This window comes from Halichoeres trimaculatus, unplaced genomic scaffold (assembly GCF_033239565.1).
Source record: "Halichoeres trimaculatus isolate MK-OKI-2021-1 unplaced genomic scaffold, fHalTri1.1 fHalTri1_scaffold_4, whole genome shotgun sequence".
NCBI lineage: Eukaryota > Metazoa > Chordata > Actinopteri > Labriformes > Labridae > Halichoeres > Halichoeres trimaculatus.
The window spans coordinates 18,626,835-18,687,768 of NW_027437182.1; the positions used below are offsets into that span (position 1 = coordinate 18,626,835).

Sequence of the window (60,934 nt, forward strand, 5' to 3'; positions counted from 1 at the left end):
GCCAGCTGACCAATCAAACATGAGTTTTATTTTCCTCACTTTCCTTACTGTTCTTCCTTAACAATCACTCTTTTCAACCTTTTTGATATTTTGGTGTCAGCTGATCAGTGAACTATGATTTCTAAATATCGAATAAGTAATATCAAATAATTGCAATCAGTTTTTTTTCCCCCAACAATACGGGCTACAGGGTTTGTTTGCTGCTTGTTCTCTCACCATCCTGTGCAAGGATTACTCCAACCCAGGAAATAATGACGCCAAGGTCCATTAAGTGGGGTCGCAGGACATCATATCAGCATTAATCTGCCACTTAGCAAAGCAGCCTCAGGAGCTGGAGACAGGGAGGAAAAGATGAGAGAACAAGAAGGGAAGAAGGTTTATTTCTGCCTTTTCCAGTTGGAACCTTTGTTTCTCAGAGCCTCCTGTTTCTGTGTTACATAGAAGTAATCAAAATATTCTGTTGGAGTTCATGGGAATAAGTTGTTTTCTGTGATCCCATGATCATACTTTTGCATCACAATAATACCATCTTGTAGTACTATTAAATTAATATCATGGGATTTGATGAAGTTATTTTGTAACTACAAGTGCGAGATGAGTCATCACAAATGTTACACAAAGAGCAGTAGACATAGACAAGGAGAAGGATTCCTGAGATAGCAAACAGATTCACATTCACAGCAAAAGACACAATAACCTTCAGTTACCCAAGCGTTACTAATGCTTATAGGGCTTTCTTTTGTTGTTAAGATGAATATGTCTCAAAGGACTTGACGAAAAAGATTTTGAACAAGAAGCTGGAACATATGTACTCCATGGACCACCGTGTCACTATGGAAACACCTTCAAAATCCAGTTAGAAAACAGCAGCAAAACATCACGTCTCACTTATATTCATCTTACCTACTGTGTCAATTGACATAGGAATAGTTTAGCTGTTTTAAATAACCATTGTGCATCTAGCGATTTAAATGAACATCAAGTGTGCCAATCATTGTCTTCAGTGGTAATAATATCAATAATGTTTATGATGACCAGAAAGTAGAAGAGATTGGAAAAAGAAGGGGGGAAAACAGTTAACATAAATAACTTTATATATTTATAGAAATAAGGTAAAGGTAAAGGTAGTGTGAAGGCCATAAGGAGGCAATAAGAAAAGTAGGCCTTGGCTTCAATTCTACAAAGTTATGTGCTGTGCAAGAGGTTTCTGTGATATAAAAACAACTACTTTAATATTATAACAGCCCTTAGCATCAGTGTTTTGCCAAGGGACCCTATTTTCCCTGTGCCCACATTTTCTAATGTTGAGCCAGCCCTTGCTGTCTTGGCCATGAAGCTACTGTTGTCTTGAGAATGTTAGTCCAATCTAAAGCCCATGGCCTTTTTTTATTTGATAGAAAATCTTACATAACGTTAAAATTGAGCAATAGATCCGAATGTAAACGAAACAATTTCACCACCTTGGTAAAATTTAAACTAAAATTGAGATTTTAACAGTTGACCGTTACAACGGTTTTCGGTAGGGAATTGCGCCATCGAGTGTCGATGAATATGATACCAACCTTTACTCATAGCTGTCCTGTCAGGTTCCTGAATGACCGCTGATTCAAAATAATTCTAAGTCTAATTAATATACATGGAAAAAAAACTATAAGTAAAAACAACGTTGAAATGTTTTTCAATAAATTTTCGATAATTTTGTATTGGTTCTCAGCCTTAGACTGTATAAAACACTTCTCTTCATTCCAGAGTCACAGGTCGTCCAGATATTTGCCTGATCAGAATCATCCGTCAGTTTCTCCGGCTAGCTCTACTGGGTCCATAGCTAGCTGTCACAGTAGCTACAGGCGGTGATAGCTGAAAATAGTGTTTTATTCTAGTCTTTGCGGAGAATAACATCGCCACAATGTTTGAGGAGGCTAGCGAAGTGTTTGATAACATGTTTAAATCCTCTTTCCCCCTTACCTTCATTGTGTTTATCCCTGCCGTGCTGATCCTGGTGTCTCCGCTCCCGGCCGAGGCTGCACATGAGTTCACGGTGTATCGCATGCAGCAGTACGACCTGCAGGGGCAGCCTTACGGTAAGCCAACGCTTTTTATTACACAAAAATAAATTAAACCAATATTTCATTTAACTTGACAGTATTGAACTGGGTCCAACTGTTTATTCGAGTTAGCCAAGTTGTCATGTCCAGCTAACGACATGTTAACCGAGCCAGCATCTCAATGACAGCTAGTTAGCGGCTAATGTAGCTTAGCAATGCTAGCAAGCTGTAGCAAGCAAGCCCCTTTCATACAATCATGACCACCACCTATCCTCTATACTGGATTCATTTGCACACCTAAAACGTATAGTGCCCACATTACGATAATGATTGCTCTGAAAATAATCATTGACAATCTTAACTTGTAATGTATACGATTGGAAATTAATTTCGTAGAGTTTTCTCTTCTTTCAGGGGGCATTTATACATAGTTTGTTGAGAAATTGGTGTAGTGAAGAGTTTAGAGCCAAATTGTGACGTCAATAAACGATAGTGTTTCCATAATCCCAAAGTAATTCTCTTAAAATGGTAGGATTGTTGTATGAGCGGTAGTAGTTTTGTTGTATAATACATAGCAATAAGTATAATTTGAGCTTTCAGATTCAGCAGACTGGTTATGAATGATTAGAGGGATCTCCCAGAACTGACAAATGTATAGAAAACTGAATGATCTATTTTTATGATCTGTAGCTTCCTAGTCCTTGCATTTGCACGATATGACAACATGGCAGTTAAGTGTGTTTCAAAGTATTGTGCTTCAGTAACAATACTTATCCATATATTTTTACCTTTTTTATATTCACCTCTGACTCCTCATTGTGAGCTGTACCTTCGGTTTGGATGGCCTGCTTTGGTGACCCAGAGGCTCACACATCGGTACACTTATCTATAAGGCGTTTCTTGGTCGGCTGCTCCACTATTTGTGTGTTTTTATCATGCAGAAAAGTACCGGACACTACTATCTGCGTTCTCATTATGCTCTCTGTCCCAAACGCTCAGACTGAAACTAGGAAAAGGGCCTTGGGATACTTGCACCCTCATTTTGGAACCAGCTGCAGAATGGCTTAAAGCTCAAGGAGATAGTGTCCTTAGATGTTTTTAAATCTAAGATAAAAGACGTGGAGGCTGGTTCTTTGAGATGCCAGTGTTTCAGCTTGGTTGTTTGAACAGTTGCTTCCTTGAACGTGATTTTAACCCATAATCTTGTGTTTATTGACTGTGCTTTGTGTCTTTTGTGTTTTATGTCTGCAACTTTGTGTCTTTGCCAGGTCTCCTTTGAAAAGAGGTTTTTAATCTCAGTGGGACCAACCTGATTAAATAAAGGTTAAATAACATAAAATAAATCTCTACCTGCAGGTACCAGAAATGCCATCCTGAACACAGAGGCCCGTACTGTGGAGGCAGAGGTACTAAGTCGTCGTTGTGTTATTATGCGGCTGGCAGATTTCTCTTATGAAGAGTACCAGAAGGCCTTGCGGCAATCAGCTGGGGCTGTTGTCATCATCCTACCCAAGAACATGTCTGCTGTGCCCCAGGACATAGTACAGGTAATAGCATTAAATATTAATACAAGCACTGTGTTCAGTTTGACATGCCTTCCTTTTCTGTTTTGGTGTTCATAATTTTGTTTTGTGAAGTACAGAGAGCTTTTTTAAATATTCAAAATATAATTTTTTAAAACAAACTGGTGGCATAATATAACAGTACGGTGTGATTGTGCTCCGTGATATGTATAAATAGTTACAAAACAAGGTGGTTTTAAGTCAAGGAGAATGTGATCAGCAGATGGTTATAAACATAAGTAATATCTTTTTCTACTAAACTAGATTACAGAGCAGCATCCTTCAGTAACACCCTCCCAGAAGCATGTTTGAATTTGTTGAGGTTGTTTAAGTAATGGTACATTTTTCATAGACAACTTAAAGTTTGAAACTTCTCCACTCATTTTTTACAAACCAGTTTTTGACTAGAAGGAAAGTAAACCATCAACAGAGACCCAGTAAGCTCTGTTGAAATGCATAAGCTGGGACTAATTTAGAGGTTTGATCAGTTCCTCATTAGGTTACATATTTTCAGGTTTTGTTTTTTGAGTACTATTTTGCTGAGACAGACCTTTTTAACCTAGATTTCCAAAAAAGTCTGTTAATTTGTAACAGTCTCTCGTTTTCTACCATAATGTTACCACTATAGTTGCTCCTTTGAAATCTTGACGAATTTTGAGCATGTATGGTAACAGGAGTAAGTCCAGATTAACCCCTTTAGTTTGAAGATTTCAGCATCTGATGCTAACAAATTCTTACACTTTCAAGGCTGTGTGTATACGTTTTTAAATTGTGCCCCTCCCCTGTTTATTCTGAGAAGCAGTTCATGGAGCTTGAGCCAGAGATGTTGGCCACAGAGACCATCGTCCCAGTCTACTTTGCTGTGGAGGACGATGAGCTGCTGTCGATCTACACACAAACCTTGACCTCCTCCTCCTCACAGGGCTCCTTATCAGCAGCTGAAGGTAGAGAATCATTCAGTCTGGGTTGAACTTACTGTTTGTCCACCTCTCCAAATTATGTTCAGAAATAACTAGGGCTGCAGCTATCGAATATTTTAGTATTCCAGTATTCTAATGAAAATCCCATCGATTAATCGAGTAATCGGATAAAATACATTTTTTAGTTAAAGAGCAGTTATTTTTCAAATGAAAATTTTTCTCTTTAAGAAATAGAATTTTCTGATACAGCATGTCAATAAGAGCACTTGCTTTGGTAGCTCCAAAATTTGTAAACACACTTTGACACATTTTTTGTGCCTTGTACATCTCATCAAATGTTGCGGACCCAAATGGCACCGTTTTGTAGAATGACCCATTAGTCTCCAAACTCCAGAAAAGAAGCTAGATTTGTTGCTAGTTGCTATTTTGTATAAGAGGTAGCTAGGGTCTAAAAACTCTCTTAATATGGCCTCAGCTCTATTTGAAATACCACTCTTTGATCTTTTTTAAAATTAAACGATTCTTCGAGGCAGAGAAAATTACTCGAGTATTTTTTGCAATAGAGTACCTCGAATCATTCGAGGAATCGTTTCAGCTCTAGAAATAATACAACAGCAGACTCCTAACTGCCTCAGACAGGTCAAAGGTAATGTTTTGTTTTCTTTCATTTTCTGTAGTACTGTTGCATACGGCCACAGCCAATGGCTTCCAGATGGTGACCAGTGGAGCTCAGAGTAAAGCCGTCAATGACTGGGCCATTACCAGTTTAGAGGTAAGAAACTAAACGGTCATACCACTGAGGCAGTGTTACTTTTAGACACTTGAATTATATCACAGTGTTTGGTCAGAAAAGTATGAGAGAAGTACTCCAAGTTTTTCTTTTTGTGAATCACAAAGTGTTCTTCAACTCATAATATCTACCTCGAACTAAGACAAGCGTATACATTTAGCAGAGTCCTGTAAATAAAAATATCCACGGAAGCAGCAGACAGAGAGGTCTGCAAGATGGTGGTAACATCAAGAAGAACTGAGGCTGTTGACTCACAGGAAAGAAATTCTGGACTTGTTTTTTGTATTAGCATAGTATTCCCTCCGGGTTCCTCCCACAGTCAAACAGGCATGAAAATCAGATACGCTGAAACCTGCTCTGAGTGAGATGGTGTCCATGATTATAAGCCTTTTTTTGTGGGGACATCTTAACCATTTACACACCTAAACACATCCATCCTGCATCTGTTAAGCTTCATTTTAGCATTACTTTTATAATTTATCATCAATAAAAAAAGGGGTTTGTGTAAAGTGATAATAATTAATGTTAAGGAGCTTTTTTAACCAGCCGTATTGCTTGAATCAGTTCTACAGTATGTCTAGAGACTGTGAGTAGGAAGTAAAGCATTAAAAGGAACAAACCCAGCCTGTGTCACTTGCTGTTGACAGTGTCGAGGCACTGATGATGCACTGATACTTGAGCATTAAGACTTTGTGTTCTGCTGTTTGCTTGGAATTTAAGCTCTCTGAGCAACACACATTTGACCTGTTTTTTTTTTGTTGTTTGTTTTTTTAAAGGGTGTAATGAATGTTTTCTGGCTGTGTGGGTGGGCATGAAAATCCCACGGCAGAAATACTTGTGTGAACTGAACTCCTGTAATCTTGTAATCTAAATGGATTTGGAGATACGTATTTGAAGCTTAAATCAAGACTTTACATTACTCTAATTATACAAAGAAATATTCATGCACCATGTGTAGCCTGGTGATGTAAACAAAGTGCTCCACCTGGGTGAATGTATTTCTTGGTTTCAGAATGACTGAAATCTCCTGCTGCTGTAGTTTTGTGCCTTCATTAAGGGATTTGGATGGCTTTTGGCATTGTTTTTATTTTAGATCCAACTGTTTTGGTCAGACTGGTTGCAAAACAAAGCAGGAGTGAAATGTTACTTTGAGACTTTCTAATCTCAGCTTTGTGTCTAAAACCAAAGAGAAAGAGGTTTAGTCACACTGGAGGGGATTAGGGGAAAAACTTAAGTTTTTACCTCAAAGGTATGTGGTCAGGAGGTCAACTGTGACTGAAACCTTCAGCACTCGGAACCTTAATGCTCTCTCTCTCCTTGAATCTAATCCTTTTAATGTCATTTCTGCCTCCTTGTTTTAATCAACTTCCCTAATGGCTCTGTTTTTTCCACCAGGGCCGCCTGGCTGGAGTTGGAGGAGAGGATCTGCCCACTATTGTGGTGGTTGCTCACTACGATTCCTTCGGTGTTGCACCAGTATGTTCACTTCTTCTTTTCTTTTTAATAGTGCAAGAAATTTGGCAGCTGATATCATAATTAACTAAACAAACACCTGCTGGATCTTGTTAGTTTGTTTTGTAAGCTCTCTCTGTAGCTATCCAGGTGATTAGTCAGATATGATGCCTCTAAACAGCATGTGAAGGTTGTGTTGTTTTAAGTACAGGTTAGTAATACAACAAGTGAAATGAAAAGAGCACAAGATGAGAAAGTAATGAGTCTCTTTGTGTGTTTTTGTATCCAGTGGCTGTCGTACGGTGCAGACTCAAACGGGAGTGGAGTGTCCATGTTACTAGAGCTGGCGCGACTCTTCTCAAAACTTTACACCTACAAGAGAACGCACGCTGCGTGAGTATCTGCTGAACTGATAGATAAGCAATTCATTACTATGAAATAAGTCAAAATAATTGCACATCGCTGTCCACATAAAAATATCAAACCTCTTTCTTGACAAAGTGTCCTCTGGTGATATGTTGTGTAGATTTGACTGATGTGTGGATTACGTGTTCAGGTACAACCTCCTGTTCTTCGTGTCTGGAGGAGGAAAGTTTAACTACCAAGGCACAAAACGTTGGTTGGAGGACAACTTGGATCATACAGGTACTGTCACACTACACAGTGGAGTACAGTACGTCCAGAAAGCAAGACAAGATTTCAAAGAGCCACAGTGAACAGATAATGAGTGCTCTGTAGTTTACAGTGCTTGAAAACTTAATTTAGACTCTTTGTATAACTAAATAACTCCAAAGTCAATTTGAGTCGTTTATTACTTAGAGATACAATATCTAAATTAATACAGGGTGTCTGCGGGGTCTTAAAAAGTATTAAAAGTTGATAAATCAATTTGGGGAAAATTAAGGCCATTAAAAGGTATTAAAAAGTCTTAATTGTGGTTTTGTGAGGTATTAAATTTAATAGGTATTCAAGCTTTGACTCAAAAAATATCCATGAATATCAGAGAGTCAGAATACAAAAATAGAAATAAAATAAAATAAAATATATACATAAAGACTAACAATAAGATACAACAATAACCAGCTATAAATCAACGTCACTACTAGTTTTAAAAAGAGAAATTAAATACAACATGAAAGCAAATCACACAATCTCAGGCACATGTCCTAAATTTTGAAAATGATGAAATAATTTCTCTTTTTTATTTTAGCAAGTTGGCCTTCAATAAGTCTTGTTACTTGTTGTGTGAGTGTCAATAAACCTGTCTTTAGTTTTATTTATTTTTTCAAGCTCTAGTCCTCCACAGTTTACATAATTTATGTTTAAATGCAAACTAAAACTGTTAAAGAGGGGTGCCAACAACAACTGAAAGTCGCGGTAAAGTCTTCAAACTTTTTGAAAGGTTTTTTAAAAAGTCTTAAAAAGGTATTGAAATCAACCTCAGGATTTCAGCATTTACTCTGTAATAAGAGCATAATAAGTTGCACGATAAAATTTCTGTATGCATAAACTTGATTTCCAAACGATTTATATAAAATTAATTCTGTTTTATGGCTAAAATCCTCATACCTCCTTTGTTTAATCCTCTAGACTTGTATTATGAATCTCTCTGTTGCATTGATGCCCTTGTTTCTCTTTTTCCACAGACTCCAGTCTGCTGCAGGACAACGTAGCTTTTGTCTTGTGTCTGGACACTTTGGGGAATGGAGACTCTCTGCACCTCCATGTGTCCAAACCCCCTAAAGAAGGAAGTCCTCAGTATTCTTTGCTCAAGGAGTTAGAGATGGTAAGCGCCTCAAAGACCTGAGGACAGAAAATGCCTTTTTCTTATGAGACCACAGAACTTCTTGATTCTTAAGTGGGAGTTGTGGAGAAATATGTCTTCACAGCAAGCTAGCTTACTGTCTATGACTTCAGGTTTTTCTCATCAGACACTAACTGATGTGTAGTTGAGTCAAGTATATTTGCCCTGAGTCTCATCTTCTTAACAATATTCCTCTCACGTCCTCTCAGGTGGTCTCCAGTCAGTATCCAGAGGTCAAGTTCTCCATGGTCCACAAGAAGATCAACCTGGCAGACGACATGCTGGCCTGGGAGCATGAGCGCTTCGGCATCCGTCGGCTGCCAGCCTTTACCTTGTCCCACCTGCAGTCCCACCGCGTGGCGCAGCGCTCCAGCATCATGGACGTGCGGTCAGTGTCCCCCTCCTCTCACTATGGAGCGGGAGAGCCCCCTGCTGGGTGGGTTCATTACTGCAAGTCTCTGAATCACCGAAAGAAAAGAGTTTTCCCATCCTAGCTCATTTTCACTCATGTCATTGTTGTAGAGCAGCTCCTAACCCACACATCACGTTCAGTCACTCTGAGCACCCTCCATGGAAAGACTGGAGTCATGTGACCCGTGCACTCAGTAGTTATAATCACTGGTGGCTGAAGAAAAGAGGGTACTAAGGTGTCTCTGCCACGCTTAGCAGGAAGTTACTCCCACAACTGACTTAAATCTTCATTCTTCACAGTCTTTCTGTAACTCTCCATCCTCCAAAAACCATCTATCATTTCTGTTTCTCACCTGACCTCTCAGCTAATTGTGATTCTCTTATTTTCTCTCTAAAATCTGTGTGGATGTTCTCTAATGGGTTATTTTTCCCTAGTTCCTCTGGGGTTCTGGTTTCTTTCCTTTTCTGATTATGTTATCCTCCTCTAACTGTCCACACGCTGGTGTTTGTGTCTTACAGGCCTCATGTAGATGTGCAGAAACTCAGCAGGAACACCAAGGTGGTAGCAGAGGCTTTGGCTCGAGTCATATACAACCTCACAGAAAAGGTAAACGCACAGATTAGTGAACCATATGGACTTAAGATAGTTTGTGTGCTTTCTGCTTTAGATGTTGACGTGTTGTGCTCTTCTGCTGCTAGGGGGCGCCTGGAGACCTGCAGATCTTCACTGAACAAATGGTGAGTCTCTAAAGTCAGCTGCTCTTCTGCCTTGACTCTGACACCTTGCTGAGACCACCTTAAAGTAATACTCCGGGATGGAACAAGTTGGGTCCTATCACAAGGTTTAGGGCAGAAATTACCCCTACAGCAGTGTTTTTGTGCAGCAGAAGCCCAGAGCGCTCGCACCAAACACCCCCTCCCTGCTCCTCTGCCAGTTTCCTCTGCACTCAGACGGGGCCATATTTTACTTGACCAAAAACACAAATAAACAGACTCCCACTGAAAAAATCTGATATCGGTCTGCATTCACACTTTATTTAGAGAATTTTCAGCACGTTACTTTCACACAAAAACACTGCTAAATAAGGCTCTAGTTCTCATCGTGTCATAAAAAGGCACTGCCTCCGCTGCAGAGCCACAGCTGGCTATGAGGCGCTCGCCACTAAGTGTATCAGTCTGCGCACGCGGCGTACCAGATATAAACAAATGCAGGTAGTCTGCCTGGATGAAGAGACACGATGAGAACTAGAGCCTTATTTAGCGGTGTTATTGTGTGAAAGTAACGCGCTGAAAATTCTCTGACTAAAGTGTGAATGCAGACCGATATCTGATTTTTTCAGTGGGAGTCCGTTTATTTGTGTTTTTGGTCAAGTAAAATATGGCCCCGTCTGAGTGCAGAGAAAACCGGCAGAGGAGCAGGGAGGGGGTGTTTGATGCGAGCGCTCTGGGCTTCTGCTGCACAAAAACACTGCTGTAGGGGTAATTTCTGCCCTAAACCTTGTGATAGGACCCAACTTGTTTCATCCCGGAGTATCACTTTAAGCCGAGCATACACTGTGCAATATTTTGAATCGTTTGTCTCCGCTCCATCTCAAACTGCACGACTTGATCGCTGAGTTTGACAGTCCAGAAAGTCCAAAGCCCACGAATCATGTTCTCACACTATACAACCCGATCATCTGATGCAACTTCATGGCTCACACTATACATCCACTCGTCGGGCTCTGTATCCTTCTTCTCCTATGGCGTTTGGGAGCTGGACTCTTGTATCCAGCTCTGCAACGTCAAAAAGAGGCGAGGAAAAAACCCGGACGCACACCGAAGATGCTCAACAAAAACAAATGTACTGCCGTGGCAAATTGTGCCATTCTTTGTGAAGAGACAACAAAAAAAGAAGAAGAAAAAAAAAGAAGATGTTTATAGACAAGGATTGGCTGGGCAGACGTAGGCAATACAGTCTCTCAGTTCTTCAGTGAGAACAAGAGGTACGCAGCGACAGCTAAATTAGACCAACTTCTTCCAACATCAGAGATTGCACATGCTCTGTGCAAGAGGCTGAGGCGAGTAGGCTCGTGTTACTGTGTGATACCTTCCCCAGAAACGAGGATTTCAAACATGTTTGGTCTTCTTGCAATTAATGGATTTGTGATCAGGTGCACATTGTGAGGTGACAATCTCTCCTCACTACACCACGTATTCTACGACACACAATTGAGCTGAAACTCGTCCCAATCAAGTCACACGAGTAGCAAATCGGCTCAAAGCAAGCCTATGGTCGCACAGTGTGTGCCCGGCTTTAGTGGTGTAGTTGGAGGTCTGGACCACCCCTCTAATAAAAGGCATATCATAGTCTTGCATCATGAATAAAACCTGCATTTACATGAGTTTGCAAACATGACTGAAAAAAGTGGAACTGTACTCATTGCTCTGTGCATAAAGCTGCTTTTCCACAGAGCAGTGAGAAAAAAACAAGCAGAAACCTCAGGTCTAAAATAAAAAAATAAATAAAGCCCATGTGGAAGTGTTGAAAACTGCAGCTCTTTGAGATTCCACTCGAGCCCGACTGAGAAACACTGGAAACCACATACACAGGAAGCTGAACAGGCTGACTGTTACTGCCAAAATAAACATGTTTACAGCCTGCTTCAGAAAACAACTTGGGTCTGAGCAGCTCTAGAGATTTTTTTTTTTGGTTACTGCTCTTCATCCTTTCATGTGGTTGTGCTCAATACTGTGCTGCACTCATTTTTCTGTGTCTCTTCCTGTCAGCAGGTGCAGGAGGAGCAGCTGTCAGCGGTGGTGGACTGGCTCACAGCGCAGCCCAGAGCTGCTCAGCTGGTGGACAAAGACAGCAGCTTAGTGTCCACTCTGGAGTATCACCTGGGACACTACCTCAAAGACGTCAAGAAGCACTATGTCAGAGCTGACAAAAGGTAAAGACAAGAATAGAGAGTAAGAACACTGAGGGGCACAGGCTTGGAGAAGAGTCACAATGTCAGAAAAAAGCACTTGAACAAACGTGTTTTTTTTAAGAATGTATTACCTGATCTGTTTTATCACAACATGGCATGACAGCTTCCCACTTCTCCCTCCACAGGGATCCTGAGTTTGTATTCTACGACCAGCTGAAGCAGACGATGAACGCTTACAGGTAATCAGCTCCTCTCTTCCTCTGAGAGGCCTCGGTTTGGACGTGGTTTTGGGAAAAGCTCTCCCAGCCTTGTTGTGAATCCATCTTACCTTCACATTATATCCAGGATCTGTATTTTAAACTTGTCTTGTCTTCTCTTTGACTGTGTTTCTTTGTCTCTCTCGTCCTTGCAGGGTGAAACCTGCTATTTTTGACTTGTTGCTGGCTGTCTGCATTGCAGCTTACTTGGGGATGATGTATCTTGCTATTCAGGTGAGTCACTGCTTCTGTTTGAAGAGTCGCACACACACACACTCACCATGTCATAATATGAAATGTAAAGACTAGCTGGTCCTTAAAGGATCTTGAAGCTTAGTTTATTGCCGTATTTGACAAAAAATGAAATGTTTCCAAATTTGCTATTGAAAATGATCTGATATCAATCCTGTTGCTTGTAGAAACAGCTGTAGTACAGCTGTTTTCTATGAGCTCTAAATCCTGAGTAGTTGTTTTGATTTCGCAGATGTCTTTTCATTCCTCTTGTGTTAAAACTAAGGCTGTCATTTTAATGCGTTAATTAGATTAATTAATTACAGCACAAATTAACGCGTTATAAAAATGAACGCAGAGTAATCTGGATCCTAAACCCGCAGGGTAAAAAACTGGAAAAAGTGGTGTTTCTTGTCAGATTTTCAAATTTCAGACCCGGGGGGGGGGGGATTTTGGGGGGACTGCCATTAGGGCTGCACGATTATCGCAATCACAATCGCAATGTCAGCACATGCAATTCAGATTTTTCTCCATGATAACCGAGCAAGTCTGTAGACTCATCATGACACAACTTTTTTTATTAAATCGCAAGCACAATCGCTATCGCAATATTGTCCACCTAATCGCAAATCGCACCTTTTCCCCAAATCGTGCAGCACTAACTGCCATCCACATCTCGTTTATTCACACGTCCTTTTTGAAAATCTGCAGATAATCAACCATTTGCTCTAGCTCAATTCTGTAAAAAACAGATAATTCTAAACTGTTAACTGCATTACACAAGCCCTGAATGATCGACAAATGTCCTGTATTTAAATCTAAAGAATTCTTTGAAAATTTGCTTCCATCTTCCTGTTGTCATGTTTCAGCTTGGGGCTGCTCTGCACCAATCAGCAACAGTTTGTGTGTTCAGAGCATGTAAAACTGAAAATACTTCACTTTTCTTTGATCCAAGACTTAAATAAAGTGTTTTGTACATAGTTCCTCACAGTTTTTAGCCTTTAGCCCTGGTTCTCCTGACCTCATAGAAGTATAGAAGTTCATATTGCAGTGAAAATTGAGTCCACATCAAGTAAAAATGTGACAGAATCAAAAACCGTTTTTCATGTGTTCCTTGTGCCTCAGGGTACCTAAAAATGTGTTGTATATATTCCCACCTTATTTATTAGATGTTTTTATTTTAATGTTTTTAATGTAATTTTAATGTCCTGGAATTCAAATTCTTTATTTTGGGACCTTAAGCAGATTTGAGATTAAAATACGATTAATTTGATTAATTAATTACAAATCCTGTAATTAATTAGATTAATTTTTTTAATCGCCTGACAGCACTAGTTAAAACATGACATTATCTATTTTCTTTTCCTGATCTCTTTTCAGAACTTTGGGGTTCTTTACAGCATTGTCCGCAGAATCACCCAACCCAAGACAAAGGCCCATTGAGGTGCACCACACTGTTTGTTTCCAGATCTCACCCTTTTCTCAAGTCAAGAACTTTAGCCAGTAAGAACACGTGAGCTGGGCTGAGCTGCTGTTCTCACGACAGTTTTCAAACCAGCAGAATCACGTCCTTCCTCCTGATCCACTAAAGATGATGTCAGAGCCTGTCCTGCTGCCAACCGAATCCATTTGGTCTGATGGACCAGAGTATAATCAGGAATCATGTTTTTCTCTTCAGTACCAACAACTCATTTTATGATCCGACGCCTTGTGATGGATGTGAAGAATTTGTCCCAACCTTTGAGATTATTGGAGTTTTTGATGTTACTGTACCACTCATTTTTACTGTACGACTCATCTTTCTGACGTCATGTGCTGTTTCAGGCAGCTACAGGGAGAAACTGAACCCTCAGTTTAAGCCCAGGATTTCTTTTGGTAAGAGATATGCTTTCCTCTTTTTTTCTGTCAGAGGAAATATTTAGTCTGTCTTTATACAATCCTCAAACTCCCCAATAAGTCATTCATGGTATTCTTTCTTTCTTTCTGTACTAACTGTAGAGAAATTTGTCTACATTCAGTCCATGCCCTGTGCACTCAAGCCCCATTTTAGCTTTTATTGAGTACAAATGAAATGATTACTATAACCCTGAACTGGCCACACGCACTGGTGTAATTTCTTTTTTCTATTCAGATCATTTCAAATTGGTATGGGTAGGTTTTTACACCGACTACTAAAATGCCTCTACAAACAAGGAGCTTGTCTAAATTGACTGGTTGCTTTATGCAAAAATAAGTATCACAGTAAAAAAAATAAAAATTACATGATGTTTGAGAAATTCAACCACAAAAAATGTGAAAGATATTTTCTTTTAATAAACTTTTAGACATCGATACCACCCCTACATCTCTGACATTGTGTTCGTGCTTCTTAACCCAGTAATATTAACTCCTATGATCATGCAGCTATTATGTGGAGACAGACAATGAAAAACTATGAAATCTTCCTTTAAACAGTCTGTGAAAATGACTCCTCTAACAAGTTTACCAATAAGACGAGTTAGTCTACAAGAAATGTGAAGTAGTGTTTAGTACTTGCCTTGATAGTGGTTTTATGAAAGGAGACATTCAGATAAATAGGATAAATTCCTTAATAAATTATTACTGTGTGTACCACCCCCTCACATGCATCCTGGCATTAGATAGTTATAGAAATTAAAGCTGATTCCACTTTGCTCCTCTTTGGATATTTTTTTTTCACCTGTATCCAAAGAGACTTCCCTTTTCTACTCCACCTGGTGTGTCTTATTTTTACTTTTTTAAAATCCTGAAATGATTTCAAATCAGGCAGTTAAGGTCATCATAACGTTGTAAAAGTCGATGTTTCAAGCAGCCAACATGTTTTTTTTCTGCCTTATCAGAGCACATGTGGAAGTGTGTGAAAGTGCGAAGACAACGTTCAGATAAAAATCCCCCTTTACCCCATTTTATCAGTAAAAAACATATTGCGCTGCATTTGACCTTTTGCCGACTGCAGAATCATATGATTAAACTTAATTCAGACATTTTTAAAGTAGTATGAAGAAATATTCAAATCAGCACTGCACTATTTATACACTAGGGGTCTTAAAACAGGCACAAAATCAGTTTATTCCTCTGCTGAACGTTTTTTAGCAGAGAAAATATCCTGGACACTTCTCTTTGGATGTTAGTTTTTGTTGAATAAATACTGCAGTGTTTCCTCAGACTCATCTTTGCCCTTTGCTTGTCCTGTGAACAAATGCTGTTTTCACTTTTTTTTTGTTTTTGGATATTTCTTGTTTTACTGCATGATTCTCCACCATCATGATATCAAAGACAGGAGTACTGTGTGGTACATTTTTAATTTATTAAAGCATTTCTTTTTTTTTGTGCACTGAAATGAACTCTCCTCTGGTCTGATCTCTGTTTCACCTCATCCACAAGACTTGATCTCTGAAATGAAAACGATCTCAGCTGTGATTTAAGAAATAAAAAGGTGAAAAGAAAGAAACAAAGAGCCCGTGTTTTGTTTACTGGCATGTTTTATTTTATGGGAAAAATAATGAAACAATAACATTGGCTGAATGGTATTAAAATTGCGTTACAAAAGAGCAAGTACGTGTCTTTATCAAGTGATCAAATTCAGTTTGAAAAGTTAGGGCAATTTTCATCGATTACAGCACGCATCAATGGTCGTAGAAATGTGCATCGTTAAAATACAATTTAAATTAATAAGAGTTTTTAGTTGTTGATTCTTCTAGAAAGTAATAAAATTTCCCAAATTCTCCCTTCCCTTTTCTAATTTTGATCTACGACTGAATAATAAAAATAATACTAATAAATTACAGTGCAATTTATAAGAAATACCTGCAGGGCTATTCTGCCTCTTCCTCGACCAGCTTTCCTCCTCATCCTCACCAGCTCCCACAAACACTTCCTTCATAATTTGAGTGGACAGTTTGGCACAATCAAGCTATTTGTAAAGATTGTTTGTGTCATTTTATAGCCAAGCCTGTGAGCTTATTCAGACAGACAACTCTTGTGTCATATTCAGTGTAAATACATCCAACACAGCCTTTGGAGTTAAAGTGGTAGAGACTAGTGTCGTTCATCGAATCGTCACTCCCTGATCTTCTTTGTTCTGATCCTAATGCATGCAAACAGAAAGAGAAGAGGCCAGAGAGCAGGGATTTAACATGCATTACTTTCTGTACAACAGTTTTCTCAGCTACTAAGAACTACTTTTCACCGTTACTTTGTGGTTTGTTTGTGTTGATAGTTTCATATAAACATCCTCTGCAGCCTGATGAATAAACCAGGAAGTGATGAGGTCAGGGTTAACATGATTAATATAATTCACTCCCCCTACGATAACACAAGTTTGTTTAAGGGTGGCCCTTGGGATGCTGCATTACACATGGCTTAAATAACCTATCTCTTACTATCTACAGCTGTACTCAATACTTGATTCTGATTGGCTGACTGACTATCAACCAAGCAACGCCACAGGGACGATCATTCTATTCATATCTTTAGAGGAATCTGGCACATTTAACCTCCTGCTCACCCTATCAGGCACCAATTCACTAAACATTAACCCTTACTGCCAAATCTCCGGGCTGAATTGACACACCAAGTGATGCTACTATCTCATCTTATCTTGTTATCTGGTCTGGTTTTAAACAAGTTGCCATGTTCAGAGCTGGGACATCATAAACCACCGGTTGTGTTCCAGGTGAGTTGTCTGCCTGAACGTAGCTCCCTCAGCCGCTGATTTCTAAAACTTTAAACAAAGATGATATATATGGGCCAATGTTGTGTAAATCATTTCAACAGTTATCATCCAAATCAATTTACAATATAATAATAATAATAATGATAATAATAATGATAGACAGCCTCATTTTTTTCTTTCAGGGTGGACTACTTTTGTGTCTCGTGGGAGCAGTTGGGGTAGGCGACGTGGATTTAATCATCTGTTTGATTGAGCTTCATTCACAGGTGAAAGTAAACACCTGAAATGATACAAAATCATAATTTCATGTGTTGCCATAAATCAGCCAATTGACATACTGCGCCCCAAAATTCCTTCATTTCCTATAAATCCTTATGTACTGATGATATATTTCTGTCGCCCACCCTCTGTATTAGTTCCTGTTTAACACGTCACATCACAGGACAGTTTGTGGCATGACACAGTGGGAGGGGTTAAAGGTGCACTTCTGCACACAGTACCATATCAGACTGAAGGGACAAGTGACACCTCATCCAGACAACAGGTCTTTGTGGGTTTACTGCAAACGTCACTCCCCTGTCATCTACCATCAATAAAATAAAACAAACAAAAAAAAGATCAAGCTATGGATACTCTAGTCTCACAGTTGAGTGTGCAGGAAATTTCCTGCCATAACACCATGCTAGTAAAACCTGTTAGCCGCAGGGCTGGGATATATTACACACAGTAACATGTCTGATAGAGCATGTCACTTACAGTACAGGTGTAGAAGGACGACAGTCAGAGGAGTGTGTAAATGAGCCAGCATTCAGATTTGACGGAAGAGATCTGAGACCCAATCCAATTTGTAATGTAGATGAACATAACAACACTCCCTGGTCCCTAGACACATCTGATTTGAGCAGACTATCACCGATTCATCACACACAGCAGAAAATAAAACAACACAACTGGAATACCAACAGTGCTCTCAGAAGAAAACAAAAAACAAAAAAACAGCAGCAATTCCAAAAAAAAAAAACTTCACAATAACCTGAACTACGTCAACAATAGTGATAGTTTAACCTAGAATTAAAAAATAGTTTGTACTTCCCCCAGCGAGGGGATTGTGGAAGACAAACAAAACTAAAAACAGACGTTTCTTCTATGCATGGACAACATCTGCGGCCTGCTCCAGCAGCACAAGCATGCTGTTCATCGAAACAAGAGCTTGAATTTGATCGAGAAGATTGGAAGAATAGAAACATCCCTTATTTATTACATGTGCAGCAGCTGACTCCACAAACACACACACAGTAAACCAGAGAAACCAATCCAATGAAGTAGGTCCCTTTTCACTGTAGTTGAATTTTCATGTCTTGAATTATAGAAGTCAAAACTGGTCCCATGTGCGGGACTTCTCAGACTTACATCTCACTGATGTGTGTGTTGAGGTATATCTTGAACATCCAGTTTCAAACACCTTAAAAGGGTTTATCACGAACTGGTTTCAACATGTGTTGAGTAGCCCCTGCTGCTTCACAAAAGATCACTTTTTGAATGAGTTCTGGACATAAATACAGACATAATGATTACATAGCAAAAGAAATTTTCTTCTTTGTTTGTAAGACAATTTCATAGCATATTTCCAAAATCATTCGTTGTCATGCATTCCTGAATACCATAGTGTGTGCATACATAATGTTTTTTTCATACTGATTTTTATCTTTACACAGGTCTGGGCTATTGATATCATTTTCCTGAACCTGATAGCCACCACCAACCATGGATCTTATCTTATAAACATTATTCAAATCTGTATTGTTTAAACAAATGAAATCATGATGATGATGATGATGCTGAAACCCAGTCAATCAATTCAAGCTATTTGCTGTCATTAAACCAGCAATCAGCTTGTACGCCTTCATGTCAGTGCAGCAACAGACATTTGCGACACAGAAGAAAGACTAAAAAGATTTTCTACACAAGAGAATCATTCTTACGATCGTTGATCATGATAAGAAGAGATAAAAAGATCAAAAAGATCAAAAAAATTAAAGCGAGAGGTGAAATGTTGTGAAACAAAAGTTAAAAAGCTTCAGCTACATCCATACTCTCCAGCTAGCAGACGCACATACCTACACACATTATTGTGGCTTTTTAATACACACTAATGGACGCAAGGTGGGGGCATGGCTGTGTGGTCGCCACCACCGACTTGTGCAATGATATGGAAATCAATACATGTGGTGAAACAGCACCAGACAATGCAGCCCAGTTCTCTGGCTGTCAGAGTGATGCTAAGACTTTGTTTCCCATGTGAGTCCTGTTTTTTTCTTCATGTCTGGAGTCAGAGGGGATGGATGGAGTTTTTTAGAAGAGTAAAAAGAAGAAAGGAATTCTTTAGGAAACATGTTTCACTGACAGCGAACACAGCGCACCTTTTAGAATCAGCATATTGCTTGTTTACCAGGAACGATCCCTGTAAGTCTAAGAGTCTACAGAACCACTACGCGCCTGAACACTTTCTTTATCTGGGTGCTGCAGGGTGCTGCTGCTCAGGGTGACCACGATAATTACTCCACCCATTACAACAATATGTGACAATCACAGACCAACTCTCACTCAAACTGGTTTGTTTCTACTGGATCTATCCAACGTAAAGTTAGCAACAATAAGACAAAAAGTCACCTGAAATAACATTCACAGTGCTCTAATAAAAAAAATATCAGTGATGAAATGAAATGTTCTAAACAAATTAAAAGAGTAAAAATGTATCGCAGCCTAACTTGTTTTTTTTTTTCCTTTCTTTTCTTTTTGTGACGCTCTTCCCTTCAGATTCGTTCAGAGCACGAGCAGTCCAAAGAGGGTTTCTTGTCTTGCTTGTACTTGCAGCCCATTGCCAGGTGGTGGCGAAGGAGAGCCTGTTATAGATGCTTCTCCTTGGTGATCCCGTTCTGCACGTGTTTCCTTCATCAGAGAGGAAGAGAACAGAGGGTCAGGGAGCTGAGCGTGAACAAACGAACAAGTTGTGGACAGGGAGAGGAGAGAATAAGCTTGTCAGGTAAGGTGATCAGCAAATGTGAGGCATTAGCAGGCAGGGAGGATATCAGCAGGGTTCAAGGCCAGGAAGATAAGGTGAGCCACATAATCACATCTCCATATGGTCTCAGGCTCTTTGATCCTATCTACCTGTGAGGGCCACTGCTTGCACATGCTCGGTGAGAGTTCTGTGCTGTTTCAGCACTGACACCTGCTGTGAGGCAGGAGAAAGTGCTTAACCTGCTTCTGCCATTACTGTTTTAATTGTTATCCAAAAATAAAGCCAAGGATGAGTCTGTTTTTTTTTTTTTTCATAACCTTAACAAGGAGAAAAGTGCTTGAGGAGTTTGTACTCTTTAGGGTCTTGAGGATGGTCAAAGGCTGTCATGACAATCAGCACAGAGATGATAGAAGGACACCTGACAGTCAGAGAGGGGGCTAAAGGCAGCTTGTCAGATAAAGACAGAAGAATCCCTGACCCCAGATAAAACACACAAACAGATAGAGTTTGTTTTTAGTCGAGTTAGCACTTCTTATTTGTTTAAAGCTCACTATTGCGAAGTGCTGTACACTCATTGACACTCAAAGAGATCACTGTTACACAATGCCATAGCTTCAGATATTTAGAGCTTCAGAAGAAGTAGCGTTAGTTTAAACAATTATTCACGTTTTCATTAATGTAGGCCTGAAATACGGGGGGCTCCAGCTGGTGGCTGCTACTATTACGCTTTAGTACTCTACTACAAACACAGATGATGGATCTCATAGCACAGTGCAGCCTGCAGTATGAGATGGAGGTAAAGTTGTATATGGTTTCTGACATGTGGATGTAAACCTGCAAGGAAGACTGAAAGCTGGTGATGCTAGCTCTGCTCATGATAGCCACACTCACTCAGTGATCTTGTGCTTGCTGTGTGAAATAAATTGTGCTCTGTTTGACTGCTTTCTTGGCCTTAAGCTGGATGGTTAGTCCAAATCTACATTTCTGTAAGATTCAGACATTAATGGCTCTGCAATGGCTGTTAGGTTGAGAAACAATCTTGAGTGTACAAACAACTGGCCTATTTTATTCATGATTCAAAAGGGTGTAATAATAGGTAGCTAACATACACAGGGCTAAAGCTATTGACCATATTAAGCTGAGTTAGCAGCTAACAATAGCTCCTCTCACTTCAGTGTCAATTTGAAAATAATTGAATGCTAACACACTTGACTATGTCTTTGATTATACTAGCTTAGTGTTAACATATTGTACCATGTTGATATTAGCATTTAGCTCAAAAGCTGTTCAAAGTACCATCTCCCAGATCTACTAGCAGTACTGTAGCCTAAAGCTAGTAAACATGGCTGGCTCAAACACTTATAATGATCTTGAAACTGTGTTTATATAATATTTTCATGAGTAAAGCTAAGTCCTCAGTCTTGTAGCACTTTGTTTTCCTTTAAAATCAGAACTTCACACTTGTGTGTGAAAATCTGTTACTCTGCAACAGGCCTACTCAATGATTTATTAATGTGGAAACTCTACAAATAGCACCTTAAACTGCTGCTCTGGTCTTCTGCCAAACCTGCTGCGAGTAAAAACAAACTCAACATTTGTAGTGAAAATCTGCCCAGAAGTTGGCTGGTGATATTTTTTCAGCGCAGAGGTCTCTCTGTCAGATTAAACAAACAGTAGTGAAACTCACCCCTGGGCAGAGATGTGATGTCCAGCATCATCATCATTGTTTTCTGCCTTCGGCTCTTTGAGCAGGCCTGCTGCCGTCTTGTTGCCGTCCTCATCCTCGTACTCCCTGACGTCGTTCACCTCTTTCATTTTTAACACCTTCACCACGAAAACCACAATGAACTGCACAGGACAGGAGTAGAAATCAGGGAGGAGAGCATATTGTTTCAGTATTTAAAAAGGTTTCACAAAAACAAAGAAAATCTTTGGATTTGACTGAAATGACAAACATGTCCTCACCAGGAACCAGTAGATGTTCATGAGCAGCAGAGCCAAGAGGAGAGCATTGAAGAAGAAGTAGAAAGGAATGCCAGGGACAGACTGGAGGCTGGATACACACGTGGCATACAGCACTTTGAGAGGGAACCAGTAGAGACGGAACCAGAACCTGAGGGATGGAGACAAAACAACAACAAACAGAAGTCTCATTACTGCTTTTTTTCTTAAATATACCCGAAAGCTAGCTAGGAACAAATGAAAGTATCTACCAGCTGCCAAGGCAACAAAACATTTGACTTTTAAGGAAAACAACCAGAACAAGGGGGAAAAATGAGTCAGAAACAAGGTTTGTGTTTCCATCAAGCCTCACCAAGTGATGCTGAAGCTGACTGAGCCCATGTTGGACAGCACATCATTAAGCAGGTAATACCCTCCTCCTCTGGACTTCAGATACACATTGAGCTTGGTGAACTCCAGCTGGATGTCGTTGATGTCGTGGAGGAACAACACCAGAATCCCAACATTGTGGTATCTAAAGGTCAGGAAAATATGCAGGGTATCTTTCCAACATTTCTTTTGCACTCAAAGATGCATCTATGGGTAGAAACAGCAAACTTCCAACAGTTTTTCCAATAAACAAAATAAAGATGAAATACCTGAAAGCGTAGGAGAAGATGATGAGTGCCAGAGTGATGATGTGGTGCACCACCATAACAGCTGAGTCCTTCCTCCATGCGTCCATGTACACTGTAGCGTAGATGGAGTGACCGTAGAAGCTGCCTTGGATCAGGTAGGCTATGGCGATGTCTGTAGGCACTGACATACCACTCTTCCAGTCTTGAGAGAGAAAGGGAACGGGAGAGGTTAGAGACTGAAATGTGCAAGGAGTGGATTTAAGATTTGAGCCTTCAAATGAAACACAAGTCATGAGCATCCCAATAATAAATAAAAGGAGATAAATAACTTTGTTTTGTTTTATTTTCACTATGAAGCCTTTTACTTTGACTGAATTAGATGGTTGTTCACTACCATTGGGGTTGTGTTTTATCAATTTGTCCTTGTTTTCACAAGAATCAGGGGGTTTACCAGTCTTTGCTGCATTTCAGAATAAAAACACTACTTTCAAGGAATTCATTATTGTAATTTATAAGTTCTATATTTCCCCAACATCTATACTGTGAAATTTCATCCACAACTCAATCTTACTGGAGAATGTGTCGCTGAAGATTTCAAGGTATCTGGATAAGGCCTCCCATATCTTGACACTGTCTTTTGTAACAACAGCCTTCATCACATGACTGTGCCTGAAAAATGTGGTAACAGTCTACAGGTGGCACTACAGCAGCATTAACAATTTTAAAAGCTGTGGGTCTGTGACCTCAGAGTGAGCCTTGCCTCACCTAAAATAGTCGACAGCTCATCTATGTTTACAGTACGTGCAATGTTCAAAGATGATGGCTGAGGTGAGCTCATTACCTCAATATGCTCCACACACAACTGAAATGAACCTAAATGTAGAAAAAAACCACATAGCTACAGCAGAGGTCTCCACTTCCTACAGCAGACAGCAGAGTATTTATAAACACTTTACTGTTTTATATTCGTATTTTACTCTCTGTCTCAGAATATGTTTTCTTAGCTTGGGCTCTGAGATTATTGCTTACATAAAAAGCACAAGAATTTATTAGATCAAACTTCAATCACAGAAACACCAACAGATTTATATAGTTACTAAATTAACTCGAGTTAGGGGTTACTTTTGCAAATGCGTGAAAATTTCGAGCTCTAACTGAATTCATGAGATACTGAATGAATGAAAAAGAAAGTTCATCACAGTATTAGTGACCAACTTGACATCAAAATTAAGCCTCTCAGAAATAAACTTAAGTAATAAAATCCTCTTAAAGGCATTGGGCACATTCTACTTTTGTAGCTTATATTGTGCAGGCATTGAAAGACAGACAGCTGAATTCCCACATAATAAAATACCTACCCTGGGAAAAGTAATGAAGGGTTTTCTTTCCTAGGTATGTAAACCATTTGGGGATAAATAAAGTTTAAGAAATATCCTCAAATGCAGCACCAGTGACTTCTGTTAGGGTAAGAGGATACCAGATGTATAGGGTCAGCTGGGGTAGTTCATATGGACGGATCACATTTAACCCCCTGAGACTTTCAGAGGGTTTCTCAAGTACTGCAGGCAAAACAAAAGGCCAAACGTATGTTCCTCTCATGTCTCAGAAACCTGTCAGACGTTAGACGGAAACTTTCTCCTCAGATGTTTGACTTTAGTTTGTCTCTAGCAGGATGGGGTTACACTTGGGCCTTGTGTAATGTTTATTGATCAGACCTTCCGTCATTAAACATTGAGAGGAAGGCTGCTAGATGGATCACAACACAGGAGCTGCCAAGAGGAGGCATGGGAACTAGAGACCTTTTTTTCCCTCTCTTCCAAAGACTGAACCTTTTTCTCTTCAAGTCTTTCTTCTGAATACAAAAAACTAAGCCCCTCTTCACTTCTGCCAACATTTTACTTCAAATTCTCACACTTTTCCAAACTCTTTCTCTTTTTAACTCCCCGTCTCTCCGTGTCCCTTCCTCTCCATCAAGCCATATTACTCTGCCTTTGTGCACATCTCAGGCTGACAGCTATTAGAGGTGATGCGGCTATTAAAGATGAAGCTGGCACTGTCAAGCAGCCTTTACTAGCTCCACTCAAAGGGATGGAGCTGGAAAGGAGCACTGACATCTCCATGTCTGATGGAAGACACAAAGAGACTGTGAAAGACAACCCAACATTATGAGAGTGACGCCCATTACAGATCTATCCCCCATTAGCAACATTAGTCCACAAATTAGGTGCAATTATGCAGATTTTGCTCTTAATTTGTTCATATTTCTGTCATTTTGATAATTATACAACTCCAAAAGAACCATGTGAAGCAATTAGCATGCTCGAAATACTTTGTATGGTTGATTCAGGAGCAGATAGCAATAAGCTAACAAAATGAGACAGTGGGAGTCCGTTTAATTGTGTTTTTGGTCAAGTAAAATATGGCCCTGTCTGAGTGCAGAGGAAACCGGCAGAGGAGCAGGGAGGGGGTGTTTGGTGCATGCGCCCTGGGCTTCTGCTGCAGAAAAACACTGCTGTAGGGGTAATTTCTGCCCTAAACCTTGTGATAGGACCCAACTTGTTCCACCCCGGAGTATCACTTTAAGACTGATTTCCTTATTGAAAGGACTTGCAAGGATCTTCCAAAGATTTAAATGAGGAGAAAGAGATGCTACTGTCCACATCAACCCAAGATAAAACTCATAGAAAAAGTACCTTGTTAAGTCTGTCCAACTGAAAAAGGCTGTGACAAACACCAGGAGAAAACTAGAGGGAACTTGTGTTGTTTTGTGTGTTAGCAAGCTTGTCTTAAGTGGATCACATCAATAGTTTTTTACTCCTTGGTCTGGTAAATAAACACCGACTGTGTAAAACAAAGGTGGTCATTGTACTGGATGCGGACTTGACCTTTCTTTTGGTTGACCTAAAGCTTAGCGTCCTCACTAACAGCTACTACCGTATGTTCCTGACTGTTAGTCAAGTCAGCCACTGCTCTTATTATTGAGACACCCACCCTGCAAGACGCAGCTCTACCACAGGTCATTCCTCCTGTCTGCACTAAGACTCAACAACATAACATCCAATAACTGGACTCGCATCTAAAACCCAGCCAATATTCTTACGGCACAGCCTTTTGCACCTTTCCTCTATACATTAATTCCTTAACTTAACTTAATTTGTTCGGGATTGTACATGGTGTAAATTTTCCAATTCTACATTTATTTTCATTACTATTTCTTGTTTTATCACTGCACTTAGCACTTTGTTTTTACTGCTGCTGTAGTAATAGCTAAATTTCCCTCCATGGGGTTAATAGAATTGTTCTATTCTATTCTATTCCCAAAATTGAGAAACTTGTAGCCTTGATATTTTAAAAACATATGAGTTGTAGCACCCCTCTCAAAAAACGTTTACAAAAAAAACACAAGCTATTAAGACCAAAACTGTTTGTGCCATAAAATAATGAAAATTTAGTTTATTTTTCATTGAGTTTCAAGCAGACATCAAGCAATTGCATTTTTTAGTACTCCTACATTGGCCTAATTATTTAATACTAGAGGCTAGAAAATTATTAGCAGACAATATGAAATCTTATTCATGCAGCTAAGCAAAGTCAAAGCTACCTTTTTGGCAATAGCTTGTTTGCTTTTGCTGTTAAATACCAACCACGAAAATTTATTAATTGGTGTAATCCCTTTAAATCCACCAGCTATTGTAAGCTCGTAAACTAACTATTGTTTTTTGGTTCACTGTGTTATATAGAGTCAACATCTAAGGTTCAACACAAAGGCATACGGCTAATCACTTTATCATGTGTTTGTAATGTCATGATGTAATTCAAGGCCTAAGGAACAGAAGACATGGTTTAATATCACTAGCATCACTGAAAATTAAATAATAGGAGAGAGTGATTCATTCAAGGCTAAGAGTATGCAAGACCCAGCTGGCTGAATATCTTCTGAGCACTGAATTATTTCTATATGAATATATGACAAAGGTATCACTTCACACTCCCACTCTGTCTCCATGGGGAGAAGAGATGGTACTCTGTCATTTATTCAAAGTGACTCCAGCTCCTAATCTCAGTTTAATATTAAGCATGCTGATAGATCATTCTAATTAACTGGCTCTTTTCCCTTAATATTGTGAGTCAACTTATTCATGTAATAGCATTTAATATCTTACTGTAGAAGACAGAGGGTGGGTCGTGGAAAAAAGGGTAGGAGGTAAAGAAGAGCAGGTAGGTGCTGTAGGACCAGGACATGGTGTAGAAGACCAGCTTCCACGCGCTCTCGGGCATCTTGGCAGCATCTTTGGGCAGCAGCCTCCACCACTGTGCTAGAGGCTGTGGAGACAGAGGAAAAATCAGCATCAAAAAGAGGAAGAGGACAGGAAGTGTGAGGAAGTCACTATCAGGATTAAAGCGTCTGTTTCTGTTGGAATGCTGCTGGACGCAGTAGCTGATGAACGAGGGGGGTTTTGTTTCACACAGAAATCTTAATTCAGTACGTTGTGGGACAAACTGTTCTGTTAATTTCTGCTGAAATTAAATATCTGGTTACACTTTTTTTGAATTAAGGTTGTTTTGTTTCATAATGATGGATTATGATGTCTATCTGAAACTTAACCACATCAAATACCCAGAAGAATGAGCAGAGGCACTTAGAGGGAAACCTTAAAAAAGCATTTGGTCAGTTTGACCACAGACATCTTTTAGACAGACTCAAACTGTAACTGTTACACAATATTATCATATACTGTGCAAATATCATACAGTGTAAACCAAAACCAAAAGATGGTGGGGATAAGAGATAAGTGTGTAACAGTTAAGAGCAAAACAACGATCTGTTTTTGAAAGAGTTTAAAGAGAGACAACATCTTCTGCAGTACTGAGGAGTTGAAGAATTCACTTCAGATGATAACAGTCATTATTTAGGAGATTATGAAGAGATCTCACAGAGATTGTGAGATGACCTTCTTGTAGCCCTCTCCCAGGGTTGTCAACAGAGACAGGAAGTTGTTAGATAAAGGCACAGAAGTAATGAACTTAAGTAACATCAACATTTTTACTCCCTTTCTCTTTGTATGTTTTTTTCCTGACTCACTCACTACGTTTACTATACAGTACAAGGTACACGTGATCTTCCAGCAGAAGCAGAAAAGCTTCTTTCACAACCCTCCTCATGGGTTGCTTTGTAAGCAGAAATACAGGAAGTGAGAGAGCAGGCCTCTTCTATGTCCTGATGTAGCCTGATAACAGATCCCTACCTTCTCGCTAGTAGGGACGTGTTGTCTTCCCTCTTTATCTCCTTAGTCTTACTGACCCCTCACTCCCTATTTCTCTTTTTCTTGTGGACTTCATTTCTGTTTGACAGAAGAAAGTCTGGATTGTTCTTTCAATTGAGAGTTGAAATCAATAGCACAACAAAAGAAAGAAGGAAATGCAATAGACACAGGCACACACAAGGAGGCCCAAAGAGAGAAGAAAGAGAAAACAGAGTTACAGTGAGTTAGTCAGGTAGGAGCAGTATGATAGGCAGGTGCTCAGCATTTCAGTCCAGTGCCAAGACAGGAAACCAAACCCAGCACATTGCCTCATAAACAAATGCCCCATACACACACACACAGCACACACACTCCACTCAGAAAGGCAATGAAATGGTGTAACAGGAGGCAGGAAAGTGAAAGTGGTCTGTATCACTAACACAGGTCTCAGTCACTTGTTACCAAGCAGCTCCTCTGCAGGACGTGATCCGAGACGGCTCAGTGACAGATTACATGACAAATTCATGGAGGTAAAAGTAAACCATTCAGTCTTGAAAGTCACACTCACTGGGATTCATGAACTCTTTTATTCTCCTGTTTGCCTCATGTCTTTTTTAAATTCCTTTCCTCTTTCTTTGTCATTGTTTTTTCTTTGTTTCTCTCTTTTTTATGCCGTTTTCTGGATTTGACGTGTCACATATAAGAGAGACAAAACAGGACAGGGGAAGGAAGCTGACAGAGCAACAGTGATGAAAGACAAAAATGTCACAGGAGTCGACTTCTCAGATGTGAAAAAGATGGCATCACACATAGGGCACATGATCCCAGCCGTGGCAGCTGATTGGTTGAGAGCAAAGCAACATGTGGTGAGTGCTCGGCAAGTCATGACCGGGCACAGCGGAGCACAGGACACTCACCACATTCTTTTGAGTCTCTCAGTACATCTGTATCAGTCCCTCTCTGTCTGCGCTCCCATCCTCTGTCTCACTCCCCCTCCTTTCCCCTTCGTGTCTCACCCTTCTCACTCTCCCCTCGTTCTTTCTCTCCCCACCCCTGTGTCTCCCCCCTGCCTGCGACGTTTATTTATAGAAGCCAGCTGTCAGTACAGCACATACCCCCCTCAGTTCTCCATCACATCACCCCCTCAGACACACAAAAGCATAAGCCTACACGTACACAAGGGCTGCGACACACTAGTGGCTGACACATGTTACTGCAAGCACCAGCTGTGCCTCTGCAGCTCATGTCTAGCTGCTTCAACACCACTTTATCTGCTTTCTCACCTCCTGTCTGTCTGTGTCATCATAGAATATCTCCTTTCGTACAGTTTACTCTGTCATGATGAGTGTGTGATTCCTTCTTCTGCTTGTAATGACTGTTTATGGGAATCAGCTTCAAAGGTACAGTATGTGTGCACATACAAGGACTGTGACTTCAACATCAGAGTATCAGCAGAAATTGAAGAGTTCAGGCTCTATGTATGTACACACTCAGTCAACCTAATGAATTATTAATGTTACTGACATTTAACCACTCAAAGGCAGGTGGTGCCAGCTAAAAGGAAGGACTTTGACAATGTTAAGTCGCAGACTCTGTCATGTTGTGTTTAGTGGTGTTAAAAAAATTTAGCAAAATTTTGACTCTTTCCGAGTTTTTTCACGTTATAATTCAAATTTCCACCAAAAAGTTTAAGAAAAAAGTTGCTTTCAGAACATCCCTAGCATATGGAATTGGAGGTGACAGTGTTTCAGTGACATATCTCTTTGTTGACCACACATCTTTACTCTTCTGGGGTTGCAGTGGACAGGAGCTAATCTCAGCTGTAACTGGGAACAAAGTGGGTATACCCTAGACCAGGCATGGGCAAACTACGGCCCGGGGGCCACATGCTGCCCGTTAAACGTTTTAATCAGGCCCGCCGAACTTGAAAAAATCAAATGAATAAACCTTGTTGATGTTTTATTTTCCCTGCAATTCTGATGTTTTCTATATAGAGAGTTCACATTTAATATCAACATATCACACAAACAATTTTGACACAATCTTTTATTATTTTTTGTTTTTTCATTTTTAAAACCAGGACAGAAAAAAACGTGTTTTTCTGTTTTTCTGTAATTCTGTTTTTCAGTCTTGGTTTTAAAACAGAAAAACAAAAAAACACGTCAGTTTTTTCGTTTTTTTAGATTTTGTTTTGAAACAGAATCATGAAAGAACGAACCATACACGGATTAAAAATCCCATTATTATTCCATTCTCTCATATTCTAACTTCAAAACAAAATCAAAACAGCGAAAAATAGACCGTTACGTGTTTTCTGATTTTTGAATTGAAAACGAGAAATTGAATAACAAGTCGTTATCCTTTTTCCGATTTTGGATTTTAAAATGGATGTGGAATGAATGAATAATACCCTGATAGTTACTAAAGCACTCCATCCATCTGCTCCTGGTCCAGCCCCTTTGTCAAATGTTAGAACCCATTGTGGCCCACGAATCAAAAAGTTTGCCCACCCCTGCCCTAGACCGGTCACCAGCCCAACACAGGGCTAACATGTAGGGACAGACAACCATTCCCACACAAACACACTCACACCTACAGATAATTCAGAGTCGTATTTAGAGAGAACTTTAAGTCCCCAATCAATGAGGGCAGAAGCCGCAGTACCCGGCGTACACTAAATCCAGAAAAGCACCTGCCTGGCTGTGGATTTGAACTAAGAACCTTCTTGCTGTGAGGCACAGTGACAACCACAGGCAGCCCTCCCTTGGTCCCAAAAAAGTGGAGAAATAACTCAAGTTACTTTGAATGGAGAGGCGTTCAAAACAACCATGAGAGATGAAAAACACTTAGCACAAAGGGTCAAAGTGCTAATCTAAACCATAAAAAACCATGACTAATGTCTGATTCAGAGTACAGCACAAGTTATATGTCATCACATTTGGTCTGTGAAACACACAGATATTGTTTAGACATTTAAATGGTAATAAAAATAGCAAATGGTGAAGTCAATTTATTCTTTTGAGTCAAATTTAACTCACCTTTAGTCATAGGCTCCACTTTTTGCTGTGAGTTTTTTTTTTTGTTTGTTTATGTCTACTGTGGATTTCACAGTGACACTTTTCCTGTTTGTTTTCACATGTGGTTCCTGCTTTATTTTTTAGTTCTTGCTCCCAGTGTGTTTAAGTTAGTTTGACCTCTTGCCCTTGTGTTTCCCTTCTGATTGCACTCAATGGTTACACCTGTGTTGATTTACCCAGAGTCCATTGAGGCCTTGTACACACGTAGCTGGGTATTTTCAAAAACAAATATCCCCCCAATTAGTTTTTAAAAACACCTTTGTCCACACACAGTGGGCAAATCTAATCATCCGATCAGAGTGAGCCCTCACCATTCAGCTATGATGTTTGAGAACCAAAAACTCTGTTTACCGGTGAAACCACAAAACCTGAGTTTTCCACAATCTTCACTTTGGCTTAAGTTTTCAGAAAACATCGTTTTTAGTGACGTAAAACTGCAGTTTTGTGTGGATGACAGGCGTAAACCTATAAAAATATATGTGGTTTCCTATATATCCAGCTACGTGCGGACATAGCCGAGGTTAGTTTGGCCTCTTGCCCTCGTGTTTTCCCCCTGATTGCACTCATTAGTTACACCTGTGTCAATTTAGTCTTTGGCTGTTTTCCAAACCGCCTACGACACTAGCAGTACCTATTATTTTGGCTGATATTCAGTATGTAGTAGGTAGTATGCGAAAACTTGCAAAACCTGCCGTATACTAAAAATTCCCAGATGTCCTACTGATCCAGGAAAATTTCTCAGTATGCAACGGACCAGTCTACCAGGCATACTTTTTCCCACAATGCACGGTGCTAACGCAGTTTGTCCATGCGGGTGGCAGGTTTTGGTGAATTACTGCCATCTACTGGAATGAGTCGGCATTACAATTGCAACACAACACTAACGTTAGACGTCCATGAGACAGAAGTGAAGTGATGCAAAAGAAACATTAGGAAATCTTGTCACTTCCAGTCTTAAAAGAGGTGATGACTTATACAAATTCATTAGCCTTTATAAATCACTAATTTACTTTTTAAAGCATAAGTAGATTACGTAGAAGTGCTTTTCCATCAGCTGTAAAAAATAAAAATCCCTTTCAGATTTATTTTCAGTAAACAACCTAACTTTTGGTGCAAGATTAGAAATCAAGTATGATGATACTGTGTGATATGATTAACAAAATAACTAAAACAGAGAGATCTGCTCATAGATTGTTTTGTACATTTATAATAAAGGCGAAAAAACATCATCTGTAGCTCCGCTTCTGAAACTGGAAACCAGAGTGGTATACTACAAAACAGGCCCAACAGATCAGTCATACTACATACTACATACTACAAGCAAAAGCAGTAGGTAGTATGTAGTTCCTACTACATACTTATTCACATGTAGTATGTAGTAGGTGGTTCGGAAAACAGCCATTGTGTTTCTTCACTTCTCCATCAGTTTGTCTTGTCTCTTTGTCACGCCTTGTGCCCTGTTCTTTTTGAGATTTTTTCTCCTGTGGGTTTGTTGTTCATGTGTTTTTCTAGGAGTTATGGGACTCTGGGTTTTTGGATTCTTGGATCCCTCCTCTTGCCTTTGTTGCAGCAAATCTGACACCTTTCCCAAAACTTACAATTCCTGCATTTCCCATTACATCTTTTCTCATCACTGTACTGTTTCCGGAGCATCACCTTGCTTCTTGATGACATTCAGTTCCAATGTTGGGTCCTAATTTTAGGAATGAATACACTCCAAATCAAAGCAAATTGGTCATCTGCTTGTAGCCTGAATGACCGAGCAGCACCAGGGGCCAGACTTTTCTCTGAGCTTCACAGAACAGTGTTTGTGGTTGTTTTGGACAGAGGCAGACCACCTCTGTATATATTCTGGTCCAGGCCTTTAAGCGATCAAAACCACACAACAGGGACAGAATCTTGTTTCAAATGCAGATTGTGAGAGATTATAACAGCCTGCCAATGGCTACATTCTTGTTTCTCTGTGCCAGCCAGCCCACCATCATGCTGTGTCCCATCCACCCACTCTATCTACTCCTTTACTTTTCTATGCCAGTGCACAGAGTGGGGGTATAGTGGGTCAAGGACACAGAGATAATCCACTCGCCCTCTGTCGGAGAAATGACAGGGCCTTGAATTACACTCAGCTGGGACCTATGACTGCTCAACAGTTCTCCCCCTCCTCTTCCTCTCTCTCTGACAGACTCTGGCTGATCTTGTTCCTCTACTTCAGGGCATCGTTTGGTTTCATCCCACTGTCCGAAAAAAGGGAGAGAAGTGGTCGTGGAACATAAGGAGAAGAGGAAATTACACAGGCAGTGTATGAAAGTGACAGAGTCAGTGTGAAAGCGACTTCACCACTAATAAGTGGTTCCCTTAGCAACCGTGCAGTGATGCTGGCAAAACCCTACATCATGGCTTAAAATGACCTCCATCTTCTTCCCACTCCAGCCCTTCCTCATCCATCATTTCTTTTTTTATTCCCTACTTGTCTGCAGCTGCACCCCTCTCACACACAGAGTCTCTAAAAGTTCTCAGTTTCCCCTCTCTGCCCTTGCTGTGAGCGAGTGATGAGAGCAGAGCGGGTGAATGGACTCCACTGGTCTGTTGCATAAGAAAGTAAACTGGGCCAGTGAGTCAGGATGACCGCTCATCTGTGGATCTGCTCAATAAGGCTCACATTCCCATTCACCCTCTTTAAGTCCTCAAGCCACGCCCAGCTTCTTTCTCTCTTTTAACCTGACGTCACTCTCTCCGTCTTAGAGCTCTGACTGACACAGTTTCCCTCCCTCTGTTGTGTCAAAATCTTTCCTTTAGACTGTGACAAATAGGATTTAAGGCTGCTAATCTGATGGACGATCAGAGTTCATGACTGCATTTACACACCCTAATATCAGATGTACTTTTTGTGGTATAGAACATTTCTGGAGCTTTAAGCCACTCTGAAGGCCATTTCATCACTACATCAAATATTGCCATCATCACTCATCTCCTCTTCTTCACCTTCAACCACCCCTTAAAATGACCTCACCATGAAGGGACATCTGTTGTTTGAGATTGAGTTCTTGCTTTCGATGGAGGTATAGGGCTCAAGAAAGCACTTTGACTGCTGAATTTCTGTATAGCTGGGAACTCTGATCATGTTTGCTTGTTTGTTTGTCATCACTGTGTTCGAAATTTAACCCAGGGGATCCCAATCCACTGGCAAAATCAAAATACCACATATTTTTAAATGACTAGCATTTACAAACTATTTGTCCAAACCAAAAAGACAATTTCAGCTACATGTCTTCTTTGGAAATTTGCAGGAAACAAACTGTTTGAGCTAAATTCTGTAAAAAAAAAAAAAAAAACACAAAAAAAAACTCTACGCTGCTTACTGCTTTTAGCAAGCCCTAAATGATGGACATACACTCTGTATTCCGTTGAATTTTGCCTCCCATTGCATTGTCTTGCAGGCATAAAAATTCCTGCTTAGAGCTACTCAGCACTCTGTCTCATTAATTGACAGAAGCTACTTTGCAAATTGGCATGATGCCTCTGCGTTGTAGACTGTAAATTGTGTAAATAGTTGTGACAATACAGACTGTAAATGGTTTAAATAAGTGTTCACAGCTTGTATTAATGCTGTAATAATTACTGCAGTTTGATTATGTTATACTCCTAAGTAGACATTGTTGAGTTACATCTGACTCTAGCCATGGTTGTCTTGAACCCATAGAGGTGCAGGTGAAAATATTGCTGTTAAAAAAGAGACCACAGTGAGTAGAAATATGATAAGAAAGTAAATGTAAATTTAACTTACCATTTAAGTAAATGATAAGTAAAAAACAATCAGAAACTGCTTGGAATCCTTGAGGGTTAAAGTTCATAATAGGAGAAGTTAGTTCACCGGGGCTGTTTCTTTTTACACAGCTTACAATATTCAAAACAAAGGCAATGTTCAATGTTATTAAATGAAACTGTGGGCTTTTTTTAAACTCATTTTTGGGGATTTTATGCCTTAATAAGATGATAGGATAGGGGACAGAGGAGGAAACTATGCAAAAAAGATTGAGAATGACAGGCTGTGAGTCAGATTTGGACCAAGGCAGACAGCTTTGAGAACCATACTCCCTGTACATGTGAGGCCCACTTAAACCAGTGTGCCAAACCTCTGCCTCTTGACTAGTTTACAGTAAAACATTTTAAAAATCTGAAAACCAAGCTGATCATGTCTTGCTGGAAGCTGGATAATTATGGTGTGATACTTCAACCAAGTGGTTCTCTACTGAACCTGATCCTGATCGTCTAGGCCCACCAGCATCTTTTGGATGACTGTCTTTACCATTGACTACAAATTAGAGGCATTATGAGGACTATCTAGAGTCCCTAATCTCCCATGAACACTATCACCCACTGTCGTAAGGACAAAATAAATTTTCAGCAGAGAATAAGACGGTTCATGCAGCTTTACTGCTAAACTTAGCCAGCTGGTGTGGTTTCATCATAGAAATGCTCAGTCTATGTGTCATAAATAGATTCGCATTCTCTCAGGAAAATATCAATTTTCAGGTGGTCATCTTAAAGGGGACATATCATGCTTGTTTCTCCTTTTCACTATGCCAGACTAGGAAGCCTGTAAAGAATTTCTGCCCTCAGTACAAGTCATTTAGTTCCTTCATTGCCCCACAATCGCGTTCTCAATATCCTCATTTTAGGCCATTCTGAAGATCTCGTTGAAACGCTCCGTTTCAAGAATGACCTCCAGTAACCTCGCAATGTCACAGCCCTTTGTGCTCTGATTGGTCAGTTCTATTAGAGGGGCGGAGGGGGTAGAACCAGGGGGGCGGTTTTTGCAGCATGGCAGTATTTACAAAACGCTGAGGAGTAGATCGAGTGAGTTTGCTGTTTGCCAAAACTTCACCGTAAGGCATTAATAGCACTGATAAAATGGCAGAGTGTAGGATACGTCCTTTTGTATTGGACCCCGAGTCAGACCTGGACGGTTCTGCAGCTCAGGAGGAAGAAAATCAACCTCCACACAGATCATCTCAGGACGCTTCAGTGTGGTGAGTCAAACCGGTACTGTAACATGTATAGTTTATACGAGGAAACATAGGCAGACTTCACCAATAAACTATTTCTATAACAGGGCTCCATCCTGCTCCTTCACTTTTCTCTGTCTGTTTTATCCATAATGCTGAAAGTGTAGTCTAAAGATCGCCTCTACCGTCAGTTCGTCACTATGTTATTACCGCTCTTATACTCGGCTCTTGGTGGGTGTTTCCCTCGGTGGCGGTTGTGTGACTGACATCACAGAGGAGGAGCTGCTTTATCAGATTACTCCAATAAAAAGAAAGGATCCTCGTGTCTTCATGAAGGTTGAAATCTTGAAGCCAAATGTCAATGACCTATTTTCAGAGGCATCAAATCTTATTCTAGGAAATCAGACAAAATACAATATCTAATTTTTTGAAAATTCAGGGGGTGAAAGGTCTTGTTTTCAACTTTATTTTATATGCAAGTATTAAATCATGGATCAGCATGATATGTCCCCTTTAAATTGTGTATTATGAGAAGGTAAACGACTATATAGATGTGTGACGATATAAAGATCAGTTATTAATTCCTCCCATGGCCTTAAACATGGACACCTTGCCTCCATTTCCTTCCACTGTGATATCTGAAGCCAAATTACTGGCTCGATGAGCACAACATATTACACAGCCAGAGGTATGAGCATAAGCGATGTGACTGTTAGAGCTGTGGGACTGATGTCACACCCTTTTGGCTCACCAGAACACACATTTAAATTTCTAATAAAACTTCCAAGATCCCTCAGGTGAGTACAGTCCACAGCATAACAGATTGTTGTGTTGATTAAAGCAGATGATTATGTTTTCTATTATCATTCTGTTTCTCCTCTGCTGATCCAATAAAAACGCTGCATGATATTTTCAAACTCAAATAACAAGTTTAAACCAGTTTTTGTTTTTGTTTTCACCTTCTTTGGTCCCTTTTATTACTGTAGCAAGATAGCTAGCCAGTTATATAGGAAAATGACATTCTGGGTTACACTGACTCAACTCTGATTGGATCAGGGACTATTCCTGTTCCACTGCTAAAAAGAGAGTTGCCATTGATAATTTCATCAAAGGATTTAAAGTTCATCAGCAAAACAGTTTTAATGTGAGCATTTTAATTTAACGGTTTTGAAGTACAAAGTAAGGAGGCAGCTAGGAAAAAAGTGAGTCTAACATAGGAAATACAGAGGCCATAGGAAGGCATTTCAAAGAGTGGGGAGGGATTAGGGAACACAACAGCATCCACCTTCATTGATTAAATTCCATCAAGCGTACCTTAATGCATGTCATAACCTATCATCCTGCCTCCCTCCCATGTTTCCTGTCTTCAGCACATGCCAGTACAGAGTATGATGTCTTCTCTGTCTCTCTCTGTCTCCTTCCTAATCACTCCAGAGCACTATTGTTTGGTAACAGCCGCTTTTCCCCTCATGACCCCCTCACTCACACATCCTGTCTGTGTCCTGACTGAAAGCATGATGGGATGAGTCAGCTGTTAAATCTTACATGCCTCACTGAGAAGAAACGACCACTAATGACCGACATTCTGTGAGAGTGACGGATCGATCATCTCACCGTGACTGCAGAGCACAGGGAGTGGCTTAGCAGAGAATAAAACTAGTCATACTGAGAGGGAATTTACATGGGATGATGGATCTCTGCCACCGCTCGAGGAACGAAAGATCCCAAAACGGGATGTGCTCATACATACTACATTTGTGACATCATGTGGAACCAGAGTCTGTCCAGAAGGAATCAGCTCTTGGGGGCTGTGGTCTGAACATTCTGTCTCCGTTAACCAGGACAAAAAACAGCAAAGCTCCAACAAGTCTTCTTCTGTTGGTTTGAAGTGGACACAGTCATGGAAAATTTGATGAGTCTTCTACCTGTGTTGGTTATGTTTTTCTCTCACCTCAACAAGACATTGGGATGGAAATTGGACCGGTTCCAACTAGTTTGAGCCATTGACATCATTTGTCTTCGTAACTAATGCTCCCTTATTAAAGCCTTCCCTTTGGTTCTGAGTGCCTTGTCACACAATGACATCGTGCATCATGAGAGGAAGCCAGCACAATTAACAAACAAGACATTCAGGAAGTAATCATGGTGGACAGGAGACAGAAGCGGTCTAAACTGCAGGTTAATGTATGCAAAAATGATGCCGACAGAGCACCATGCAGTGTTTATGACTGATTCCAAGCAAAGACAGAGCAACAACAACAAACTGGAATATTTGCTAACACAGCACAGCATTGGGGGTGTCATATATTTGTATATTTACTCTACTGGGGTGATTCTGTCATTTGGTGAGTTTTATCTGATGGTTGAAACACGAAAAAATGATGTCACATATATTTAAAAAAATTTTGTAGTCAGGACAACTGCAGTGCTGTGCTGTCGAGTCATCAGACTGATATTTAAGTCCTTAGGACCACTGTTTCAACTTAACCTACCAACACTGAGCCTTTTAGATAATTACAATACACATTTTTGCTGTAGCTTAAACACAGTATGAGTGTAATGACCTAACTTTAACTAACATTTTATTCTGACTGGTCCAGTGGGCATGTCAGTAGATTTAGACTATCAATGAAATTAGTGCACAACCCTGGATTGAGTCACAAGTCCTGAAAATCAAGGCTGGAGTTGTGCTTGAGTCTGAATCCTGCACGCAAGTATTACAACACAGTAGGGGGTAGAGCTAATTGCTTTGGCCCTACTTTTCCAGAGCTGTCACGGCATCGATCTTTCTACAAAGTCAAACAATCAGTGAGGGAAAAACCCTTTAATCTTATGTTTTTCACTATTTTGTACAGATTATTTTCCCCAAACTCAAAATTTATCATTGCTGGGGGCAATATTGGTACATGCTGAGTAACAGTAAATTAGCGTTTTAGACCCAATCAAGCTTTTCACTTGGTGTGTATGTGAAGCTAACTACATACAACATGTCACAGGGCGGCATCATGGGTGGGCCCAAAGGTCTCAGGCCGACCCTTAACTTTTCTTATTATTTTTATATATAAATTTTACAATAGGTTTAAAAAGAGCATAGTAAAATTTTGTCACCTGTTCATATTGTTAGTGTTAGATGGTCTGTTTTTGTAGAATGAGCCATGTTTTTTCGCCTGTTGGAAAAAAAAGCTTTATGTGGGTGGGATCAGAACATTATTTCAGGAAAGACTGTAGATTTTTATTTATTTTATTCAACCGTGGTCAATGTCCTTGCTCTTACAGCTTATCATAATCTGTAGTGGTGTTGCCTACTGGTGCATTAGAGCGTCACTTTTTGGTCAGTACCATAGAGAGTGATTGCAGGTAGATCTGTCTGATGCAGCAAAGGGTAAAAATGCAAATTAAGGTGGAAAAAGCAACCAAATCTGCTTTAAAGCCACACATGGTAACATTATTGTCAGTCATTTTTATTAATTAAATTAACAATCAACAAACTTTTGTAAGTGAAGACCCAGCCAAAATTTGTCTGACCCACCCAAAACTGAAATCCTGGCTCCGTCCCTGGCGTGTCATATGGGTGTTTCTCAATATTAGACCTGATTTGCCTAAAAACACACGATAACCAGGCGCACTACTGTAGCAGAGCAAACTAATTTGCAAACAGGTATGTGACTGAATGATTACTCGCCTTTATGCAAAAGTGACAAGTAACCTCGATTTATGACTGACTGAGCATGTCAGCTCTCTTTACACAGTGATTACGACACTGAGCCTTCTGAAGCTCACAGACTAGGGATAGGTACCTTTCACGTTTGAAATGACACGGTACCGATGCCCAGTACCTGGCAATCAGTACCGGTACTCAGCAGTACCAATTTTCGGTACTTTTTTGTGTTTCTGTGGTAAAAATACCAATTTGTTTAGTAATAAAATGCTTTTTTTGACTACACATATTTATTCTTAATTAAATAACCTTGCAATGCTGTGTTCATGTCCAGCATGGAAAATTGGCTACCCTTCAACCCCCTCACAGTAACAAGTATGGATTTAGGTACCTAAACATAGTACCTTTTGGTTTTACATGAACCGGTACCTAGGGCTTGACAATTAATCGGATTTAAATCGTGATTTCAATTTTGCAATCTGACAATCATAAAAACAATATAATCGAGGAAAAACAATTAATATGCCACACAGTGTAGATGTAGTTCCTGTGCTTCATAGCTCTTCTGTGTTCCATGTGCAGCCACAGCGAGTGTGTGTGACTAATGTGTATCAATAATACTGTATGTGCCACTTGCTGGTTATTAAAAGTTGTGTTTAAATCAGTACTGAAGTTTTTGAATAAATGAATAATTGTGTATATTAATTGTGATTTCAATATCACTTAAGATAATCGGGATTCTTATTTTTACCATAATCGCCCAGCCCTACCGGTACCCGGTACTTTTGAAAGAATTCAGTCGGTACCTATAAAAGTACCTGATTCGGTACTCATCCCTATCACAGACCAAACAAATTAGCAGGTGAGCAGACCAGGTTACCTTTTTCATTCAAAAAAGAAAAATGTGCAACATAGCTTCAGTTCAAGAAAGACAACGTTTAACAATCATGAAAATGTTTAAAATACTATGGATTACATGGCTCTAGACATCTTCAGTGCGATGTAACACCTCACTGAAGTGTGACATGTTTTTTAAACTGCTACACATGACTTAACCTAGCACTGAAAAACAAGTGTATCAAGTCAAAATTAAACATGCAGGGGTTTCAGTTCCTGTTACACAAAAAAAAACATAAAACATATTCAAACCAGGGGATGGTTTCCAAGTCAATCTGGGTTCTGTGTGGGAGCATGAATATGATCAGCGTGAGTGAGTGAGTGAGGGGGCAGATGCACCTGTTGGGAGCAGGTCTACCCTAACAGTGATCCCAGCGGAGACATTAAGCACACACCTACTTGTCAAATTATCTCCAGGGGCTTTAGGGAACATGAGCCTGGCTTTACAACCAAACCATTCACTTTCACTTCTACTATAACAACGTGTTGGTGAGCATCATCATCAAGCTATAGATTGTTTTGTGATTTTATCGTGACTCAGGGTTGTAAAGATGTCTGCTCTGTTGAGACAAACATTATTTTGACGCCCTGTAGCATGTTCCCACATACAGCATAAATAATCTACAACATTACACACAAAACAAGCATCATACAGCAAGATCTCTGTTTGCTGCAGCTGTACACTGAGTTTTTTTATTTTGCTCTAAGGTAGGGGACTCAGGCTCGTGATGTTTGGTCATATGGTTTAAATAAGTGTCAGATGACAACTATTTGCATGCATCTCCTATGTCTTTGCGATGATATACGAGTAAACCGCTATGTGGAAAAACACTCATGTTCTAGTTATGATAAAATAAAAAAATAAGATAAAAAATAAGATAGACAGACTCATTGAAGTGTTGAGATATTCAATCAAGCTGCTCCCTGTTCGAGCCAGCAGACATATGGCTGTCATTCATTATGCACTACCCAAGTCATTTGGCAACACAGAGACCATGAAGGCTGTATGTGTGTGCTGGTATAAATGAGAGTGTGCAGTTTTTGTTCAACAGGCCAATCTATGTACACATCAACAGGCAGCACTTTATGAGCTCACTGTAATTATCCACCCACAGTAGATCCAAGCTAGTTCAAAACACTCAAATGCACTCACATTCATAAACACTCAATAATGTTGACTGCCAGGGATCTGAAAAACTGAAGAATAACTCACTTTCATTTTTCTTTGAGATCCTTTGCAGAAAACGAATGACTCCCTACCTAAAAAAAATCTTAAACTTTAATTGTTTTTATACAATTCAAAAGAAGTCAAGTTTAATAATGACTCACGCTTTGTTTATGAGTGCGCACACATGGGCTAAAAAGTAAAAACAAATGTGAAGAGTGATGAGATGCTTGAAGCAGAGACTGCCCACACAGTGCAGGCGAGGTTGTTGATTTCAGTCAATTCATGATTTAATGATTGGGATGTGCTTTTTCAACATTGGTGTTTCAAAGTCACAAACATCTGTGATAAAACCACCACAAAGACAAACCTGGACTGACACCAGGGATGAGACAGGAAATATGAATCAGTTATGAAGACCCTCCAAATGGAAACCTGCCTGGTGTTTTAAAGGGGACATATCATGCTGATTCGTGATTTAATACTTACATATAAAATAAAGTTGAAAACAAGACCTTTCACCCCCTGTGTTTTCAAAAAATGAGATATTGTATTTTTTATGATATCCTAGAATGAGATTTGATGCCTCTGAAAATAGGTCATTGACATTTGGCTTCTAGATTTCGACCTTCATGACGTCACGAGGATCCTTTCTTTTTATTGGAGTAATCTGATAAAGCAGCTCCTCCTCTGTGATGTCAGTTAGTCACACAACCGCCACCGAGGGATACACCCACCAAGAGCCGACCGAGTATAAAGCTCCCTAGCAGCTCTGGCTAACTTGACTGAGTGCTGGATGCAGGGACTCTGCTCTGCTGAGCAGCTCGGCTTTACATGGTGAATTAGCAGTTAAAACACTGTAGTTTTAGCAGACGTCGTAATACTTGTGAGACTGTGATATTTGCATGCTTGTTCTGACATGCACTGTGAATCTGGACCACAATAATGTTGCGGTAATAACATAGTGACGAACTGACGGTAGAGGCGATCTTTAGACTACACTTTCAGCATGATGGATAAAACAGACAGAGAAAAGTGAAGGAGCAGGATGGAGCCCTGTTATAGAAATAGTTTATTGGTGAAGTCTGCCTTTATTTCCACGTATAAACTCTACATGTTACAGTACCAGTTTGACTCACCACACTGAAGCGTCCTGAGATGATCTGTGTCGAGGTGGATTTTCTTCCAACTGAGCTGCAGAACCGTCTGGGTCTGACTCGGGGTCCAATACAAAAGGACATTTCCTACACTCTGCCACTTTATTGGTGCTATCAATGCCTTACGGTGACGTTTTGGCAAACAGCAAACTCGCTCAGTCTACTCCATTCAATGTGGCGATTTTGTAAATGCTGCCATGCTGCAAAAAACGCCCCCTGGTTCTACCCCCTCCATCCCTCTGATAGAACTGACCAATCAGAGCACAAAGGGCTGTGACATTGCGAGGTTACTGGAGGTCATTCTCGAAACGGAGCGTTTCAACAAGATCTTCAGAATGGCCTAAAATGAGGATATTGAGAACGCTATTGTGGGGAAATGAAGGAACTAAATGACTTGTACTGAGGGCAGAAATGCTTTACAGGCATCCTAGTCTGGCATAGTGAAAAGGAGAAACAAGCATGATATGTCCCCTTTAAAGTACTAATATATCAACCGACAACCTTCATGGACCGAAATAAAAAAAAGGAAAAATCAAATACGACAAATTGAGACTTTGAAATTCCTGGAAGGTATTTATCATTCATGCCTGTTAGATTGCTTTCAGGAGTGACTAGATGCGAGTGTGTAGTGAGTCTTAGTCACACTTTAGCCTGAGTCATTTTGTTAGAACAGCTTCTAAATCACTGCCACATGTGACACTCGCTGCTTTCAAGTCAGGGCTAACTAGCTGTGCAGCTTTGCAAGCTCATCACCAAGTAGAGTGTGGAAGAGACAGAGAAGAAGAAAAAAAAGATAGCAGGATTCAGTAGATTTAAGTTGGATCAAGAAAATGTGGAAAACAGTAAGAATGACATGAATGGAGGGCAAAGGGGGATAATGAGGGAAGTGACAGGCTCATCAATTTTAACACAGGAAAGTGCATCCTTTCTGATTGTGACTCCATGCGGATAGGGAAAAGAGAAACAGGAGAAAAGTGGTGAAGAGAAAATGATCTACAGAACGCTGCTGAGATCATTTACACAAAACAAAAATAAAATAACATCCCAAACATGATCAACACCCTGTGGACACGCACACAAAGCATGACAGGCATGCTGAGAAAAAAATGAACTTTGGTTTCCTCTAACCACTCAATCTCTCACTCTGTTATAGAGAGGCCATGTTAGAAGAGAGACAGCTGCCAAGTGTGAATCCTGCACTGACAGTGTGTTCTTGTGCTAATGACAGCCTGTCCACTGTGTCTATCCGGAGGCGAGTAAGAGAGACAAAAAGAGAGAGGAAGGAGGAAAAAGATCTGGAGCTCAACCACAGCAGCTCTGCAGCGGTCAAGGCCTCACAGCGCATTCCAGCTGACCAGAAAAGAGTCTGACTGTCACAGTCGGCAAACAGAGCTGATTCATGATGCTGCTTCGTAGCTGGTGCTACATATGGCTGCTCTGGCTATGATTCACTGTGTTAAAGAGTGCACAACCACCCCCCCTGTTTCTTCCTTTAGCGGAATAATTTATAGACCTGCTGTCTGCTTTGTGTGTCTACAACAACTCCGGCCTCGCTCTCCGTGGTTGTGTATGTGAAGTCTTGTTCAATTTTCTTTCATTATCATCAGTTCAACTCTCAGAGGGCTGTTATCTTCTGTGCTTAAATGATGCTGTTTTCACTTGTTCACACATGTTTTATGTTCAATTATGAGTCAAAAATCAACCAATGTTCCACTTATCTGAATATTTTACTCACATGTTCTCAGTATCTTTTTTTTTGCCAGTTTTGCTGTTTAGTTTCTGTTTCTTTTCTTTCCATTTATGGATGAACTAACTAATCCTTTGGCTTTACATAAGCTTCAGCTTTTTTTTTAATTTACAAAGTTGGTGTTTGCTGTCTATTTCGGAAAAAGGAGGTGTTAAGGGAAAAAAAGCAACATTTCCTCAGAATGTATACAATGTTGACCATTTTACATCATAAAATGTAAAATGATGGAGTCAAATAGGTCAAAATGGTGATTAAATGGCACATCCAGATGCTTTATAGATAATCTACACAACAGGAAATCAAACCTAATGCATGATGTCAGGTTTCAGTGCATAATATAAGTGAGTATTGAGGTTGGTAACATTTCATGATGCTGAAAGTTTGCCACGATTCAATAAAAACATCTAATAAGTTCTGCATGTATGTCTACGGGTATTATGGGTATTATATAAATGCAGCCATCATGTTTACATGATGACTGGTTGAAGCAAAGGCTTTATGTTTGGTGAGGGGCTGACACACCAGTGAAAGAATAAGTGCTCAGTATTTATGATGTAAGACACAGTCAGGCTTACAGAGCCATAGATCAGTTGACAGGTGATGGCGAAAGTGCTGCTCGCCTAAGCGCATTGTGATGATGAATTAGGTAGCTGAGTCACGAGAGGAGAGGAGAGGAGAGGAGAGGAGAGGAGAGGAGAGGAGAGGAGAGGAGAGGAGAGGAGAGGAGAGGAGAGGAGAGGAGAGGAGAGGAGAGATAAATGACAATTGCATGAAATCAGTGTCAAAATTACAAGCGAGTTTTACCTGAGTGGGCACTTTTGGCTGAATGGATAGCACTTCCCTTTCACCACAAATCCTGTATCAGGTGTCTCACTGCGGCTAATGTACAACAATGAGCAGGGGCTTAGTGGAACGTGATCTGAGATGTGTGGTCGGGGACCTTGTCAAACCTCAGGCTGCTTTCACTTTTAGAACAGCAGCAGGAGATGAGGTGCTGTTCAGCTGCTCTATGCAGGAAGATAAGCTCTGCAACAAGGCTGGAGCTGGCAAGCACACTGCTGCTAGCCCCTCTGCCTCTGTGTGCGCGAGTGTGTACTAGAGGCTATGTGAGGCACTTAAGAGAGTGGATATAAGCTGCTGCTACCAGAAAGGTTCAACCACAGCTAAGCAGCTAGCATGTTTCCATCTTCAAATGAATGCTCCTTTGATTTTAAAATGGACTAATAAAACTTTTAATGTTAAATAATGTTTTCTTCACCAGTTGTTTACATGTGATTGGGTGTGCACTTGGAATCGTGTTACTGATTGGCTGCTGCATGCTGAGTCAGCAGACTTGGCCCAAGCCAAACAACCCCTCTGCCCACTTCTCTTCTCCCATCCTTCCTTCCTCTCTTTCAACCCCCCTCTCCTCCCTCTGTTTTTTTCATCCCCTCCTCAGCTACTACCCAGAGTCATCATTACTGTCTCATCCACAGACACTTTGCACTAATTTATCAGGAAGTGGAACGTGCACGCTTTTGACTGACAAAATGTATGCAAACACATTCACATCTGAAACCTCGGAGGCTCGTAGACACAAACACACGCATGCTTTCAAATGCAACTCAGAAACCACCAGATGATCTCTCATTTACATGACGGAGACACAGACACAGATGCACGAGCTGCTTTCGCAGATGTGTGAGTGTAGAAAGAGAAGTTATAAAGACAATGAGGAAGGAGAGCAGCCACACATGTCATGTGACATTTTGATGTTTGTTTTCTTAAGTTTTTCAGCGAATCTCCGCTTCCTGAGATAAATACAAAGTGTTTGGACTAAATTTCAATACACCAGTTGACAAGTTAACTTGTGTTTTGCCTTTATGTAACAGCAGAGCTCAAGTGGTTCAACAACAAGTTGTGCTCAATGAGCCTGAGGTGAGGTTCTGCTCTCACTCATGATACAAACATCAGAGCAAAAGCAAAATAATGAAAACCTCTGCACCATGCAAACACAGGGGCCACCACAACAGCATTCACACCTTTTCTTTCTTTTCTAAAAAGAAAAAAACAAAGTTGAAAAAAATCTGTGTAAAGTACTCATAATTATGGGCTCATAATTTCAGAGTTCAGTGGAAGATTCAGACTATAGTACATGAAAATTCGTAACTGGGTCAACTTTCATTCCTCAAACATGACCGGAAGTTCTGTGAGTAAGACAACATGGAAACTACTTCTTTTTGTCCATCAGCTGTTTTCTGCAGATTTAATCAGTAATTCATGTACATCTTCTGAATCCAGACTTACCCACCCAGCCTAGGGCTACATCTTAGCTTCACTGTCACCTCTGATCATATGGACACTATTTCCTTGAAGTGATCAATTCAGATTTTGGTCAATAACACTTACAGGAAACAGCCACAATATAGAGTATAAGGTGATGCAATCATATGATTATTTTTCTTTTCATTAGGGCTGAACAATTTTGGAAAATAATCTAATTGCGATATTTTCAGACCAATATTGCGATTGCGATTTAGCAATCCCTAACCCTAACTATTTTTTTTTGGAGGGGGCGTTTATCTTTTGCATTGTTCACTTAACACAAGTTCTAAGTCATTTTATAGTATGACTAACCAACAAAAGATACTGTTAGCATTTAAACAAGTCTTTTTTGCATTTCTTAATTTAAAAAGAAAAAGGAACACTGTGACATTGAAGAGTAACAAACCATACAGAAAAAAGTGATCAAGGGGTATGACTCTATGATCTACTGGATGGATCTTTGTAGTCCACAGGGGTTATTTTGCCAGAAAAAAAACAGCATTTTGACTTTTGCTGGTTTTAAGGGAGGACAAGTACAAGTGACTATATTCCCTCCAGGTCTGTGTACATGAAACTTTATTTTTCTAATTGCAGCCTTTGCGATTTGAAAACTGCATTCTATTTCATTGCGATGTCGGTTTAAAATTGATTAGCTGCAGCTATCAAATATTTTAGTTTTCGAGTATTCTACTGAAAATCGATTAATCGAGTAATCGGATAAAATAAATTTTTGTTTAGTACAAGAGCAGTTATTTTTCAAATGAAAATTTTTCTCTTTAAGAAATAGAATTTTCTGATACAGCATGTCAATAAGAGCACTTGCTTTGGTAGCTCCAAAATTTGTAAGCACACTTTGACAAATTTTTTTGTGCCTTGTACATCTCATCAAATGTTGCGGCCCTAAATGGCACCCGCTTCGTAAAACGACCCATTAGTCTCCAAACTCCAGAAAAGAAGCTACATTTGTTGCTAGTTGCTATTTTGTATAAAAGGTAGCTTGAGGGGTCTGAAAACTCTCTTAATATGGCCTCAGCTCTATTTGAAATACCACTCTTTGATCTTTTTAGAAATTAAACGATTCCTCGAGGCGGAGAAAATTACACGAGTAATTTTTGTAATCGAGTACCTCGAATCATTCGAGGAATCGTTTCAGCTCTAATTAATTGTTCAGCCCTATTTTTCATCAACTAAGAACTTAAGTAAAGAGGTCAGTCCTGAGATCAAGTTCTTAAAGAATTCAAAACAGTAATTATTATAGTTTGAAGTTGACATGGCTAACCAGGTCTGTCTTTAAATCTGTCACACTAATGGATCGAGCAGACAATTCTTTGAAAGCCATAATGTTTGCATTTGATCCCAACGACAAACATTCATTCTATTCATTTCCAAACACATCCTCATAGTCTTCATACCACGACAGGGATGAGATTACACAGTGCTTTGTTCCCTGATGTCAAAGCCAATATTTAATGTCCATGAAGTTTAATGAGCTCTGAACCTAATTAAGTGTGTGCGCTCTCAATTGTCCACGCTGTCATCTATTGTGCTCGTACCGTTTGAAAGCCTGGCCGCTTCACTTTACATCAAAGTCCATTGACAATTTGTATTTCAGCAGTGAGGAAACCACATGTCCAATAACTGCAGATGAGGAAAGCTCTGTGGTTTACTGAGCAGTGGGAAAACATCCCAGTTTAATTTCAGTCCTAGCAATTCTCAGAGCGAAATTTATACCACAGATTATGTAGTCATGTTAGTCAGCTTTTGTGATGCATAACAGCAATTCTTTTGTAGCATTAGCTTAGCATGGCTGACCCAACACTGAACTCCCCCTCTTCACTCGTAATGTATGCTCTGTAAAGGTGATATTAGACATGCACTAAATAACCAGGGGCACACTGACTGATTATTATCTCGCCCTGCACTGAAAATCCCACCTCATGCTTACACTCCTGCAGTATTCAGGTTGTGAATGAGGCCCATCCCATAGTTTTCCATTGGAGTCACCCACTGAAACCCACAAAAATGATGTAATAAGGGGGAAACGGGCCTCATTCTTTACATTCTCAGGCCACATCTGGCTTTACACATGAGGCCCTGTGCAACAGCATTCTGTATTATCACCATTAACCACATTCATGTTATAATCATCGGCGCATCCACCATGTGCAGCCACTCAACCCCCACCCACAATCATGGCAGAATAAAGCACTACATCCAGGCTGTCTGTGGAGAAGAAGCCCCTCCCTGGTAGTATAGAGGGACCCAGGACTCAGCTGGATGAAGGGAGTATAGGAGTCCTGGGCATGCAGCCAGTCTATCAGAGCATTCATAGCCTGTGCTCCTGTTCTCTCTATTAGAATAATGTTGTGATGCTGCTTTTAGAGACGCTGCAGTTTTTTAAGTGCACATCCTCAGGTGCCTAAAGAAGACTTTCTACTTCAACATGAGGGCAATGATCTAATGTGATGGTCTAGGTCTTCAAAATAAAGCCATTAGTTTCATGTAAATGCAGTTGCCAGTAAACAGAATATTTACATTTTCAAAAAAAAAAAAAAAAGTACAGCAGCAGAGGTTTTTTCCTTTATTCAAAAAGCAGGATGACCTCTGTTTATGAAACATTTCTAGTTATTTGAGGGGAAACTGGAAGGAAGTGTTTTGAGGCCAATGATCATGGCTAGTTTTCTGCATTAATGAGATGAAAAATTGCCATTTGTCAGGCATTTGATTAAGAGGCAAAAGACAGGAATTACTCTGATTACTGCGGTCATTTGTAGTTCCAGTTATTTTATAGATGGGGTTATTATGTTAAAATTGATGTAATCAGGGTGGATGCATCACACAGGAGTAAGGATAACAAGCAGATAAATCTATTTTTTGTTAGTATGCTTCAGACTTTCTTCAACTAATATCTAACCAAAAGGCAAAAAAGTCTCGCCATCAAGTTTAAGTCAAAGGGGGCTTTATTAGCTTGGATCACTGTATAGAATTTATCACTTTGCAACACACACTTCATTATGTGTAGAGTAAAAAATGCTCAAAATTTTCCTCATGTAAGAATCTTCAAACAGATGTGCTATCCAGTATTTTTTTTTCACCAGGTTTCACCAATGTTTGCCCAAGACAAGTACACACTGAGCTGTTCTCCGCCTGAAACTAAAACTCTCAACTGCACCCACAAGTGGATCTATTATTTGTTAACATGTGTTGTAGCCCACCCACTGTCAGACATATCCTTTCTTTAGCCGAGAGCATGTACCTCCAGCAACAACTCCTGAGGGATGGGAGGCTCAGAGGCCACACTTCGTGCAGATCTGTGTCTCTAATTAGAGAAAGCATTCACTAAAGCCGTTAATTAGGGTGTTCATAAAATAACCTTGGGGGACCTGGGGGATCGCGGTGTTTTGGCTGTGTGTCACTCACCTTAAACAGACTTTCTGTCAGTCCCCGCCTGACCTGCGTCCACAAAAAGGCGCAAAAGAAGAACAGGGCGATTTCGGTCAGTGTAATGTATGCGTTATCCAGAAGAGTCTGTTTAGAGAGCGCCAGCCCGCATGTGCTACAGTCTCTCCATGCGCTCAGCATTACGGAAGAGGCTCTGGTGATGAGGTCCAAGTATCCCGGCATGGGCTCCACTTCCACCGGCCCGGCGTTGCCGGTTTCCCCGGTGTGGCTGCTCATTGTGGTGCGGCACAGGGAGAACAAAAACGTGCAATAAGAAAACACTCCAGTGAGTGCCAAAGGGAGTGCAAGGAGCTGTACTGTCCAGACTGTGTGACTAATCCTCCGACCAGCTTGCTAGCTCACCTAAAAACGCTAAAACAAGCTTATCTAACCAGCTTAACCTCTTCAATAGCCTAATTCTTTGTTGTCCAAATTAAGACATGGGCCCATTCTTCGCCTCCAGGATAGTTTTATGAATGATAGCGGGGCCCACTAGGTCTGGAACACACATCTGCTATGATGCTGTATTTGATGATCACAAAAACTATTTATTCAGTCCGGTTTTGACAGTTAATCAGAGCCATTAGCGCCTGAATGGTGGAGGTTTCTTCTGATCATCATTCCGCTACGCACACACGGGCTCATCAGCAGCGCGTCCTGGTTAGCCGCCTAGCTAAATTCAGTCATACGCACACACAATCGTGTTTGGTCCAGCATTGGCAGCGGCATCCAAGCTAGCTAGCTATTTCATCAAATTAGCCAAAAAATGTGACGTAGCACACACATATAAACGAATTCCGTTTGAGATGAAGCGTTTCTGTCGCCTTTTACAGCGCCAAGCCCAAACAGCCACATGCGATTATTGTGCCGCTTTACTGTAACGTCTGTGAGGGCTCATCTCTGTCCGTTATTCGCCTTATATAACGTCTATGTACCACCACAGTAGATTCCCGACTAACCGGCAAATCTCACACGAAGCCAAGTTATTCCAGCGAATAGAAAAGGGGTAAATAAGGAGGAAAATGATCCTATAAAGAGGCTGCCGTCGCTTCTTCTACTTGTTCCTCTTCTCCTCCGCCGCTGCTGGTGCTCTGAGCTGGTCAACGTGTTCAAAGCTGCGTTTTGACAAGCCGCGCTCTGCATTCAATAGGATTCAACTGGTACGTTAAAGGAGGACAGCGTACGCTCGAGCAGAAAGGAGGAAAAAAACCCGAGGGGGCGTGACGTAATTAGGGCCGCTATCTTCTTTTTGAACCCTCAGCCTGGACCGCGGAGGGTTAAAGACGGACGAATTAAAGGCACAGTGCAAACAAATATAAAAAGACGAGGACAGGCAAGTGGATTTCTGAAATCGCTAAACCACTGTCACTGGCCCACTTATTTGTTTATGCGGTATAAATTAATTGCTACTGTATGTGCAACCCTTTATTTTTCCACAAAACCAGACCTCAAACACAATGAAGTAATTAAACATTTATTATCATTTCAAAGGGAATGCTTACATTGCACAGTTGGGTTGATGTCCATAGAAGAAATGTTAATCGATGAGAATGGATATATATGCAGACATGTTTTATATGCACCTAATCAATGACAAATTCTGTTTAGTTAATTTAAAACTGCCAAATTTATTTCTAACACATCTTTTCTTACAAGTAAAAAAAATCAAAACAAATACAGGTATTCAACTCAGAGGCAGACAGGGACTCTTGACTCCTAAAGGTGTGATACTGAAGTCCACTGTTGAAAGGCTAGAGCAGATGTTTCATGCGGTAGCAGTGGGAGCATACTGCATCACTAGCCTGTCAAACTCATTCTCCTGCAGGAAAACAAAGAACAGAGGACACAGTTAAACACAGAGACAACATCCTGCCTTGGGAACAGCTGTAAATCACATGGTTTGTTTGGTAACGGTATAACCCAGTTTAAGAATGTTTACGTACATCTCCACTCCATTGTAATTAAAACAATGCAGGACAAAGGCTTAAGGTTCAAGGTTTAATGTCCTGCTTGACTTCATTCTGAGGACAACAGCTACTACAAAATCATCATGACAGCCAAGCTAGGTGATCGAACTATGACAGAGTTAAGGTAATGTTGAGTTTGTCAACAATAGTGAGTAGTGGGCAGCCCTGATCACAGGTCAGTAGCATCAGGATAAAACCATTTTATAAAATACAGGCTTAATATATTACCTTGGCTAAATAGTCTTTGAGGAATGGATGAGCTCTGTGTGCATCTTTGAGCTGAGAGAGGTAGCGATTGGTTACCTGGCGAAAGACATAACAGTGCAAACAGAGTGTTAAAAGAAGAAAATAACAGTGAGGAAAAGGCCTGTATACACAAATCTGAAAAGGGACCACGATTATAAGTGTGTAAAACAATTAAGTTTATGATGGTTTGTCAACAAAAAGACTGTTTATCAGAAGCCTGTAAACACACTTTTTACTGAAAAATAAGAACACTTGTTGTTTTTTAGATCACACACACACGTTACATGTGCACTGCCCTCTGTTAAAAAGTGATGGAACTGTTAGTCTAAACTGTTTCACCATGATCAGGTGTGACCAAATTACAAATAAAGATGTGCAATGCCAAAATACAGGAACAAATAATTTCAAAACATTGAACAACTAATTTACTGTAACATTTTATATCTAATACTGTAGAAGAGAAAACAGAATATGCTTTTCAATTCTAATCTTGACCTTTTTTTAAACATTTTACAAACATTAGATTTACAGACAATTAATGACACTTCAAGAAGCACGAAAAAGCACTGATTTAGACTTTTTTTTTTCTTAAAAAATCTCAAAGGGATTTTTCTTGACATTTACCTCATACTAATTTCTTTCAAAAAAATTACCATCTCCTAACATTATGCCTGTTTGCAGCAGTGTGACACAGAATTCCAGCAAACCTTGGGTGTGATGTGCTAGTCAGTGGTTATCACACTTGGAAACAGCTTTGTGTCAATGGTCAGCATTCAACTGCAATATTATCAAGAACATCAAATGTAGAGCTGACAGAGTCTTTCTCCTTTGGAACTTTTCAGTTGATAACAGCACTAAACCAGAAGAATGCTTAGGCGACACTTTTCATGATAGAAGACTAATGCAATCAAGACTCTGCATGGTTGAATGCTTTTGCCTGCGTTAATCAAAGAAAACAAACAGAAAATTGCTGAGAGGAACATCTTGCCCTCAAAGCACGATGAGTTATCGGAGAAAGATTTTCAAGTCTTTGACTGAGGGCGAGTTTCTCAAGAGGAAACAGTTAAACTGATGTATATTACAACAGAGTCTTCGTTAACAACGTTAGGTCCAAAGTCTCACCTCAGGAGCTTTACCCAGGTGCTGAGTGAGCACTATGAGGTTGATCAACGTCTCAGGGTGGCTGCTGTCCTGAAGGGAGGAGAGAGACAGACACAGATGGAGTGAGTCAGTCTCACCACAAAAAGATGGTACAAACAAAGTGGAGAGCAAGCAGTGTGTTACAAGCCCTTTACTGAAATAGTGAATATAAAAAGATATCTTAATGACATAATTTATGCCACTTTAAGCCACAACAGCTGCAGGCATGTAACCATTATGACTTCCCACTCTTACTAGTTTTTAATTTCTGTGACTTATTGTAAAAACCAAACAAAATTTGTTTTATTGGGCTTGCACTGAGACGTGAACGATATTCATGTAGAGTGACATATCCTTGTTACTTTCTATCTGTTGAGTGAGTGATAACATGATTGGGTAACTGACACCTTGTAAAAAATTAACCAGTAAACTTTGCATTGGGCCGTCCATTCAAGTCACCAATGAATGGGCTGCCTTACCACGCAGGAACACTAGCACTTGGTTTCTGGGGGTATTTCCAAGGAAAGGTTAAACACTGGCATTAAAAAATTGTAATAAATGAAATCTGGAAAAAAAACTGCAGTTCACCCTTACTGGTAATTCAGTTCTTAACCATTCAACAAAGTCAGCCCAGGACCAGTGAACCACAGTCTGGTTTAAAAAATTTAGCAAATCTGTAACTGAGAATTTTTTTTAAAAAGGCCGAGGTGTGAAGTGCAAATTACATTTGTGTGAAATTGAAAAGGAAGCCGCTAAATCTCAAAGAAGAGATGGATTAGCACACATTAATTATGAGCATTGGTTAAAAAATGAAAGACCTCAGAAAAATATATAAGCTAGTAAACTGTTCAGACACACAGTATGCAGTGGTCAAACTATCCTATCTAGGACGAAGTTAGGCAGCTGTTAACTATAAATGAGTTTGTAGTGCCATCTGCTGCTACAAGTGGAACAATTCAAACAGGCCCCCTGAGAAACTTTGCATAGAAGCCATAGTTTTATTGAAGTACAGTTCAGCTGACCTCAGTGTGGGCCTGGAGACTGATTGTAAACCACATTTTGAAATGACACAAACTGACCTTCAAGTTTAACATTTGTTGTAAAATATTTAAAACAGGCATGGGTTGTTTCTTTAGACCTCTGTTATCAAAAAGGGATGTCATTTTTATACACTTTAATGTAATAATAATTCTTACAGACTAGATTTTTTTGTCCACAACCCCATCATTTTTGGAAACCATTTGTACACAGTATCTTATTAGATTTAACATCAAACAGAGAGAATATATTCTAGAGGAAATGAATGTGGGATAAACACAGGAGAATATCATGTTAAGCAGGTGCCAACATAGAGGGATAAAAACAAACTAACCTTGTCAAGTGCCTCCTGCAGCACTCCCTCAGCCTCCTCCCACTTGTTCTGAGCCATGTAACAGGCTGCCTGCCCGTTTAGGAGCAGCAGTGTAGATGAATACTTGTCTGACATCTCCTGGAAGATGTAGTAAGCATCCTGCAGCTTCTCCCCACCCTGAAACAACAAGCAGAATGTATACAAAATCACCATATTGATCTGAATATTAGACATACAAGACATATTTTTTGGGGAAAAAAGCAAATTGGTGATAAAACAAGATTTATCATCAATTTGCTTTTTTCCCAGATCACTTTATTTTAAATTTTTAATAATAAAAAAAAAACAATGAAACATGGCAGGCTGTCATTAATAACACCATAGTGCTGCTCACAATGGGGGAAAAAAAGAACAAATAAGGTAGACTGTTGTTTATAACAGTATAATAGTGCAATATCTAGTGCATACAACATCACAGTGGATGGGGGAAATGAATCAGTGCTTTCTCTACTATTATGGAAGTCAAGTTAATTTTATTTTCTAAATCGACAGATCCCTGCCAAAATGATTTAAGGTTTACTCTCTTACAGATCAGGTAATTAAACAAACTGAATAGCCTTACTTTATTTATTTTATTTACAGGATGTCCTTTCTGTCTCTACATGGTTGGGCATTCACATTTCTTTTCTGCTCTCTGTATGTGTGCACAGACACACAAACACGTGAGCGCACACACAGATGAGCGACTTCGCATAGCGAACAGAAACTCAGAATAAAACAAGCCCACAAAACATTTTCTTATACTCAGATCAGGTCACAAGAGAAAATCTATTTTCTGCAGCTGTGATCCTGCAACGAGAACGTGATTACTGCTACTTGTTTACTTTTAGGCTTGTAATGGTGTCAAAGGGTGGGTCACTGCTCCTCAAAAGGAATTCCCTTAAAGCTTATTGTTCAGGTTGGCTTTATACTTTGCCTATAATGACTACACGCTCTGCCCTTCTTATCAGTTACCACAGATCAGTTTCAGGTTCAGTCAATCACAAAAAAACTGGGCAGCTGATTATGGGATAGACGAGTAACACTCTACTTTGCGCACATGTAGCCCCTTCTTTACTCTAAAGCATATTCAATGTTGAACACAGAGCTGGAGTCAATACATATACTTTTTGTATGGTGTAAATTAATCCTAGTCTCCTCACCACAGCAATATTAACCCAAGCGGTGGCCAGCTGGGTAAGAGTAGCATCCTCATCCTGCTCCTGCATCTTCTTCAGCTCTTTCCTGTCAATGAGGAAACACAGTCAAAATTACACTGAAGGGACTGTACAAGCTTGTGTTTCTTCTTGTGTTATTTTCATTGGTTCATTCCAGACATAACTTGTTGTACATTAGATATAAAACAGGGTTCACAATGGTGAACAAGTGTACTGTCAAATGATATCTGTAAACACATTCACGGAGCACCTGGATGGTTTCCACAAGCCTTCAAATAACAAAGCTGCCATAACAACTCAATGCAAATCATGCACAATTGATGTGTTTTGTCATACCTTGCAAGGTCGACACGATCCAAGCTCAGCAACACCTGAATGCTCATGGCCATGCTGAAAAACAAGCGAATTTTCTGGTAAATTTGGACAGTTAAAGGCTGTTGTCTTCAACCTTACAAACCCAGCAACCCATCAGAGGAGAGCGTGAATCATAAAAAATAAAACTTTGAATTTCAAAATGCTGTATGATATATATCTTTCAAATAACAAACTGATAAACATAAATAAGAGAGTAATCTTCAAAATTTGAGTTGAAATAAATTTACCTGCATTTCTCTTTCCTCAATGAACAAATTTAAAGATTTGAATCTTGTTTATATTTCCCATACTTCCTTCTCAGTAATCAGGAATTATAAGCCCTACAAAATCTGATCTCAGTAAAAAAAAAAACAACAACATGGCACTATCTTTCCAAAGTGCGTTTTTTAAAAAGCAAAGCCATCTTCAGATTGGGTTTGATAAGACAATGATATTGTGCTGACTTTTATGACTGTACAGAAAGATGCTTGACTGGAACACAGAGCAAGCATAAAATGCCTCATTTATGTTTGTGGTTTCAATTTAGTTACTATATGTTTCAACAAATCAAATCCCCTTGGCTGGTAGATTTACTTGAATTCAATTTAGACTTCAAATAACTAAGCTCCCTCTTTCTCAAAAATAAAATCTTAATCCCGTTTTACCACTCAAGGCTTTCTCCTTGGTGCAGAGTTCTTAGTGCAGCATCAGTGTTCATCTCATGGTAGTAGATGGAAGCAGCCATGAGGAGGAAGGTGGTATTTGCAGCATCCACACTCTTTGCCATCTTCTTTTCTAGATCGGCAACAATAGCATCCCTGCAAAGGGGAAAAAAAATAAAACAAGGACTTTTCCCTCAAGAAAATCTTTGCTTCGATATTAATTAAACATTAATGTAGTAAATGACATTTATACTTCTTAAGCCAATACTAAAATGATGACAATCTTGATGGAATTCTACTATCTACTGCTTTTATGTAAACAAAGCTTTCCTTTTCCCATCAGAAAGAGAGAAAACAATGAATGAAAACTGGAGAAAGTGACACCAATGACAACCAGGCAGTTTTACAGAAGACCGCCACTTGAACTGAAAGAAAATTTCATGTATATGGATTCAACTGAAACATATCAAACATAAAATTGGTCTCACTGAGTATTGCACCAGCATCCAAACTCCAGCGTAGACTATGCTCATCACACAAAGCCTGGTATGAAAGCTAATGTGGCAATGTTTAAAACCAGAAAAGCCATTGTACTGAGTAGAAAACCAGCTTCTTATGGACGCTTAGAACATACGTATACTATCCTAACTTCCAAAGCGATATCTGGTGAAGTGTTACAGCATCCAACCTGTGATACAGCTTTGCGTTATGTCCAAGTAGACTATTTGACTTCCGTATGCTGACCTTCTAAACAAATAAGTGATGTCCACAAAACATAGTGGCAAACAGCAAATATTTAAGGTCAATCATTCAACGATATGTCCCTTTCATGTTGACCTGAAAGTCAATAGCGACCTTGTACCTTTTGTTTTCATTGGACCGGTATTCAGCAAACATCCTGACAGCCTGAAGCTCGGGGGAAGAGTTGGGCTTGATATCATCGAGGACAACGGCATACTTCCTCTGTGAGACAAAACCAGACAGTACAACAGGTGGAGGTGAGCAGGTTTTTAAATAGCCAAATAACCGTGACAGCAGTTACAACGGCTAACGACAAGAAGCTCTTTAATATACAACAGCATATTCACCTGGGCAATGTAAGCTCTGTACAAAAACATATCCCTCTCGGTCTCTTTCTCTGGTGTCGAGGGCTGTGAAGAGAAAAAATACAAGTAGAAGTTATTATCAGCGTTTTACAGCAGAATAGCTCCTAGCATGCTTAGCTTTCTTAGCTTCAGTTACGCCGTGACTTTAAGGTTAAATTGAAATTTTTTGAAACATTCAGCTGATGCAGATGTATATTTACCTTCACTTTCTGGGCCTCGTTAATACATTGCTGATAACTGCCAATGTAATAGGCATTTTTCACATCGAAGAGCTCATCAACATCACCCTGTTGTGCCGCCATGTTGACAACTGTGCTTCCTGACACGTAGCACAAGTACGTCACTTTCCTGCTCCACTCTGAGGACTATGGGAGATTGAGTTTAACGATAAAACAGGCGAACCTGCACCTGCATGGGTTGTTTCATTTGATGGATAAAATTGATTATTTTAAAACAACACACATACGCTTCTGCTATATAATAATAATAATAATAATAATAATAATAATAATAATAATAATAATTATTATTATTATTATTATTATTATTATTATTATTATTATTATTGTTATTATTATTATTATTATAAATCGTTCTATACGAATAAAATCTTGATGCAATTAGTGCTACGTTCACTGTCGTACACAAGGGCTTATTTCAACTAAAAAAAAGAATAATACAATAAGTGTAACAAAAAACATACAGACAATTAAACTACAAGAAATATTTACAGACCTATATTAAAAGTGCGAAATGTGCACAGACAAATAATATTACAAAGTTAAAATCATAACACGGCGAAAAAGTATTTCACATGTAAGGGTTTAGATATACTGATAACTGCACCGGAAATAAAACAATTAGCCTACTGCAATTTGCAATGAGAAAGCGGAATTTTATTATGTGCTCTCTTTATTTCTCGTTATAGACTGGACCGCATTAACTTTCTAACGAATGTTTACACATTTTGTATAATTGCAAATGCATCACTGCCCCCTGCATTTTTACCCCTTCATGTAGTATACAGTCTTATAATAAACCACTAGAGTGCGCGCCAGCTCAATTTCGCTGCTGCAATGTCTTCTGACGTTGACTTGAAGCAATACAAAACTAGTTATGAGATGCCAGCAATGAAATATAAGTTATAACATATATTTGAAAACGTGTTTTAGACATGAATTGTTTAAATTATTTAAAAAAAAACTAGGGTTTGAAATTGTTTTTTGGAATGAAACTTCTGATATTGTAATATCCAATACGGTAAAATGAGCTCAGCTTAAGATAACAATGGAAGGCTATTTTGACCTCAGGAATTCCTGTCCTTATTACACCAGATGAGGAAAATTTCCTGTGTCCTAAAAACATCCGTTGAAAAATTCTCCCTCTCTGTCGTCCCCATAACTTATTTAATGTTTTTGCATTACTGAAAAATAAATTATGAAAATGACATATAATATTTAAGATAACGAGTAAAAAACTAAGTTTGTGTCATGAACGCGGAATTTCAGAGGTCAATATATTGTAATTTCTGAAACACTGGTCCCCACAGTTCCTTTCATTGTTCCCTTAACACCATTTCCTATGGGGAAGCTGTCAGCCGTGGGACTCTGGGCTAGACTGGGGCTGGACAAGTATAATTACTGGAAACCCTAATGGGGGCAGGGAATGTGCTGGCTGTAAATGGGGCTTTATTTTGGCCTGATTGGGCTGGCCTACTCCCCCTGATGCTTCTTCATTGGCCCAAACCGACATCAATCTGTGGTTTGCAGGTCCCCCTCAAGTTTGAAACTTTTTTACGAGTAGGAGGAGGAGGAATCCGGTTACAACAAACTCTTGTAACCGATCTCGCTGCAGCCGAGAGAAGAAAACACTCTTTCAATAATTTACACATCTGCGCCTGATACACGGCTACAGAACAGAAGGCAACAGCAAGAGGAGGACGTGTTTTTTCCCCCTTATCGAGATCCAACAAAACAAGCCAACAAACATGCAGTGAAGCGACTTTTCCCTGCTCTGCCAGGATGTGAAGACCTGAGAGATTTTTGTACAGATTACCTTGTCTTCTTGTAGGCTGACAACACCAGTGTGCCACTGAGCTGAGAGAAAGGTGAGTTCACCGGCTGATCTTAACGGTCGAGCAGTTTTTAATGAAACATCTCAACATACAAACACACGGCCACCTTCATCAACATAGGCCTGTGGTCAAATCCCCTTTGTCAGCACAGAGCAGCTTCATGGTCAGCCAACAAAAATTAAACGTGATAAACTATTTTTTATTTTGTTTTATTAGAGGTCACGTGTCTTGTTTTAATAGATTTCTCAAATAAATTTAGCGGAAGTCAGTAGTTTCAGGCTCATCAGCCAGGACGTGATCCAAATACAGCTTTAGCAGCAGCTGGCAACAAAAGGGATTCAGTTTATGATGCTAAACAGCGCCATTGTACACCATAATGGACAGTTATTATAGAAATGAAAGTGATTTATGAGTTATTGACTTAATGTGATAGGCAATTCATTA

General features: G+C 39.8%; 4 protein-coding genes across 7 annotated transcripts in view; 2 read left to right on the top strand and 2 right to left on the bottom strand.

Annotated features, from left to right (window-relative positions):
* Positions 1 to 1,767: 1,767 nt before the first annotated feature.
* On the top strand, positions 1,768 to 15,828 carry ncln (nicalin). Of its 4 annotated transcripts, none has more exons than XM_074667731.1 (15): positions 1,768 to 2,081; positions 3,402 to 3,592; positions 4,407 to 4,551; positions 5,205 to 5,299; positions 6,713 to 6,793; positions 7,059 to 7,162; positions 7,326 to 7,414; positions 8,416 to 8,555; positions 8,783 to 9,009; positions 9,504 to 9,591; positions 9,684 to 9,722; positions 11,754 to 11,917; positions 12,082 to 12,135; positions 12,309 to 12,387; positions 13,765 to 15,828. In XM_074667731.1, exons 1-15 carry the CDS (start codon positions 1,907 to 1,909, stop codon positions 13,825 to 13,827), a joined length of 1,734 nt encoding a protein of 577 aa, XP_074523832.1. In that variant the 5' UTR covers positions 1,768 to 1,906; the 3' UTR covers positions 13,828 to 15,828. The 4 variants fall into 4 exon arrangements, with proteins under 4 accessions (XP_074523832.1, XP_074523833.1, XP_074523835.1 ...); XM_074667732.1 differs by having other exon boundaries at positions 11,757 to 11,917; XM_074667734.1 differs by having other exon boundaries at positions 8,783 to 8,961; positions 11,757 to 11,917.
* A 13-nt stretch (positions 15,829 to 15,841) lies between these two features.
* Positions 15,842 to 51,618, bottom strand: cers1 (ceramide synthase 1). Its single transcript, XM_074667736.1, has 7 exons — positions 50,353 to 51,618; positions 26,842 to 27,001; positions 22,700 to 22,880; positions 22,414 to 22,575; positions 22,065 to 22,212; positions 21,787 to 21,947; positions 15,842 to 20,026 (listed from the first exon to the last, which is right to left on the bottom strand). Exons 1-7 carry the CDS (start codon positions 50,608 to 50,610, stop codon positions 19,984 to 19,986), a joined length of 1,113 nt encoding a protein of 370 aa, XP_074523837.1. The 5' UTR covers positions 50,611 to 51,618; the 3' UTR covers positions 15,842 to 19,983.
* Positions 51,619 to 51,831: 213 nt separating this feature from the next.
* On the bottom strand, positions 51,832 to 58,769 carry cope (COPI coat complex subunit epsilon). The gene is made up of 10 exons (XM_074668262.1): positions 58,617 to 58,769; positions 58,399 to 58,461; positions 58,173 to 58,273; positions 57,314 to 57,466; positions 56,631 to 56,684; positions 56,280 to 56,361; positions 55,099 to 55,254; positions 53,709 to 53,777; positions 52,569 to 52,643; positions 51,832 to 52,192 (listed from the first exon to the last, which is right to left on the bottom strand). Exons 1-10 carry the CDS (start codon positions 58,716 to 58,718, stop codon positions 52,139 to 52,141), a joined length of 909 nt encoding a protein of 302 aa, XP_074524363.1. The 5' UTR covers positions 58,719 to 58,769; the 3' UTR covers positions 51,832 to 52,138.
* A 1,306-nt stretch (positions 58,770 to 60,075) lies between these two features.
* Positions 60,076 to 60,934, top strand: part of tnfaip8l1 (tumor necrosis factor, alpha-induced protein 8-like 1) — a 21,136-nt gene continuing 20,277 nt past the window's right edge. The window contains exon 1 of the mRNA XM_074668263.1: positions 60,076 to 60,523. The gene's annotated coding sequence lies outside the window, so the exon portion shown is untranslated. The remainder of the gene's footprint in view (positions 60,524 to 60,934) is intronic.

Excerpts from the sequence above, each read along its gene's own strand:
- ncln (XM_074667731.1), top strand. The coding sequence starts at position 1,907 with ATGTTTGAGGAGGCTAGCGAAGTGTTTGATAACATGTTTAAATCCTCT. Across the intron at positions 11,918-12,081 it reads TATGTCAGAGCTGACAAAAG|GGATCCTGAGTTTGTATTCT; the intron begins GTAAAGACAAGA and ends CTCCCTCCACAG. Across the intron at positions 12,136-12,308 it reads CAGACGATGAACGCTTACAG|GGTGAAACCTGCTATTTTTG; the intron begins GTAATCAGCTCC and ends TCGTCCTTGCAG.
- cers1 (XM_074667736.1), bottom strand. The coding sequence starts at position 50,610 with ATGAGCAGCCACACCGGGGAAACCGGCAACGCCGGGCCGGTGGAAGTG. Across the intron at positions 27,002-50,352 it reads TGACAGAAAGTCTGTTTAAG|CCTCTAGCACAGTGGTGGAG; the intron begins GTGAGTGACACA and ends CTGTCTCCACAG. Across the intron at positions 22,576-22,699 it reads ATCTTCTCCTACGCTTTCAG|ATACCACAATGTTGGGATTC; the intron begins GTATTTCATCTT and ends CCTGACCTTTAG.
- cope (XM_074668262.1), bottom strand. The coding sequence starts at position 58,718 with ATGGCGGCACAACAGGGTGATGTTGATGAGCTCTTCGATGTGAAAAAT. Across the intron at positions 56,685-57,313 it reads CAAGGAGAAAGCCTTGAGTG|CATGGCCATGAGCATTCAGG; the intron begins GTAAAACGGGAT and ends CTTGTTTTTCAG. Across the intron at positions 56,362-56,630 it reads GATCGTGTCGACCTTGCAAG|GAAAGAGCTGAAGAAGATGC; the intron begins GTATGACAAAAC and ends CCTCATTGACAG.